This window comes from Ranitomeya variabilis, chromosome 6, assembly GCF_051348905.1.
Source record: "Ranitomeya variabilis isolate aRanVar5 chromosome 6, aRanVar5.hap1, whole genome shotgun sequence".
Lineage (NCBI taxonomy): Eukaryota > Metazoa > Chordata > Amphibia > Anura > Dendrobatidae > Ranitomeya > Ranitomeya variabilis.
In genome coordinates this window covers 364,935,239-365,007,327 of record NC_135237.1, presented here as the reverse complement: position 1 = coordinate 365,007,327, position 72,089 = coordinate 364,935,239, and the positions used below count along the sequence as shown (strand labels likewise).

The window sequence follows — 72,089 nt, the reverse complement described above, 5'->3', positions numbered from 1 at the left end:
TCGTTTCAATTTCGTGGTTTCATACCTGCCAGGTTCAAAGAATGTGAAGGCAGATGCTCTTTCCAGGAGTTTTGTGCCTGACTCTCCTGGAGACTCTGGGCCTACTGGTATCCTTAGGGATGGGGTAATATTGTCCGCCGTATCCCCAGACTTGCGACGTGCATTGCAGGAGTTTCAGGTGGATAAACCGGATCGTTGTCCACCAGAAAGACTGTTTGTTCCGGATGATTGGACCAGTAGAGTCATCTCCGAGGTCCATTCTTCTGTGTTGGCTGGTCATCCTGGAATATTTGGTACTAGAGACTTGGTAGCCAGATCTTTTTGGTGGCCTTCCTTGTCTAGGGATGTGCGTACCTTTGTGCAGTCTTGTGAAGTGTGTGCTCGAGCTAAGCCTTGCTGTTCTCGGGCCAGTGGGTTGTTGTTATCCTTGCCCATCCCGAAGAGGCCTTGGACGCACATTTCCATGGATTTTATTTCTGATCTCCCGGTTTCACAGAAAATGTCCGTTATCTGGGTTGTGTGTGACCGCTTTTCTAAGATGGTTCATTTGGTGCCCTTGCCTAAGTTGCCTTCCTCCTCTGAGTTGGTCCCTTTATTTTTTCAGAACGTGGTTCGTTTGCATGGGATTCCGGAGAATATCGTTTCTGACAGGGGATCCCAGTTTGTGTCTAGATTTTGGCGGACGTTTTGTGCCAAGATGGGCATTGATTTGTCTTTCTCGTCTGCATTCCATCCTCAGACGAATGGCCAGACGGAGCGAACTAATCAGACCTTGGAAACTTATTTGAGGTGTTTTGTTTCTGCTGATCAAGATGACTGGGTTGCTTTTTTGCCACTGGCCGAATTTGCTCTTAATAATCGGGCTAGTTCTGCCACGTTGGTCTCTCCTTTTTTTTGTAATTCGGGGTTTCATCCTCGTTTTTCCTCTGGTCAGGTGGAGTCTTCGGATTGTCCTGGAGTGGACGTGGTGGTGGACAGGCTGCATCAGATTTGGAACCAGGTGGTGGACAATTTGAAGTTGTCTCAGGAGAAGACTCAGCAGTTTGCTAATCGCCATCGCCGCGTGGGTCCCCGACTTCTTGTTGGGGATTTGGTGTGGTTGTCTTCTCGTTTTGTCCCTATGAAGGTCTCTTCTCCTAAGTTCAAGCCTCGGTTCATCGGTCCTTATAGGATCTCGGAGATTCTTAACCCTGTATCTTTTCGTTTGGATCTCCCAGCATCGTTTGCTATTCATAATGTGTTCCATCGGTCGTTGTTGCGGAGGTATGAGGTGCCCGTTGTTCCTTCGGTTGAGCCTCCTGCTCCGGTGCTGGTGGAGGGGGAATTGGAGTATGTTGTTGAGAAGATCTTGGATTCTCGTGTTTCCAGACGCAAACTTCAGTATTTGGTTAAGTGGAAGGGTTATGGTCAGGAGGATAATTCCTGGGTGGTCGCCTCCGATGTTCATGCGACTGATTTGGTCCGCGCCTTCCATAGAGCTCACCCTGATTGCCCTGGGGGTTCTCGTGAGGGTTCGGTGACCCCTCCTCAAGGGGGGGGTACTGTTGTGGATTCTGTTTGTGGGCTCCCTCTGGTGGTTACTGCTGGTACTGGGTGACTTTGGTGGGTTGCGGCCTTTGGTTTCCACCTGTCCATCAGAGGCTGGGTGTTTCCTATTTTACCTGGCCTTTCTGTCATTCCCTTGCCGGCTATCAATGTATTCAGATGTGCTCTGTTTGGTTCCTGCCTACCTGCTCCCAGATCTTTCAGGATAAGCTAAGTGCTGATTTTCAGTTGTTGGTTTTTTTGTCCAGCTTGCTTATTATGTCTCTATGCTAGCTGGTAGCTCTAGTGGACTGAGGTTCTCCCCATGTGCCATGAGTTGGCACATGGGTTCTTGTAATCTCAGGATGGTTTTTTGATTAGGGTTTTTTGCTGACCGCTCAGACCCCTTTTGTATCGTTCTGCTTTCTAGTTTACAGCGGGCCTCAATTTGCTGAACCTATATATATCATCTCTATGTGTGTGCCTTCCTCTCATTTCACCGTCAATACATGTGGGGGGCAACTATACCCTTTGGGGTTCATTCCTCTGGAGGCAAGTGAGGTCTTTATTTTCTCTGCAGTACTAGTTAGCTCTTAGGCTGGTGCGTGGCGTCTAGAACCAACGTAGGCACGCTCTCTGGCTATCTCTAGTTGCATTTGTCAGGCGTAGGGCAGCAGTCAGCCCAGGTTCCATCACCCTAGAGCTCGTCCGATATTTTGTATTACTTTGCTTGTCCCTTGCTATCCCTAGCCATTGGGATTCATGACAGCCAACCCTGTACTATAAGGCAGCACCCCCATAGGCAGACCCTGTTTTATAAGGCAGCACCCCTATAAACAGACCCTTTAGTATAATACAATACCCCATAGGCAGATCCTGTAGTATAAGACAGCACCCCCCATAGGCAGACCCTTTAGTATAGGGTAGACCCCGTAGTATTAGGCAGACCCCCATAGGCAGACCCTGTAGTATTAGGCAGACCCCCATAGACAGACCCAGTAGTATTAGGCAGACCCCCCCATAGGCAGACCCTGTAGTATAAGGCAGACCCCCCACAGGCAGACCCTGTAGTATTAGGCAGACCCCCCATAGGCAGACCAGGTAGTATTAGGCAGACCCCCCATAGGCAGATCCTGTAGCATTAGGCAGACCCCCCATAGGCAGATCCCCCATAGGCAGACCCAGTAGTATTAGGCAGACCCTGTAGTATTAGGCAGACCCCCCATAGGCAGACCCTGTAGTATTAAGCAGACCCCCCATAGGCAGACCAGGTAGTATTAGGCAGACCCACCTATAGGCAGATCCTGTATTGTAAGGCAGCACCCCTTAAAAAATAAATACTCACCTCTCTTCTTCCTGGTTCTTGCACTGCTCCTGACTCCTGTTTCCTGACAGCGGGCGCCGGGCAATGACGTCATCGCTCCCCCTGTCAGCGTCGCCGACATCAGACATTGACAGGGGGATGATGGGCAAGGAGCGCAGCGCTCCTTCCCTCATCATTGCCGTCAGCTGTATTGGCTAAATGCCGTACAGCTGACCCTGTGATGACAGGCGGGGGGACCCACAGCTGGCACCGGGCCCCCCGCCTGCTCAGGGGCCCCACAGCGGCCGGTGGCAGAGCAGGGAGATTGATTCTCCCTGCTCTGCCGCAGCATGGAACTGTATCGGCGCGCTGCGTGCGCCGTTACAGTTACCGTAGCATTGCTCTGGGTGGGCCCCCTCTGAGCACCGGGCCCGCACCCACTGCCCCCGCGGTAGCTACGCTACTGCATTCACGGAGAAGATTTGGTGATCTTGCCTTCTTGTCAACAAATTCAGATTTACGTGAAAGGAAAATGTGCCATGTCTCAGCCAATAAGATACACAGGAGCTAAAATAAATAAATACATGCCAGTAGAATAGCGGCATTAACACCAGGTAAATAAAAATTCTTATTCATGGCAAGAGTTATGTATTTTAACTTCTTTCCGACTTAAGACATATCCATATGTCCTAGTTGGGAAGGACTTCCTGACCTTGGACGTATGAATACATCATGCAGTTTTGTGCGCACAGGTGTTCATTGTCGCCAGATGTTCAGCGAATCTGACAGCTGACACACGGCTCTCACTGCCAGGGTTAGAGCCCAAACTGCTCCTGGCAGTTGAACACCCTAAATGCTGCGATCGATATAGACTCCCTTTCATTCCGTGCCCCCGTGATGTCATCGCGAAGGCCAGATCGTTATCATGGTGACCCGAGATCGTCATGATGACATCCACGTCACCAGGATAGCAAGCTTGTTAGACGATGCTCAGAGCATGGTCTAACAAGTTTGTGTGTCAGTACAGCACTGACAGTTATAAACCATTGCAATGCTTATGATCAGACTGCATAAAGTGAAAGTCCCATAGTGGGACTAAGTAACAATTGAGAAAAAAACAAAATTGTCAATATATATATATATATATATATATATATATATATATATATATATATATATATATATATATAAACAAAATAATAACATATATATATTGCACCCATAGAAAGTACACACATTTGGTATCATCGCATCCAAAACGACCCAACCTATAAAACTGTCACACTAGTTAACACCTTCGGTGAACATCGTAAAAAATTTTATGAAAAAACGTGGCAAAAAGGTTTCTCATCATACCTGTGAAGAAAAAGTGGAATAAAACGCAATCAAAAAGACGAATGTAAATAAAAATGGTATTGATGAAAACATCATTTCATCCCGCAAACAACAAGCCGCCATACAGCTGAAAAGTAAAACAGTTATAGCTCTCAGAATAAAGCAATGCAAAAATAATTGTTTTACCTATAAAATAGTTTTTATTGTGTAAAAGCGCCAAAACATAAAATAATATATAAATGTGGGATCACTGTAATCGTACTGACCCGAAGAATAAAGTTTCCCTAGCAATTTTACCACACACGCAACAGCATAAAAACAAAACAAAAACACAATTCCTGAATTGCTGGTGTTTGTTTATTCTGCATCGCAAATATCGGAATAGAAAGTGATTAAAAAATGTCAAGTACCAATGGTACGAATAAAAACGTGAACTTGTCCTGCAAAATAAAAAAAGCCCTCAGGTAACTCTGTCAGCAGAAATATGGAAATATTATAGCTCTCAAAATATAGCGATGTAATAAAAAGCGTCTTAGCAGCCAAACAGAAAAAAACAATATAAATCTGGTATCGCTGTAATCGCACCGACCCGAAGAATAAAGTCGTCTAATCACTTATACTGCACGAGAGACAGTGTAAAAAATAAATAGGCACCACTCATCCTGCTCTGAGCACTTACACAGTGGTTTCCGTGAAAATCTCTGAAATGTGTGTCATTCAAATGGAACTCCCACTAGGAGATTCCCTATAATGAGGCAATGGAGGCGCTGTGGACACCGTGTGGTCTATCATCTGGCCGTGTCCGTCTATTTAAGCGTGTATAAAAGCTTGGTCCGCCACAGTTTTGTGCACCCCTGAAAAGAAGGTGTAAGATTGTGGTAGCATTGTACATAGTGAAGAGGCAGTGACCCACAAAGTTCCAACACAAAAGTCTCTTTAATGTGTTTCCTCACAGCATTAAAGTCCAATTCACACAAATGCATATAACTTCAGTGTATATTATCAGTGTTCAGTTCACACCAGTTCATAACAATACATATCATATGGCTTTAGATTTCAGTTCCTAAACAGGCCAGACTTCCATTATCCAGTTTCCCTGGGTGACCGCACTCCATTTTAAAGTCTCCAAACACACAGTTTTACATGTTGCAAACACTACACATGCCAGCTCCCTCCAACTAGTTCCTGTGGGTGTCCTGCATCACTGTATCACAGTCTCTTACAGTCTCTTTACTCACACAGCTGTACACAGCCTAGGATATCCTCCAGATAGCAGCCGGGCACCATATCCACCTGTTTGCAATTGTTACACATGCTAGTCCTCTTTCAGGCACAGGACATCCACCTCTGGGCACAGGACTGTCCACATCTGTCTCTTTTGGGCACAGGACTGTCCACATCTGACTCCTTTGGGCACAGGACATCCACCTCCGGGCACAGGACTGTCCACATACAACTCATTTGGGCACAGGACATCCACCTCCAGGCACAGGACTGTACACATCTGAGACCAGTACCATGGGCGACTTGCGTCTCTGTATACGCTGTGGGTGCCATGCTATTCAGCTGCCCTGGGTGCTGGCTCCATTGGCCTGTGCCTCCATGCACTTAGCCAGGGCTCTGCAGGCCTCTGCTCTGCACACCAGCACACACCAGACTGACACTGACGTGCACCTCGCATACCTGACACCCATACCTCTTACTGCAGGGCTTTTAACACACAAACCTGTGGCCTTCAGCCACATGGAAAACTCGGATCGGAAATCCGTGCCTCCCATGCACACCTATGGAATTCATCCATCTGCATGCACAACCTGGGGAGAAGTCACAGCGACTCCTACCTGTGACATGAGTCACTGCCTCACAAAGGACACAGCTGAACACAGGCCAAACAGCGTGCAGAGTAAGTCTGCTGCCTCATTATAATGAATGGATCCCTCGGGGGTTTCATCTGAATCATGTCACTCCGAGATCCAGATGGAAACCCCAAAGTAAGTGCTCAGTGTAGAGCGCCGGATAAATGTGATCCCAAATGTTATGTAAAATGTTCCCAACAAAAGCTTCAACTTAATCCATAAAAAATGCAAGTCTCCACTCAGGTCCGTCATCTCTTAATGGAAATCATTTTGAACATGCAATAAACGTTGAAATTTGCGCTAGATTCTACAGTGGCTTGTGAATGTTTTCACCCTCATGGCATTTTTTTGGTATTTTGCTACTTCACAATCTGAAATTTAACTGTTTTTTTTAGGGTTTGCGTTAGTTCATGTAAAGAACATGCCTACAACTGTGAACATATGGTTTTCTTTTTATTGTGAAGCAAGCAACAAATAGGGCTAAATAACCGGAAACTTCACTGTGCATAACTATCACCCCCCTGAAGTCAATACTTTGAAGAGTCTCCTTTTGCATCAATTACAGCTGTAAGTCGCTTTGGATAAGTCTCCATGAGCTTTCCACATGTTGCCACTGGGATTTTTGCCCATTCCTCAAAGCAAAACTGCTCCAGCTCCTTCAAGTTGCAAGGTTTCCTCTGGTGAATAGTAATCTTTAAAGGTACCTTCACACGAAACGACTTTGTAACGATATCGCTAGCGATCCGTGACGTTGCAGCGTCCTGGCTAGCGATATCGTTTAGTTTGACACGCAACAGCGATCAGGATCCTGCTGTGATGTCGCTGGTCGCTGAATAAAGTCCAGAACTTTATTTGGTCGTCCGATCGCCGTGTATCGTTGTGTTTGAAAGCAAAAGCAACGATACCAGCGATATTTTACACTGGTAACCAGGGTAAACATCAGGTTACCAAGCGCAGGGCCGCGCTTAGTAACCCGATGTTTACCCTGGTTACCAGCGTAAAAGTAAAAAAAACAAACAGTACATACTCACCTGCGCGTCCCCCAGCGTCTGCTTCCTGACACTTACTGAGCGCCGGCCCGAAAGTGAAAGCACAGCGGTGACGTCACCGCTCTGCTGTTAGGGCCGGAGCTCAGTCAGTGTCAGGAAGCAGACGCTGAGGGACGCGCAGGTGAGCATGTACTGTTTGTTTTTTTTACTTTTACGCTGGTAACCAGGGTAAACATCGGGTTACTAAGCGCGGCCCTGCGCTTAGCAACCCGATGTTTACCCTGGATACCTGGGGACCTCGGCATCGTTGGTCGCTGGAGAGCGGTCTGTGTGACAGCTCCCCAGCGATCAAACAGCGACGCTGCAGCGATCGGCATCGTTGTCGCTATCGCTGCAGCGTCGCTTCGTGTGAAGGTACCTTTAGCCTTACCACAGATTCTCAATTGGATTAAGGTCTGGGCTTTGACTAGGCCATTCCAAAACATTTACATGTTTCACATTAAATCACTCTAGTGTTGCTTTAGCAGTATGCTTTGGGTCATTGTCTTGTTGGAAGATGAACCTTTCCCAGTCTCAAATCACTGACTGAAACTGGTTTTGTGCCAGAATATCCCTGTATTTTGCACCATCCATCTTCCTCTCGACTTAGACCTTTATCCTTAAGGGGGTGATGAGCTGTGTTGGTTTTAGCGACAGATGTATTGCTTGCCTAGGTGGCCAAAAAGTTAAATTTTGTCTTATCTGACCAAAGCATCTTTCTCCAGACATTTGGGTAGTCTCCCACATCTTTTGACAAATTCAAAATGAGCCGTACAATTATTGTGTAAGTAAAGGATTTTTTTCTGTCCACTCTTGCATAAAGGCCATGTCTATGGAGTGTTCGGCTTAGGCCCGGGTCAGACTTGCAAGTGCCGCGCGAGTCTCATATCAATACCCGGCACTGCTGCTGGCACTCGGGACCGGAGCGTGCAGCTGCATGTATTTCTATTTCGGTCCCGAGTGCCGGCGGCAGTGCCAGGTATTCATGCGAGAGACTCGCGCGGCACTCGCAAGTGTGACCCCGGCCTTATTGTGATCCTATGGTCAGATACTTCAGTCTTTGCTAGGGAATGCTGCAACTCCCTTAGCGTTCCTTCTGGTCTCTGTGCTGCCTCTCTGATTAATGACTTCCTTGCCTAGGCTAGGTGAGCAGCCTTCTCTTGGCAGGTTTGTTGTAGTACCATGTTCTTTCCATTTGATGGAGGTTCATCAGGGATTGGGGTTTTCTTTTTTAAACCCAACCCTGACTTGTACTTCTCAAAAACTTTGTCGCTGACTTGTTTGGAGATCTCCTTGGTCTTCATTTTGTTGTTTGGTTAGTGGTGCATTTTGCAGAATAGTGTTGCAGCCACTGTGACCTTTCAGAAAAGCTGTGTATATACTGACATACCATGTGACTCTTAGATTGCACGCGGGTTGTCTTTCTTTCACTAAGCATTATGAAGGTAATTGCTTGCAGCAGAAATATTTAGGAGCTTCATAGTAAAACATAGTAAAAGGGATGAATTCATATGCACATGTCAATTTGTAGTTATTTGATCCCATAAATTTAATTTATGGCTATATTTTTCTCACTTCACCAACTTAGACTATTTCAAATTACAGATTAAAAAAATTTTTAAACACAGGTGATAATGTAACAAAATAGGTAAAAAGCCAAGGTAGTGAATACTTTCTCAAGCCTCTGTATATAAAAAAGCAACAGTCTCTATCGCTCTCTGGCTTTCAACTAACATTGGGAAGAGTTGTACCATGCTTAAAAAGTAGCTTTGGCATGGCTTCATTTACAAAAGACAGGGTCAGCGTCTGTTCAGTTTAGCTAATATACATGTTGATTTCCTGAGATAAGAGTCTAAAATCGCCCCAATGAAAACTGGACGATTTATATTCCTAAATTTAGTTTTTAATAAAGATTGTGACATGGCAAAATGTTTTGGAAATCTGATTTAAACAATACATCATTTTCTAACAATAGACTCCCGAAAACTAAGGGTACTGTCACACAGTACCATTTTGATCGCTACGACGGTACGATTCGTGACGTTCCAGCGATATCGTTACGATATCGCAGTGTCTGACACGCAGCAGCGATCAGGGATCCTGCTGAGAATCGTACGTCGTAGCAGATCGTGTGGAACTTTCTTTCGTCGCTTGATCACCCGCTGACATCGCTGGATCGTTGTGTGTGACAGCGATCCAGCGATGTGTTCGCTTGTAACCAGGGTAAACATCGGGTAACTAAGCGCAGGGCCGCGCTTAGTAACCCGATGTTTACCGTGGTTACCAGCGTAAACGTAAAAAAACAAACAGTACATACTTACATTCCGGTGTCTGTCCTCCAGCGTCTCAGCTTCCCACTGTGTGAGCGTCTGCCAGCCGGAAAGCGAGCACAGCGGTGACGTCTGACGTCACCGCTGTGCTTGCCGGCTATGGCGCTTACACAGTGGAGAGAAGCAGAACGCCAGGGACAGACACCGGAATGTAAGTATGTACTGTTTGTTTTTTTTACGTTTACGCTGGTAACCACGGTAAACATCGGGTTACTAAGCGCGGCCCTGCGCTTAGTTACCCGATGTTTACCCTGGTTACCGGGGACTTCGGCATCGCTCCAGCGCCGTGATTGCAACGTGTGACCGCAGTCTACGACGCTGGAGCGATATTCATACGATCGCTGCGACGTCACGGATCGTGCCGTCGTAGCGATCAAAATGGTACTGTGTGACAGTACCCTAAATGATGTTCACAGTTGGAAATGTAATAGTCTGTGTTTTGGGTAAGGAGCCTGATATTTACATTCATTTTAATCCCTTTATAAAGTGATAAGAATGCTATTACATAGGTCAATGTGTTTTAGTGTCTGATTCCTTACTGTGCTTTTATGCTACAGAAATGTAGATAATGGTGCTATTCCTTAACCATCACAGCAAGCCAAGCATGAGTCATCTGGTATTGATAGGAGCTGTAGGTGGCATTGCTAATCAGCCAGTGACCTTTCCTGTGTATGTTTCACCTGCCTCAGGTTCCATTTAATTCATCCCCTGATCTTTTCTTCATGCCCATGGTCTGGATGTGATTACATCAGAGCTGCATTCACTTGTATTTTTGTGGAGTAGACATGGTGCCACTTGTGAGAATGTTGTAATGTTGTAAAGCAGTGTTTCTCAACTCCGGTCCTCAAGACCCACCAACAGGTCAAGTTTTCAGGATATCTTAGTATTTCACAGGTGATAATTTCATCACCTGCTTCAGCATTAACTCAATTACCTATGGAAATCCTGAAAACATGGCCTGTTCATGGGTCTTGAGGACTGGAGTTGAGAAACACTGTTGTAAAGGTTTATCACCTCGATAGGGATTTTTCAGGTGAGTCTAGTCCTTTTAGTAAATGGGTATGACAAATGGTGGTCCATGGGCAATAGTGGACCTGCTTCTTAAAAGAAAAATGGATGTTTCCTTAGAATGTGAACCTTTCAAAAAGGGGTTTAAAGTGTCCGTGCACATCTCCGATCCTGCAAAGGCAAAGCTGGCATAGGGGAGCGCACAGATCGGGCCAGAAGTGCGACCATGTTATTGATCTGGACTATTTTCAGGAGCGTTCCTGATTATAGAAGATGTGACAACCGCTTTAAAAATTGAGTAGCTTTGGAAATAAAACTCACCTTTGTTGTAAAGGCCGCAGTTTGCAACACATTGATGCAGAAGGGAAACTCAGACATGCTATATTGTAGATGTTTTCTAATCTGTATCATATCACCCTACTCATTATATGGCGACAAAGGTTTGGGAAGAAATATTATTATTATATGCAGTTAATGGTGAATATGAGACTTATACTGTACATATTGTGGTGCGGTGACCAATGTTACAGCCAGGGGGCGCTGTGTGTGCGCTTCAAGATGCACTTGGAGGCATAATGGTGATGAGAGAAAGTCCGGCAGGATTATAAATGGCCGGTATGTGTGTCGCAGAGGAGGTCACTCTGCGCTGTCAGTCTGAAGTTAAGTTGGTGTGCTGGGACCTGTAGTCCCACGTGTGATTGTGTAGTTCTAATGGGAGATTGGCAGGGCTAGTTATGAGAGATGGGAGGGTCAAACTAGCCACACACACTCACACTCCCACCCAGGGGAGTGGTTATAGGTATGTAATGTGACCAGGGTGTGGGTCACATGTTCCGGTGTGGTTCCTGTGTATGGATCCGTTTGGTTCCTGGACGGTTGGTGTTGGAAGCTCCTGTGAGTGGAGTCTTCCTGGAATCACCTGAGACCGTGGACGAGGTGTTGGATTGTCCTGGTATGGACTGGAGTCCTGCAAGCACCTGATAAGAGTGTGAGTCCTGGAATGGTCAGGGTGTTGGATTGTCCTGGGTTGGACTGGAGTCCTGCAAGCACCTGGTAAGATCATGGACTGATGGCCTGTGTGTTGAAAGTGCCTGTGACTGGACTTCCTGAAAGCACATGGAGAGGCTGCAACTACAGAACCTGTGACGGCTTCTGTATTGGGGAGGCTACAGTTCCTACTGTGGGTCTGGACTATCCGAGGTGCCCTGGTCACAAGGACGGTGATCCCAGTGAGGCAGCTTTCCCCTGTGAACCAGCACTTGCAGGAGTCAGTGTGTGGAGCCGGAGCTCCTATAAGGTAACTCCAGGTAACAAGGGGTTACGGTCAGACCGGTGTCAGTGAGAGACTGTGAAGTTTTTTTTTCTCAAGTCAGTTTGCTATGGCTCGATGAGGTCACAAAGTTTGCTGTGGCTTGGCAGGGCCACGAAGGTGACAAGCGTCTTGCTGTGGATCGGCGGGTCCACGAAGGTGACAAGCGGCTTGCTGTGGATCAGCGGGTCCACGAAGTTTGCGGTGGAACCGTGCAGAGCCTTGTGGAGCGTAGCTGCAGTTGCAGCAAGAGGTTCAGCAGCAGCGGCTTGTGATTGCCAGCAGGAGCTGGTGAAGAGTTGAGGGGAAAAAAAAAATTATTTTTGTTTTGCAGCCTCTTAAAGGGCCAGTGCGACCCAAAGAGACGTGTTTTTTCCTGTACTGTGTGAACTGGTGCCGGAGAATACCGTTGTGTGGTGTCCCTAAAAGGGGTAGTGTCCAAAAATGGTGCGGAAAACCCATTCAGGGATGGTTGCCAAAAAAGGGGCAGAGTCCAAAAAGGGGGCAGTTTCCCAAAAGGTAGTAGTTGCCCAAAAAGGGGTGGTGACCCTAAAGCAGGTGGAATCCAAAAAAAAGATGGAGCCTCCTGAAGTTAAAGGGGTGGCGCAGATCGGTGGGCCCCAGGCGCAGTTGTGCCATGCAGGTCCATGCTATACTGTGAATTGCTCAGCTAATGTTTTGTCAGGACAGTGCTCCTTTTCTTTGGATGGAGAAAGTATGGTGGGATAGTCCCAGGGAGTGAAGCGACTTTACTGAGAACCCCTTCTGAATGCACTGTGTCACCTGGGTTAGGGACAAGAGTGAATGACACAGGTGGGGACGTTAAATGACATTTGACAGCCTGCCTCTACATTGACACGACAGAGGAGTCCACGTACCATGAAGTAAGGGTAGTCCTGGACTTACAGTACACTATGGTAATAGGGCGAAACTTGGAAACCCTGTGGGACTGGTGGATAAAAGGGAAAGTGTCTGTGAAGTTAATGTGTATGAAAACTGTTGCAGAGAATGCACCCCCGATAGTTGACAGTCCTAAGGTGGGCGTGACCAAGGAAAATGGTGGACGGGCCCAATTTAGTGACACGACGTTGGCAGTAACACCTCCCAAAACTGACGGGTCAGATAAACTGGTGACCAAAGGAAGTCGTGGATGGGCCCAACTTACGGACATGATGTCACCTGATGTGTACCCCAATATGTCGGTTTGTAATGTGGTAAATAGAACCTGTGGAGCTGACACCCAGTTAGAGAGTGACTTGGGAGTTTACCATACTGTGGGGTGTGACACAGACTATGCGGGTGACTGTGACTCTGAGGAAGCCAGGGAGTACAGTAAAGAAGAGCCTCATCAAAAGAAAAAATCTTCCCGTCGCTGGAGACGTAAAGGGTGCAAAGAAATGGTACCAGTTGCACCTTGTGAAGAAGTGCAGAAGGCCACCAAAGGAGTGGGGCCTGAAGTAGAAACCTGGTTAAAGCAAGAAGAGCTTTGGAGACAGGCTGCTGAGTGCCGTGTGAGTGGCTTAGAGAAAGAGGTGGCGGAGCTCAAAGTTCGCCTGGAAGAAAGCCAGTCAATGCATAAAGCAGCCAGGGAGAAGGTGGAGCGGCAGGTGTCTATCCTGGCCAAACATCTGGAAACTGGTGATATTCAGAGGAAGTCAGCTCTGAAAGCTGAACAAGATGGGTGTCTAATGACAGCAGAAGAGGAGAGTTCCTTGTTCAAGTGCATGATAGACGTACCTGAAGACCTGAGAGAGGCATGTGCCAGGGGGTCTATGCATGAAGGGTTCAAGAAGGCTGTGGGGGTGTGTAAGGTGAGCTGGACCCCGGAAACAAGTCAGTTAGTGATACTGTCCACAACTGCTGTCACAGCGAAGAGAGTAGCTACCCTGAGTGACATGCACTGGAGATATGTGCGCACAAAGTGGATGATCCAATTGCGGAATGAAGACACTGCTAGACGACTGGAGCATGTGAGAAAAGCTGGGAGTCATCATGAAACTGTAATACAGATACCCGTCTCTATGGTAAAAAGAGTCATTGGAAGGAATGGTCAAGCCATGCAAGAAATGGTGGATAAATCTGGAGTGGTGAAGTTGAGAATACCTGGTGTCCACGAAGTACAGTTGCCTCGGAAAAAGGGTATGGTTTCCTTCTTCGTTGTATTAACAGAGGAGAGTCTTAGCGAAATACGAACTCTGTTGGAATATTCTATGGTATATTTGAAGGAAATGGAGCAGCTAAGAGTTGAAGGACGGCGCCTTACAGGACTGCTGCGTTCAGTTGATGGAAGAGGCCTGCCACATTTGACCCGAAATGTGGACAAGAAAAAGTGTGGAAGTACCCAGCCTAATGAAAGGAGTAGTGTCACCTCAGTTGACTCAGGGATGAGTGACATAGGTGGAAGACCTTGTAGCAAAAATGTGGTGACTAAAGATCTGGTGACACAGACGGGTGGTGACTCAAGGGTTGAAGCCCAGGGCCGACAAACTGACCGCTGGGGGTGGGGGAGGCCTATCAAAGGTGACATGGGTTCCCGGTATCAGAACCCCGGGTTTATGTCATGTGTCCACCCCAATAGGGTTGAACAAAGGGGGAGGTATGTGGTGCGGTGACCAATGTTACAGCCGGGGGCGCTGTGTGTGCGCTTCAAGATGCGCTTGGCGCATAATGGTGATGAAAGTCCGGCAGGATTATAAATGGCCGGTATGTGTGTCGCAGAGGAGGTCACTCTGCGCTGTCAGTCTGAAGTTAAGTTGGTGTGCTGGGACCTGTAGTCCCACGTGTGATTGTGTAGTTCTAATGGGAGATTGGCAGGGCTAGTTATGAGAGATGGGAGGGTCAAACTAGCCACACACACCCACACTCCTGTTGTGAATTAGACTTTTTGGCTCCCTCTTGTGGTTACTAGTGATATTACTCTGGGAGTTTCTTCCCTCAGTTTGCACCCACCTGGGCCGTTAGTCCAGGGGTGTTGCTATATAAACTTCCTGGATCCTTAGTCCAGTGCCTGGCATCGTTGTAATCAGATCCTTTCTGTTTGCTCCTATCTGCTGGTCCCGGTTCATGCTAAATTAAGCTAAGTCCTGCTTCTTTGTTTTTTGGGTTATTTGCTTGCTCTCATTTTTGTCCAGCTTGTACTAAATGTGATTCCTGACCTTGCTGGAAGCTCTAGGGGGCTGGTGTTCTCCCCCCGGGCCGTTAGACGGTTCGGGGGTTCTTGAATTTCCCGCGTGGATATTTTTGATAGGGTTTTTGCTGACCATATAAGTTATCTTACTATATTCTGCTATTAGCTAGTGGGCCTCTCTTTGCTAAATACCTAGCTCATTCTTACGTTTGTCTTTTCCTCTTGCCTCACCGTTATTATTTGTTGGGGGCTTGTATCCAACTTTTGGGGTCTTTTCTCTGGAGGCAAGAAAGGTCTTTCTTTTCCCTTCTAGGGTTAGTTAGTTCTCCGGCTGGCGCGAGACGTCTAGAATCAACGTAGGCACGTTCCCCGGCTGCTGGTATTTGTGGTGCTAGGATTAGATATATGGTCAGCCCAGTTACCACTGCCCTATGAGCTGGTTTTTGTGTTTGCAGACTTAGTAAATATTTTTGAGACCCTCTGCCATTGGGGTCATAACAGTATGCCAGGCCAACATTGAATGTTTATGCATTGCAGAAGTGGGATAATAAGAAAAGAAATTCTGAGTTTTTTTTTTTTTTTTTCCTCTCTTTCTCCCCTTTACCTTTGAGTGGCTTGTGCTTGCTGCAGACATGAATGTCCAGACCTTGATTACAAGTGTAGACCAGCTTGCTGCTCGTGTGCAGGGCATACAAGATTTTGTTACCAGTAGTCCTATGTCTGAACCTAAAATACCTATTCCTGAACTGTTTTCTGGAGACCGATTTAGGTTTAGGAATTTCAAGAATACTTGTAAATTGTTTCTTTCTCTGAGACCCCGTTCATCTGGAGATTCAGCTCAGCAAGTTAAAATTGTTATCTCTTTTTTACGGGGCGACCCTCAGGATTGGGCTTTCTCGCTAGCGCCAGGAGATCCGGCATTGGCAAATATTGATGCGTTTTTTCTGGCGCTCGGATTGCTTTACGAGGAACCCAGTCTTGAAGTTCAGGCAGAAAAAGCCTTGCTGGCTATTTCTCAGGGCCAGGATGAAGCTGAAGTGTATTGCCAAAAATTTCGGAAATGGTCCGTGCTTACTCAGTGGAATGAGTGTGCTCTGGCCGCAAATTTCAGAAATGGCCTTTCTGAAGCCATTAAGAATGTGATGGTGGGTTTCCCCATTCCTACAAGTCTGAATGATTCCATGGCGCTGGCTATTCAAATTGACCGGCGTTTGCGGGAGCGCAAAACCGCTAATCCTCTGGTGGTGTTGTCTGAACAAACACCTGATTTAATGCAATGTGATAGAATTCAGACTAGAAATGAGCGGAAAAATCATAGACGTCAGAATGGGTTGTGTTTTTACTGTGGTGATTCTACACATGTTATATCAGCATGCTCTAAACGCCTAACAAGGGTTGTCAGTCCTGTCGCCATTGGTAATTTGCAACCTAAATTTATTTTGTCTGTGACTTTAATTTCCTCATTGTCTTCTTACCCTGTTATGGCGTTTGTGGATTCAGGTGCTGCCCTGAGTCTTATGGATCTGTCATTTGCCAAGCGCTGTGGTTTTGTTCTTGAACCGTTGGTAAATCCTATTCCTCTTAGAGGTATTGATGCTACGCCATTGGCGGAAAATAAACCACAGTTTTGGACGCAGGTAACCATGTGCATGACTCCTGAACATCGGGAGGTGATTCGTTTTCTTGTTCTGCATAAAATGCATGATTTGGTCGTTTTGGGGCTGCCATGGTTACAGACCCACAATCCAGTCTTGGATTGGAAGGCAATGTCTGTGTCAAGTTGGGGCTGTCAGGGAATTCATGCTGATTCCCCGCCGGTGTCTATTGCTTCCTCTATTCCTTCGGAAGTTCCTGAGTATTTGTCTGATTATCAGGATGTGTTCAGCGAGTCCAGATCCGGTGCTCTGCCTCCTCATAGGGACTGTGACTGCGCCATAGATTTGATTCCAGGCAGTAAATTTCCTAAGGGAAGATTATTTAATCTGTCTGTACCTGAGCATGCCGCAATGCGTTCGTATATCAAGGAGTCTCTGGAGAAGGGGCATATCCGTCCATCCTCTTCCCCTCTTGGTGCGGGATTCTTTTTTGTGGCCAAGAAGGACGGATCTTCGAGACCTTGTATTGACTATCGGCTTCTGAATAAAATCACTGTTAAATTTCAGTATCCTTTGCCTCTGTTGTCGGACTTGTTTGCCCGGATTAAAGGTGCCAAGTGGTTCACCAAGATAGATCTTCGTGGTGCGTACAACCTTCTGCGCATTAAGCAAGGAGATGAATGGAAGACTGCATTTAATACGCCCGAAGGTCATTTTGAGTACTTGGTGATGCATTTTGGGCTCTCTAATGCTCCCTCAGTGTTTCAGTCCTTTATGCATGATATTTTCCGGAAGTATCTGGATAAATTTATGATTGTTTATCTGGATGATATTCTGGTTTTTTCTGAAGATTGGGACTCACATGTGGAGCAGGTCAGGATGGTGTTTCAGGTTTTGCGTGAGAATGCTTTGTTTGTTAAGGGCTCAAAGTGTCTCTTTGGAGTACAGAAGGTTCCCTTTTTGGGGTTTGTTTTTTCCCCTTCTGCTGTGGAGATGGACCCAGTCAAGGTCCGAGCTATTCATGAGTGGACTCAACCCACGTCAGTTAAGAGTCTTCAGAAGTTCTTGGGTTTTGCTAACTTCTACCGTCGTTTTATCGCTGATTTTTCTAGCGTTGTTAAACCTTTGACGGATATGACCAAGAAAGGTTCTGATGTTGCTAACTGGGCTCCTGCAGCCGTGGAGGCGTTCCAGGAGTTGAAACGCCGGTTTACTTTGGGGCCTGTTTTGTGCCAGCCTGATGTCTCACTTCCCTTTCAGGTCGAAGTGGATGCTTCTGAGATTGGGGCAGGGGCCGTTTTGTCACAGAGAGGCCCTGGTTGCTCGGTAATGAGACCATGTGCTTTCTTCTCTAGGAAGTTTTCGCCTGCTGAGCGGAATTATGATGTTGGCAATCGGGAGTTGCTGGCCATGAAGTGGGCATTTGAGGAGTGGCGTCATTGGCTCGAGGGTGCTAAGCATCGTGTGGTGGTCTTGACTGATCACAAAAATTTGATGTATCTCGAGTCTGCTAAACGCCTGAATCCTAGACAGGCCCGCTGGTCATTGTTTTTCTCCCGTTTTGACTTTGTGGTCTCGTATTTACCAGGTTCAAAGAATGTGAAGGCTGATGCTCTTTCAAGGAGCTTTGTGCCTGACTCTCCTGGAGTCGCAGAACCAGTTGGTATTCTTAAAGAGGGAGTTATTTTGTCAGCCATTTCTCCTGATTTGCGACGCGTGTTGCAGAGATTTCAGGCTGGTAGACCTGACTCTTGTCCACCTGACAGACTGGTTGTTCCTGATAAGTGGACCAGCAGAGTCATTTCCGAGGTTCATTCCTCGGTGTTGGCAGGTCATCCGGGAATTTTTGGCACCAGAGATCTGGTGGCTAGGTCCTTTTGGTGGCCTTCCTTGTCACGGGATGTGCGGTCATTTGTGCAGTCCTGTGGGACTTGTGCTCGAGCTAAGCCTTGCTGTTCTCGTGCCAGCGGGTTGCTCTTGCCCTTGCCTGTCCCGAAGAGGCCTTGGACACACATTTCCATGGATTTCATTTCTGATCTCCCGGTGTCTCAGGGTATGTCTGTCATCTGGGTGGTATGTGATCGCTTTTTGAAAATGGTCCATTTGGTGCCTTTGCCTAAGCTGCCTTCCTCTTCCGATCTGGTTCCTGTGTTCTTTCAGAATGTGGTTCGCTTACACGGCATTCCTGAGAATATTGTTTCTGACAGAGGATCCCAGTTTGTTTCCAGGTTCTGGCGATCCTTTTGTGCTAGGATGGGCATTGATTTGTCGTTCTCGTCTGCCTTTCATCCTCAGACTAATGGACAAACGGAGCGAACTAATCAGACTCTGGAGGCTTATTTGAGGTGTTTTGTTTCGGCAGATCAGGATGATTGGGTGACCTTCTTGCCGTTGGCTGAGTTTGCCCTTAATAATCGGGCTAGTTCCGCTACTTTGGTTTCGCCATTTTTCTGCAACTCTGGTTTCCATCCTCGTTTTTCCTCGGGACATGTGGAGCCTTCTGACTGTCCTGGGGTAGATTCTGTGGTGGATAGGTTGCAGCAGATCTGGAATCATGTGGTGGACAACTTAAAATTGTCACAGGAGAAGGCTCAGCGTTTTGCCAACCGCCGCCGCGGTGTGGGTCCCCGACTTCGTGTTGGGGATTTGGTGTGGCTGTCTTCTCGATTTGTTCCTATGAAGGTCTCCTCTCCTAAATTTAAGCCTTGCTTCATCGGTCCTTACAAGATATTGGAAATCCTTAATCCAGTGTCCTTTCACTTGGATCTTCCGGTGTCGTTTGCCATTCACAACGTGTTCCATAGGTCCTTGTTGCGACGCTACGTTGTGCCTGTGGTTCCTTCTGCTGAGCCTCCTGCTCCGGTGTTGGTTGAGGGCGAGTTGGAGTACATGGTGGAGAAGATCTTGGATTCTCGTCTCTCCAGACGGAGACTTCAGTATCTGGTCAAGTGGAAGGGCTATGGTCAGGAGGATAATTCCTGGGTGGTTGCCTCTGACGTGCATGCGGCCGATTTAGTTCGTGCCTTTCACGCTGCTCATCCTGATCGCCCTGGTGGTCTTGGTGAGGGTTCGGTGACCCCTCCTTAAGGGGGGGGGTACTGTTGTGAATTAGACTTTTTGGCTCCCTCTTGTGGTTACTAGTGATATTACTCTGGGAGTTTCTTCCCTCAGTTTGCACCCACCTGGGCCGTTAGTCCAGGGGTGTTGCTATATAAACTTCCTGGATCCTGCTTCTTTGTTTTTTGGGTTATTTGCTTGCTCTCATTTTTGTCCAGCTTGTACTAAATGTGATTCCTGACCTTACTGGAAGCTCTAGGGGGCTGGTGTTCTCCCCCCGGGCCGTTAGACGGTTCGGGGGTTCTTGAATTTCCAGCGTGGATATTTTTGATAGGGTTTTTTCTGACCATATAAGTTATCTTACTATATTCTGCTATTAGCTAGTGGGCCTCTCTTTGCTAAATACCTAGCTCATTCTTACGTTTGTCTTTTCCTCTTGCCTCACCGTTATTATTTGTTGGGGGCTTGTATCCAACTTTTGGGGTCTTTTCTCTGGAGGCAAGAAAGGTCTTTCTTTTCCCTTCTAGGGTTAGTTAGTTCTCCGGCTGGCGCGAGACGTCTAGAATCAACGTAGGCACGTTCCCAGGCTGCTGGTATTTGTGGTGCTAGGATTAGATATATGGTCAGCCCAGTTACCACTGCCCTATGAGCTGGTTTTTGTGTTTGCAGACTTAGTAAATATTTCTGAGACCCTCTGCCATTGGGGTCATAACACACTCCCACCCAGGAGAGTGGTTGCAGGTATGTAATGTGACCAGGGTGTGGGTCACATGTTCCGGTGTGGTTCCTGTGTATGGATCCGTTTGGTTCCTGGACGGTCGGTGTTGGAAGCTCCTGTGAGTGGAGTCTTCCTGGAATCACCTGAGACCGTGGACGAGGTGTTGGATTGTCCTGGTATGGACTGGAGTCCTGCAAGCACCTGATAAGAGTGAGTCCTGGAATGGTCAGGGTGTTGGATTGTCCTGGGTTGGACTGGAGTCCTGCAAGCACCTGGTAAGATCATGGACTGATGGCCTGTGTGTTGAAAGTGCCTGTGACTGGACTTCCTGAAAGCACATGGAGAGGCTGCAACTACAGAACCTGTGACAGCTTCTGTATTGGGGAGGCTACAGTTCCTACTGTGGGTCTGGACTATCCGAGGTGCCCTGGTCACAAGGACGGTGATCCCAGTGAGGCAGCTTTCTCCTGTGAACCAGCACTGGCAGGAGTCAGTGTGTGGAGCCGGAGCTCCTATAAGGTAACTCCAGGTAACAAGGGGTTACGGTCAGACACGGATCTGCCATTGGAACAGACTATCGATGGTTAATGTGTTCCGTTGATGTAAATAATGAACTGTTTGTGTTATGGTTTATGACATTTAATAAACCGGAATAGACTGTTTAAGTGGAGAAATCGTGCCTGAGTGCTTTAATCCCATGCCAAGTGAGTGTCCCCCAACACACTCAGGTAGCGTATCACCACAATATGTTGAACTATTAGATGATAAGTAACAGCGTTGCCTTTTCTTAAAATTGTTTTAGGTATTTCCCGTTGCACGCGGCAGAATATTTTACCCGCTGAAGAGTTTGGAGGGGGAAGAAAATCCCAGATTCCTTTTGGAGTTGATCTTTTTAATACATCGATAGTGAAAATGGAAGGTGTTTGGAAGGCAGTGACATCCCTCATGAGTAAGACCAGCCATGGGGGAGAGTTCTTCCAGTTTCCTAATGACTAGATGTTAATACAAATTCCTGCGTTAAGTTGAAAAGGTTTTCCACAATACTAAGTGATGGCCTAACACTAAGATACGCCATCACTTACTGATTGGGAGTGATCCTGGGTGTGAAGGAGTAGAACAGTGATAATATTCTTGCACAGAGATGCAATACAACACAGCCTTATTCACTTCAATGTGGCTATGCTTCAGTTTACTGCACAGGGAATAACAGGAAGCATTAATGTTCCAGCAACATGCCATGCGGACCATGACTCCTGCCTTCTTGCGATCAGTGGGGTTCAGTCTTAAAGGGGTTATTCAGGACTTGTCACGTCTGCACATACTTAGCTGCCTTCCCTCTTCCCTCGGCATGCTCCCCACTCTGTCCCTCGCCGATCTTCCTCTCTCTTTGCTGGGTCCCGGCGCGTCATTTCTGCGTGCCTGCACAGTCGTGTCTCTAGTGACGCAGGACTTCCTGGGAGGTCGCGACCCGATGGCTCCGCCCCAACATGGCGGCGCCCATCGGGTATTCCGTCCCGGCGTCTTCCCAGGTAAGACGCCTGTGCTTCTTAGGGTACTCTGTACTTTGCTGTTAGCGTACCTATTTCCTTCAGGCTCCTCTGTCTCTGTGCTCCGTGTCTCCGCCGTCCCTCTCCTGTGTCTCCGCCATACTTGTTCTGTGCTCCGTGTCTCCGCCGTTCCTGCCCTGTGTTCCAGCCATTCCTGTCCAGTGTCTCCGCCATATCTGCCCTGTGTCTGTGCCCCATGTCTCTGGCTTACCTGCTTCGTGTCTCCGCCATTTCAGCCCTGTGTTAGTGCTCCGTGTCTCCGCCGTACCTGTCCTGTGTTCCCGCCATATCGGTCCCATATCTCTGCCTCTCCTGTCCTTTGTTCTTATTTTACTTGACCAGCATCTAGTCCTGTGTTCCTAACTTTATTTCTTTTTGTCTTCTTTTTGCAGCTTCGTGTTATTCCGTGTCCTACTCCTTAGGTCCCATCATATACCCAACTTTCTCAGTTCTTGTTCTTTTCGGTTTGACTCTTACTCTTCCGGTTTTCTTGGTTGACAGGGCGTCATTCCAGCTGTCTTGCTAATCAGCCTGCTTTTCACAGTTAGGTAGCAGGGAGCTGACTGTCAATTGGCATGACATCGACAGTGTAGCACCATCGACAGACCAGAAGAGAGGACGCTGGTCTGTCAATGTGTCAGCGGAAGCTGAGGAATCTCCAGCAGGAGCGGATAACTCCTTTACCAGGCCTGAGAATTCATAAAATAGAAGACTCGAGATCCTCTTTTTTTGTGATTAGCGGGGGGAGCACATTGTGCATAAAGGAGTGTATTTACCTGGAGATTTTCAACAGACCCTGTAGACCACTCTGCACCCACTATCATGCGGGAGCTGAGCTATTTTGTTTGCTGTGATGCATGCTCCTAACAGAATCTGGACAGCCACTGATCTGCAAGACATGTATGAGGTATAACATATAAAATATAAAGAAATAATTTAAATGATTGATACACTCTAAGAAGAAGAAAGTCACTAAACACATTTATTCATTTTTTCTTTGCTCAGTTATCTTTTATTTCTAGACAATAAAAAATGAAAAGGATCACTTATGTGAAACGCAACAGCGAAACATTGCAAATATATTCTAGACTCCACTCTTCACATGATAGGAAACACAACATGTGACTGCTCAGACAGACTTGACTGGGAGGCAATTTTACAACAAGAGAATTCACTTTAAAATGAAGCTTTCCTTTGATATTAATTATCTTTACTATTAATGTTAACAAACCAAATATCTTCCTCTTACAACTGATATTGTCGAAATATAAATGATTTTGTGTCTCCTGAAGGATTATATGATCAGCTCCTGCCGTGATGTGGCCTAGTTCCATAATTGCCAAGAGTGACAAGACAAATGAAGAGCTGATGTAATAAGCAGTACCCAACTTGTGTGAGAAATGCAGATTTATACTTCTTGTAAATTAAATGAGCAGATGAGACCATTATTAAATTCAATAATATATGGGTTTAAAGTCCATAGAGTCAAAAAATCCAAAAATATCACGTTCAACAATTACCCCAGCTCATGAAGTCTGGGACTCCTTTGTGACCTCAATGTTTAATCCCCCTTGGGAAACACTGAAGCTCCATAATGACTGCTGATTTACCACCATTGTGCACCCAAGACATCGTCTAACATATTATGAGGCCTCATATCGCGCATATTTTATAAATTTATGAAGAACGTAGAACTAAAGCCTAACTTTATGGAAAAATCTTAGGACTGAATATGGGTTTTGATGACTGAAGAAGTTTTTGATTATTTAGGTATTGTGCAGTCATAGAATAAGGATCTACAAAGCTTCATGTGTTCACATGTTCTTAGAAAGAAGGAATATAAACCAACTCACCCGTGATGCATAAACCAATCTTCGGGAGCACGGACCCACTGTGTCCAGGCATATAGAATCCAAAAAAGAAGAGAATGTCCAGCTTCACCGAATCCGTAAAAAAGAGTTTTCTTTATTCACAAACTTTAAGCATAGAGGATACAGACTTCAGCACGAGCCATATGGGTAAGAATCTCAACGCGTTTCTGGAGACCAAGCTCCCTTAATCATGACAATGGTCATGATTAAGGTAGCTTGGTCTCCAGAAATGAGTTGAGATTCTTACCCATATGGCTCGTGCTGAAGTCTGTATCCTCTATGCTTAAAGTTTGTGAATAAAGAACACTCTTTTTTACGGATTCGGTGAAGCAGACATTCTCTTCTTTTTTGGGTTCACATGTTCTGCTTGTTTTTTTCCCCCGTTTTCAACGATACCTATGCTTTCTACACAGTGCACAATGATATGGTTTTTACCTCAGAACTGAGAATTTTGATAATGAATGATCAATCTTATACAGCCAGTGTCTGATGCATGCTGCACAACACATATTCACCTCCAGTTTCAGCACCATTCCAGCATTGTCAGCTCTGCCAGGACTCACTGCACATTATGTCATGCTATCACTGTGGCCAATCAGCGCTGACTTCACACTTTTCGCCATCAGACGAATTAGACAGCAAGAGGAAGCGAGAGCTGTGGCTAGAAGCTCACTTCTGCTTGATGTCTGATTAATCCACATAACAATGCCATGCGATCCCCAGAAGAGCGAATGCCAACACCGCTGGAACAGGACTGGCACCGAAGATCAGTTTAAATCTTGTTATTTTACTGGGAAAGGGCAAACATGCCGATTGAGACAGAGTTGTCCAAGTAGTGGACAACTACTTTAAACTGTGGAAAAAGAACACTTTTTTCTAAACTAAGCAAGGTTGAACCACTTCCAAGGTGGATTGAAAGCAATAATGAAACCAAAGACATTAATAGGGCATTAGCTGTATTTGATGCTCCATTTATAACATGTACTATGCTGGAGTCACAGTGCAAAGTGCTGCAAATATCATTGCAGATCATTGCACAGTCAAGAGCATAACATCTGCTCATTATTCAGGAACACAGATAAAGAATATATGTGTACACGACTATTACAGAAAGATTAACACACAGCAAATAACATAAAAGAATGCAAGGTTAAAAACAGAATTGGGCTAGCAAAGTATTTCCTCATGTGTGATATAAGCTAAATTTAATATATTATTGCATAATTTCATCTAAATAATCATTACAAGCTGCTCTGTTCATGCATTCAAAATTTTGTAAAAATATTCTTCCCTCTAAGAGCCTCTAATAGTAGAGTTTTATTATATCTTCATAATAATATGTTCTTTTCATAAATGTCCCTGAGAATGCTTCATTTATTTAAATACGTGATTCCCAATTTACATTAGGTCATAACAAAGCAATAGTTGAGTAGAAGAAATAATGAACACTATCTGGAATAATATCTTTTTTGCGTTGTAGTGTCACTCCAATTAAAATGAGGAATTACCACTTAAAGTGGATGACCAAAATCGTGACACTTTCGTAATTGTTTTTCAAATGTAAAATAAAAAAATAGAAACCTACTAAAATACTTTTTTTTCATAACTGCATCAGAGACATAAAAAAGCTAAACTGCAGCTTGCTAAAATGTACGTGAATGAGCCAAACTCCTTCTGGAAAAGTGTCTTGAGGACCCAACGGTATAATTTAAAGGGTTCTGTGAGAGTAGAAGCCTTGGTCTGGTTTTTGCTTAGATGCAAGGCCACTTTTCATGGGCTGTGTCTGGTATTGCTGCTTATCAGTCCATTAATGTGAGCGATGGCTATCTCGCAATACCAGACACCACCTATAAGTAAGGGTGGTGCTATTTTGATAAACAAAACTGATTATTTTTCTGTTCTGCTACAACCCCTTAATCCAATGGCTGTATAACGGAAACTAATTTTACCATGTTCCATTCTACTTGGACTAAGTGTGCAGAATGGATGTAAAAATAAATTGATAAAAATATTTGACAAATTTCTTATTATGGGTTTACACATTTGTGTTTGATTTGCCACTGGATGTTCATGTTCCACTGAGTTACACTGTTCGAGCAGAATCATAAAACAGCTCTCCATTTTGTAAAAGAAGACAGAATGACAAAAATACTACACGATATGGGCTAAAAGTAAAACAAAAAAAGCACAAAAACAGAATACAGGCCATTAAAATGTGTCTACTGGCTCATTGTACTGTACAGAAACCATTAGTAGTGAGCATTAACGATATGCACATTTTCCGCTGCCAGAGGAATACATTATGTTTTCTTTGATGAATTAGAAAAGTAGCAGACTAATTAATTCTATTATACTGGCAAATCAATAAATCAGTAAACTAGTGCAGTATATGAGAGGCAGAGAGTTTGGATCAGGAGTCCTGCCGTCAGTCTGGGCATTGCAGTCTGAATACAGTCCATGAGATACACCTGTCTGGACCAGTCTATCGATTTGTTCACACGAGCGTAGATTCTCTCGTGCAAGAGAATCGGATTGATTAAGTAAATGACACTTAGGTCAGACTCTGATCAGATTTCGATCAGAATTTCATGCTTCAATTTTTTTCTCATGCCAAATCGGTATGACAAAAAAACCTCTGATCAGCGCTGCCCCACAGAACAACATTGGTCCGATAAAACATCAGGTAGCACTCATCCGAGGTATACGCTCGTGTGAGCGTAACCTTACTCAGACCACACCTCTGCTACCATACAGTCAGTTTTGTAAATGCTAAAAGCTGTTTCCTTTCAGGCTGTAGACAAGCGTTTGAGAAATGATCCAAGTTTCTCCCAGAAAACTCGGATGATTTTTTTTCTAATTTTCAACCGATTTCCTTCCTTTTGCCATCCATGCGTCCGATTTTTACAGCTGTGTAACATCAATGTGTGACCCGTTTTCATACAACTACTTGAAAAAATGTACTTGATCAAATACAGTTTCCTAGGTTTACAAAAGAACTGTATGAGTAAAATTCAGATGCCACTGGGATGCTGCATGGGATCCGTTATTTTTTGCGCACCCATAGAATTGAATAAGTGAGTCTCATCCGAGACTGAACAACACTATTGAATAACGTGGATCAGTGAGTAAAAGTCAGAAAACACATGTACTATTTGTACGCTCGTCTGCATGAGCCATTATTGGAGGGTTTGATACTTATACAGATCCCTTTGCCCATGATAGACTAGGCTTTCATTAGCAGGATATACTTTTAATGAAGTGGTGACAATCATGGTCAACCACTGCTCCATTCAAACTGCTGCACATCCACAGTAAGCAGTGAGGTGGTGCAAGGGACTTGGGACCTCCAATGTAGTGATTGGAGGGGTCCCGGCAATTACACATTTCCTGCCAACTGTGTTAATAGGCGAGAACTGCCATTTCACTGTGGATAAAAATTAAGAGAGCAATAAATTTCCTTTCTAAAATATGGAACACTATTGTCTAATGCAACACCACTGATACTGTATGTTCTATATTAGTAATGATTTATACAGAGAATAACACAGGGACAGGTCTCATAAATAGGTTTTCCAATTTAACACATAAGTATATATAAGTAATATAATTCATACAGCACGGTGGCAACAGGGTGGCTCAGTGGTTAGCACTGTAGCCTTGCCGCGCAGGGGTCCTGTGTTCAAATCCCACCAAGTACAACATCTGCAAGGAGTATGTTCTGCCCATGTATCGTGGGATACGTCTGGATTCTCCGGTTTCCTCCCACATTCCAAAGACATATTGTTAGGGAATTTAGATTGTGAGCCCCAATTGGGACAATGCCGATAATATCTGTAAAGCGCTGTAGAATTAATGGCGCTATATAAGTGAGTAAAATAAATATAGCTTAATGTAGACTAAGACTTTACCCTATTTCAGTAATTTTTAGAATTCCGTTTCAATTTAACTTACTTTGCAAAACCTCTGTCATCTATCATGGACTGAAAGATTCGTGTTTTCACCAGTACATCCTCCACCTGAGAGGGGGCTATTAGTTTCTGTGAGATAATTACATAAGTGGAATACATAATTTTTCTGAGTTGATTTGCTATATTGTATTCAGTCTATGCTCTTTATCTCATAGAGGATTGCCCATACTGAATACAATCAGAACTATACTATGTGAACAGGACTAGGTTAGGGACAATCTTCAACCTCTAGATCTGAGGAAACATTTTGAGTTTGGTCAGTGTGTCAGTTTTTATCAGCAGAGTGTCATCAGTATTTCTTGGTTGGGAAAAAAAGGTTTCTCAAGCTTCTCGTATCAAAGCGTCCATGAAAATTGGACAGCACACTGATGGCATCTATGTGCCCGCTTGATTTTTTTCACTGACCCATAAACTTGCATTGATAAGTATGATCAGATGCTTGGATCAATATTGGACAAGTTTCTGTTCTTTTGTGAGAACTACTGGTTCCACAGAAAGAATCAGACATGTGAACTACCCCATGGATTAACATAGGTAGTAATGATACCTGTGAAAAGCACAGATGGAACTCATACAAGAAAAACTAACTTCTGAATGAGCCCTAGCAAGAATGTTTATATTTACTGGCTGCAATTATAAATTTAGGAAAAGTAATATACAGTAATGCAATGTTGAACAAAGCTGATGAACTATTTCATTGAGGCTACATGAGACTTCAAAATCACTCTCCAAAAAGTATCTATGTGGCTCCAGCCATCTTTATACAAAACTCGGAAAACCCCTTTAGCTTTTGTCAATAACTATTACATGGCTTCACCATCTAACATCATAATCATCTAGTAAGATCAGTCCCTTCTCTTGCACACCTGAAGTTGTCAATGTTATCTTGTTATTAGAAATGAACAAATCCATTTGCAGGACCCTGGTCAGTAGTGTGTGGCCGCCGAACAGGAGACCTGCAAACTACCTCCTATCTTCTGGCACCCTTTCCCCCCCCCCCCCGGCTACTCTACTGATTAGTAGGCATGGCATGATGTTTAGTGTGTGGCTGCCAGACAGGAGCCCTGCAAACCACCTCCTAACTGCTGGCACCCCCTGGCTACTCTTCTGATTAGTAGACATGGCATGATGTCTAGTGTGTGGCCGCCAAACAGGAGCCCTGCACAAACCACCTATCTTCTGCCAACCCTCCGGCTACTCTTCCAATTAGTAGGCATGGCATGATGTCTATGTCTAGTGTGTTGCTGCGGACAGAAGCCCAGCATACCACCTCCTATCTGTCGGCACCCCTCAGCTACTCTTCTGATTAGTAGGCATGGCATGATGTCTAGTGTGTGGCTGCCGGACAGGAGCCCAGCAAACCACCTCCTATCTGCTAGAACCCCCAAGCTATGCTTCTGATTAGTAGACATGGCTTCATGTCACGTGCCACAACAATGATGTCACGCTGGGTCTACAAATCTTAAGAGGTGTGGGGATTCCAGGAAGTAGGAGGTGATTCGCAGGGCTCCCATCTGGCACCCATGGCCTACTGATGTAGCTGCTGGACCAGGGTCCAGTGAATCTAGTTTAAGATTTTAGATCATGAGGGAGTGTGAAAATAACAGCAAAAGGCAAATAATATTTTGCCGTCACCATTGGGGACTATTGATGGGACACACTGAATTCTAAAAGCAGTGTTGAATGAAGTTTCCCAACAATAACACAGAAATTGTGGATCTTTTCACATTTTGCTATTATTTGGCCTATTCATTTATTTCAGCCACGTACAGCTGGACTGTACTGCAAAAGCAAGTACTGTAACAATCACAAAAGCTGACCTTTTCAATTTAATTACGAGTACAATGGTGGGTAAATGTCAGGTTTCAGATGAAGGTTGCACATTTTGAACCTTGGATAGAGTGACAGGTATCTTTGATTCTCCAGGAGCCGGGGCCTTTGTCACAGGGTGCACATGAGCCTTAAGGTCTGCTATTCTCTCTTTAAATTTCTGCTGAAGATACCTCTCTTCTTTGGAGTAACTTTTAGCAAAAGCAGACATTAAAAGACATGCTGCTAATGTAGTTCCCCCAATGCAAAACATGATTGCGCCTGCCAATTTACAAATATCAAGGGCTCCATTGAATTGAACAGCATGGCTATCCACTACAACAAAATCATCTTCTCCAAAGGCTTCGACTTTTGGTGACACCAGAAAACCAACTGCAAGAACCGTCATACCAGTCAGCATGAGGACAATGCCTGATATGAGTCCGACCTGCAAGGAAAGTATTAAAGGACAGTTAGCCAGAACTACTAGTATTTGTAACAGAGCACATAATATATATAGATATATTTATCGTCATATTTACTTACATACTGTTTATATAAAGTATTTTAACTGGTGATAAGAATGCAGTATTTTAAAAGACACATTACTGAGTATCACAGAGCACGAGATAAATATATATATATATATATATATATATATATATATATATGTATATATATATACACACACACAGTTGTGGCCAAAAGTATTGACACCCCTGCAATTCAGTCAGATAATACTCAGTTTCTTCCTAAAAATGATTGCAAACACAAATTCTTTGTTATTATTTTCTTCATTTAATTTGTCTTAAATGAAAAAACACAAAAAGAATTGTCCTAAAGCCAAATTGGATATAATTCCACACCAAACATAAAAAAGGGGGTGGACAAAAGTATTGGCACCGTTCGAAAAATCACGTGATGCTTCTCTAATTTGTGTAATTAACAGCACCTGTAACTTACCTGTGGCACCTAACAGGTGTTGGCAATAACTAAATCACACTTGCAGCCAGTTGGCATGGATTAAAGTTGACTCAACCTGTGTCCTGTGTCCTTGTGTGTACCACATTGAGTATGGAGAAAAGAAAGAAGACCAAAGAACTGTCTGAGGACTTGAGAAACCAAATTGTGAGGAAGCATGAGCAATCTCAAGGCTACAAGTCCATCTCCAAAGACCTGAATGTTCCTGTGTCTACCGTGCGCAGTGTCATCAAGAAGTTTAAAGCCCATGGCACTGTGGCTAACCTCCCTAGATGTGGACAGAAAATAAAAATTGACACGAGATTTCAACGCAAGATTGTGTGGATGTTGGATAAAGAACCTCGACTAACATCCAAACAATAATACTACATGCACTGTAGCACCGCCTGCTGTGGGGATAAACAGAGCCGAGTGCGCTCTGATTAATGTAATAGGTCCAATGAGCAGAATGTGCCCAAGAACCGTAGTAAGCCGATGACACACCTGCGCTTATGAGGAAATAATAATACATGCACTACAGCACCGCCTGCTGTGAGGAGAAATGTATTAGGTCCAATGAGCAGACTGTGTCCAGGAACCGTGATTTCAGCGGGATGGCGGTTTAACCGCTAAAAGCTGCCAATATTATGGCTCCCTGCAGTGATTATGTAAATAAACATCCACTTACTAGTTGTGGAAGTGAAGATGGTTGAGGAAGTCGGTCAATGTCACGCGGCCGCCCAACTTGTGACGTCACTACTTCAGCCACGCCCCCCGCACACACCGCTACTGCTCCGGCGTTGCTTCCGGCCGGGGCACGCTAGGAGTCCTTTTAGACGCCCAGCGTCCAGCCACTTGTCTGGGCACAGCCGGTTCTGGATTTCCCTGTCGGCATACGGTCCAGCCCGGCACAGCAGCAGACAAGATTCTTGGACATTGACCGACTTCCTCAACCATCTTCACTTCCACAACTAGTAAGTGGATGTTTATTTACGTAATCACTGCAGGGAGCCATAACATTGGCAGCTTTTAGCGGTTAGACCGCCATCCCGCTGAAATCACAGTTCCTGGACACAGTCTGCTCATTGGACCTAATACATTAATCAGAGCGCAATCGGCTCTGTTTCTCCTCACAGCAGGCGGTGCTGTAGTGCATGTATTATTATTTCCTCATAAGCGCAGGTGTGTCATTGGCTTACTACGTTTCTTGGGCACATTCTGCTCATTGGACCTATTACATTAATCAGAGCGCACTCGGCTCTGTTTATCCCCACAGCAGGCGGTGCTGCGGTGCTGCAGACCCAGGAAGACCCCACTTCTTACCCCGAGACATAAAAAAGCCAGGCTGGAGTTTGCCAAAACTTACCTGAAAAAGCCTAAAACATTTTGGAAGAATGTTCTCTGGTCAGATGAGACAAAAGTAGAGCTTTTTGGGCAAAGGCATCAACATAGAGTTTACAGGAGAAAAAAAGAGGCATTCAAAGAAAAGAACATGGTCCCTACAGTAAAACATGGCGGAGGTTCCCTGATGTTTTGGGGTTGCTTTGCTGCCTCTGGCACTGGACTGCTTGACTGTGTGCATGGCATTATGAAGTCTGAAGACTACCAACAAATTTTGCAGCATAATGTAGGGCCCAGTGTGAGAAAGCTGGGTCTCCCTCAGAGGTCATGGGTCTTCCAGCAGGACAATGACCCAAAACACACTTCAAAAAACACTAGAAAATGGTTTGAGAGAACGCGCTGGAGACTTCTAAGGTGGCCAGCAATGAGTCCAGACCTGAATCCCATAGAACACCTGTGGAGAGATCTAAAAATGGCAGTTTGGGGAAGGCACCCTTCAAATATCAGGGACCTGGAGCAGTTTGCCAAAGAAGAATGGTCTAAAATTCCAGCAGAGCATTGTAAGAAACTCATTGATGGTTAACGGAAGCGGTTGGTCGCAGTTATTTTGGCTAAAGGTTGTGCAACCAAGTATTAGGCTGAGGGTGCCAATGCTTTTGTCTGGCCCATTTTTGGAGTTTTGTGTGAAATGATCAATGTTTTGCTTCATTCTCTTTTGTGTTTTTTCATTTAAGACAAATTAAATGAAGAAAATAATAACAAAGAATTTATGATTGCAATCATTTTCAGGAAGAAACTGAGTATTATCTGACAGAATTGCAGGGGTGTCAATACTTTTGGCCACAACTGTATATACACTGCTCAAAAAAATAAAGGGAGCACTTAAACAACAGAATATAACTCCAAGTAAATCAAACTTCTGTGAAATCAAACTGTCCACTTATGAAGCAACTCTGTTTGACAATCAATTTCACATGCTGTTGTGCAAATTTAATAGACAACAGATGGAAATTATTGGCAATTATCAAGACACACTCAATAAAGGAGTGGTTCTGCAGGTGGGGACCACAGACCACATCTCAGTAACAATGCTTTCTGGCTGATGTTTTGGTCACTTTTGAATGTTGGTTGTGCTTTCACACTCGGGGTAGCATGAGACGGACTCTACAACCCACACAAGTGGCTCAGGTAGTGCAGCTCATCCACGATGGCACATCAATGCGAGCTGCAAGAACTTTTGCTGTGTAGTGTCCAGAGGCTGGAGGCGCTACCAGGAGACAGGCCAGTACACCAGGAGATGTGGAGGGGGCCGTAAGAGGGCAACAACCCAGCAGCAGGACCGCTACCTCAGCCTTTGTGCAAGGCGGAACAGGAGGAACACTGCGAGAGCCCTGCAAAATGACTGACCGCAGGCCACAAATGTGCATGTATCTGCACGAACGGTTAGATACTGACTCCATGAGGATGGTCTGAGTGCCCAACGTCCACAGATGGGGGTTGTGCTCACAGCCCAACAACGTGCAGGAGGCTTGGCATTTGCCACAGAACACCAGGATTGGCAAATTCGCCACTGGGGCCCTGTGCTCTTCACATATTAAAGCAGGTTCACACTGAGCACATGTGACAGATGTGATAGACGTGACAGAGTCTTGAGACATCGTGGAGAGTGATCTGCTGCCTGCAACATCCTTCAGCATGTTGGTCAGTAATTGTGTGCGGTGGCATATCTTTGGAGGGCCGCACAGCCCTCCATGTGCTCGCCAGAGGTAGCCTGACTGCCATTATGTACCGAGATGAGATCCTCAGACCCCTTGTGAGACCATATGCTGGTGTGGTTGGCCCTGGGTTCCTTTTAATGCAGGACAATGCCAGACCTCATGTGGCTGGAGAGTCAGCAGTTCCTGCAAAATGAAGGCATTGAAGCTATGGACTGGCCCACCCGTTCCCCAGACCTGAATCCGATTGAACACATCTGGGACATCATGTCTCGCACCATCCACCAATGTCACATTGCACCACAGACTGTCCAGGAGTTGGTGGATGCTTTAGTCCAGGCCTGGGAGGAGATCCCTCAGTAGACCATCCGCCGCCTCATCAGGAGCATGCCCAGGCATTGTAGGGAGGTCATACAGGCACGTGGAGGCCACACACACTACTGAGCATCATTTCCTTGTCTTGAGGCATTTCCACTGAAGTTGGATCAGCCTGTAACTTCATTTTCCACTTTGATTTTGAGCATCACTCCAACTCCAGACCTCCGTGGGATATTAGTTGTGATTTACGTTGATCTTTTTTAGGTTTTACTGTTCTCGACACATTCCACTATACAATGAATAAAGATTTACAATTGGAATATTTCATTTAGTGATATCTGGGATGTGGGATTTTAGTGTTCCCTTTATTTTTTGGGCATTGTATATATATATATATATATATATATATATATATATATATATATATATATATATATACACTCACCGGCCACTTTATTAGGTACACCTGTCCAACTTCTTGTTAACACTTAATTTCTAATCAGCCAATCACATGGCGGCAACTCAGTGCATTTAGGCATGTAGACATGGTCAAGACAATCTCCTGCAGTTCAAACCGAGCATCAGTATGGGGAAGAAAGGTGATTTGAGTGCCTTTGAACGTGGCATGGTTGTTGGTGCCAGAAGGGCTGGTCTGAGTATTTCAGAAACTGCTGATCTACTGGGATTTTCACGCACAACCATCTCTAGGGTTTACAGAGAATGGTCCGAAAAAGAAAAAAAATCCAGTGAGCGGCAGTTCTGTGGGCGGAAATGCCTTGTTGATGCCAGAGGTCAGAGGAGAATGGGCAGACTGGTTCGAGCTGATAGAAAGGCAACAGTGACTCAAATCGCCACCCGTTACAACCAAGGTAGGCCTAAGAGCATCTCTGAACGCACAGTGCGTCGAACTTTGAGGCAGATGGGCTACAGCAGCAGAAGACCACACCGGGTACCACTCCTTTCAGCTAAGAACAGGAAACTGAGGCTACAATTTGTACAAGCTCATCGAAATTGGACAGTAGAAGATTGGAAAAACGTTGCTTGGTCTGATGAGTCTCGATTTCTGCTGCGACATTCGGATGGTAGGGTCAGAATTTGGCGTAAACAACATGAAAGCATGGATCCATCCTGCCTTATATAAAGCTGAATGTGCGTGCGTATGTGTGTTTGTCCGGGATTGGCATCTGCACCGTCCCAGCTACAGCCACAAAATTTTGCACAGTCACACGTCTGGACCCCGAGAGCGTCATAGGCTATGTTGTGAGGCAAAATTTTAACCCCCGTGTTCCAATTCACCAAACAATTATGCCCCTATCTACATAATGGGGAAAAAGTGAAAGGAAAAGTGTTGGAGGCAAATTGACAGCTGCCAGATGTGAACAAGGGGAACTTAAAGAGTGAGAGCGATGGCGCCAAAGAGTATATACCGTACAGTTGCTAAGGTGGGGCCCTGACATGGGATACTCACCACACACGGGGATATGAACACACGCACAAAATGTGCCACACACTACCACGTGCTTGAACACTTATCACCCTCAGCACACATTTCACCACACATACACCAACCTCGCAACATAAAAGTCGAAACACAAAAGTCGCTGCTCAAAACTCGCCACGCGCAAAACTCGACACATGCAAAACTAGGCTCACGCAAAACTCGCCACACGTGCAAAACTCACCTCATGGAAAACTCGCCACATGCAAAACTTGCACACGCGGAAAAATTGCCACATGCACAAAAGTTGCAACACATGCAAAAGTTGCCTCACACAAAACTTGCACATACTCAAAACACACCACACATAAAACTCGCCACGCGCAAAACTCGCCATGCGCAAAACTTGCTGCACACAACTTGCTACACTAACCTGTCACATGCAACTCGACACACAAAAAGTTGCTACACGCATGTCGCCACATGCAACTCAACACACACAACTTGACACATGAAACTCGCCCTAAAACACACACAAGTCTGGTATTATCCTTCAAAAATAAAAATCTGATTAATAAGCAGACAAACTACAAGAGCAACAACTGTACCATATAGGAAATACGGCAGCTGTCAGTCACATGACCTGTCTATTATGTGTATGTGTGAGCTAATATATACTGCCAGCGGGGAGGGCTTCCTATTGGCTGGGGATTTATCAGGCTGCCAATTTAACTTACAAATACTGAGGTAAAAATACTGAGCAAATAACGTGTGAACGAGGTCTAATACAGGAGGAGATGACACACAGATATATACTATATACAGGAGGAGATGACACACAGGTATATACTATATACAGGAGATGACACACTGGTATATACTATATACAGGGGAGATGACATACAGGTACATACTATATACATGGGAGATGACACACAGGTATATACTATACACGGGAGATGACACACAGGTATATACTATATACAGGAGATGACACACAGGTATATACTATATACAGGAGGAGATGACATACAGGTACCTACTATATACAGGGGAGATGACACAGGTATATACTATACACAGGGGAGATGACACACAGGTATATACTATATACAGGGGAGATGACACACAGGTATATACTATATACAGGAGGAGATGACATACAGGTACATACTATATACAGGGGAGATGACACACAGATATATACTATATACAGGAGGAGGAGATGACACACAAGTATATACTATATACAGGGGAGATGACACACGTATATACTATATACAGGAGGAGATGACACAGATATATACTATATACAGGAGCAGATGACACACAGGTATATACTATATACAGGAGGAGATGACACACAGGTATATACTATATACAAGAGGAGATGACACACGTATATACTATATACAGGAGGATATGACATACAGGTATATACTATATAAAAGAGGAGATGACACATAGGTATATAGAGGAGGAGATGACATACAGCAGGTATATACTATATACAGGAGATGACATACAGGTATATACTATATATAAGAGGAGATGACATACAGGTATATAGTATATACAGAAGAGATGACATACAGGTATATACTATATACAGGAGGAGATGACACAAGTATATACAATATACAGGAGGAGATGACATACAGCAAGTATATACTATTTACAGGGGAGATGACATACAGGTATATACTATATACAGGAGATGACATACAGGTGTATACTATATATAAGGGAGATGACAAACATGTATATACTGAGGGGAAAATGAGAGGTGTGAGGTGAAAATGAGGGGTGTGAGGTGAAAATGAAAAGGTGTGAGTGCAAAATGATCGGAAAATGACAGATGTGAGGTCGAAATGACAAGTGTTAGGGGGGAATGAGAGGAGTGAGGGGGAAAATAAGAGGAGTGAGGGGAAAATGAGAGGTGTAAGGGAGAAAATGAGAGATGTGAGGGGGAAAATGAGAGGCGTGATGGGAAAATAAGAGAAGTGAGGTGCTATAACTAACCACAGATATTTACTATGCCCAGGCAACGCCGGGCTCTTCAGCTAGTATATATATAAATATATACGTTTTTCAAGAAAGAAATTGTGCGGGCACTCACCAGTCTTCAATAGAAATAAATCCTTTATTGTAAACGAAACATCCAGAAGAAGTGGTTACGGCCGGGGGAGAGCAAGCTCGTGTGAGCGGGGGAGGACGAGCTTGCTCTCCCCCGGCCGTAACCACTTCTTCTGGATGTTTCGTTTACAATAAAGGATTTATTTCTATTGAAGACTGGTGAGTGCCCGCACAATTTCTTTCTTGAAAAACGTTACATGAAATAAGGACTGTATTCCCGTGAAGGAGCACCCAAAGTCTGTATGACAGGCTGTAGCACGGAGTTCGCCTGCTACCTCCGCAAAGAGTAACCAGTTGATGTCAGATGGTGGGTTAGTGCCGCTGATGTACTTTCTCTTATTTACATATAAATATATACAGTGTGTATATCGTGCCCTGTGATGTAATGTGTCTTTTTAAATACTGCATTCTTATCACCAGTTAAAATACTTTACACACACAGTATGTAAGTAAATATGTTGGTAAATATGACCATGGAAATATAAAGATACAATTTAATCCCATCACAACCTTGAACCTTGAATCTGTGATCTTCAGATTACTTGTGCTACATATAGCAGGGGTTCAGCTATCATCATTATTATCTTCTATGTCATCTGCAATGACAAGCACGGGGTCTTCTGCAGACCTCGAGTTGTCATGCAAACCCATTGGTGCCCAGCGATTCCACCTGCGGCTGTTAGGGGCACGTGGCAGCTGATCAAATCAGTTATCATGTGCCAGGAAAGATGTAGGGTCAGCATCGGAGCCCGCATCAAATCCTGGGACACAACCTATGATGTACCTATACGTTGTGAAGGGGTGAAAGGGGTTTTTCACTTTTTAGAAAAGTGGGCCATTATCGGTTAGAAAGTAATCAAAGAACAAATACAGAGAATACCCACCCTATCTCGGTCAGGTGCCGCTCCACCCTTTCTCGGTCATGTGCCGCTCCACCCTTTCTCGGTCAGGTGCAGCTCCAGCTTCTATGTATTGGCTGCAGCGGTGACATCACATTCTCAGCTCACATCATAGCTACAGCCAATAACAGAGTTCTTTGGCTTGTGGTGTCTAAACCGACTGAGCGAGGATGAGTACTATCTCTGCTTTTTCATTACTATCACCTTTTTTGGGGTCCATATTTCTAAAAGTGGAAAACCCATTTGAGCCATGAAATTGCACAGAGCATGTGGATTATACTGCCCTACTGTACACATGAATAATGCAAATATATAGTACACATAAGATAAAGGGATTGGCCAACTTTGTGGACATTTTTTACTTATATTTTTTACTTATATTTGAGCTCCTGGTCACTGCCGCAGCCTCTGAACCCTCAATGAAACAAAGTGTCATTAGTTACTTTTGTTTCAGGGGCAGAGTTTGCTCCTGCTCTACACAGCATGCATCAGATGTCATTTCCAACAAATGCTCTGTAGATTCTTGTCACTGTGCAATATGCACAGTGACAGTGCGCTCGCTCACCGGCTCTTATCAGAAGTAACAAGCCGACAAGAGAGTGCACTGTCATTGCACATTATAAGAAAGATACTTGGCGTGCAGGAAAACTAGGGAAACCAATAAAGCAGGGACTAGCCCAGTCCCTAAAACAGACATCACTTAGGACGCTTTGTTTCATGGAGGAGGCAGAAGCTGTGGCAGTGACTGCAGTCTCTGCCCCCTGATGATGAGTCACTGGACTTTCCCAACATGCACTGGCATTGCCAATCGGAGCGTCATCAAAGAGAAAGTAGTAATAATAAGTAAAGCAGTTAGACAGTGTAGTAAAGTAATGGTAGGGACTTTTTTTAATTAAAGTAGATTATGACATTAAATAGATAGACATTAATGATTAAATACATTTTAGTTTCGGACCATTCCTTTAAGTAAAGAAAAAAAAAGTCCCCTAACGTGGCCAACCCCTTTAATATATTGCTTCAATCTCTTGCTATAGTTGGTTTGTATTAAAGGCATGCATGATTCTGCATTTATTAAATTGGTTGTTCAGTTGCAAGTAATCCCGCTTTTTATAATCCTGGACAAACCCTTTTCTCGATTTATTATGATGGTTTTTGAATTAGAAAAATGATAATGAAATGTAGAATCAGCTCATTAGAGATGAGTGAATTTGATCGGGTCAGGGCTTATTCGGCAAGCTATAGCGCTTACTGAATAAGCTGCAGCGGGAACCCGGCTTCCTGGATGGCTCCAGCTGATCGGCTCCGCAGCTACATGTGTCGTGGCTGCGGTATTAGGGTATGTGTCCACGTTCAGTTTTGCTTCAGGCTTTGGTCAGGATTTTATGCAGGTAAAATCCTGACCAAAACTGCACCTGAGGTCACCTGCGGTGTTCCTGCGTGTTTTGCTCATAGTAGCAACATGCTGCGTTTTGAAAAAACGCACCGCATGTGCGTTTTCGCGGCAAAAACGCATGCGTTTTTTAACGCATAGTGGAGTCGGGATTTCATTAAATCCCCTCCACTGTGCTGTAACATCTGGACGCTGCGTTTTTGACGCTGTGGAACAACGCTGCGTCAAAAATGCAGCGTTTCCTGAACGTGGACACATACCCTTACAGTCACAACACATGCATGGGGTGCCCAACACACAGGCTCCATCCAGGAAGCCGGGTTCCCTCTGCAGCTATAGCTTGCCGAATAAGCCCTGACCTGATCAAATTCGCTCATCTCTACTCATTCTTCCACGGAAGTAATTTTTATCCTTTTTTATACTGAAGTATCTTGCAAGTGGTACATCAGTATCTTTTAACCAGGTAGCAATTACCACAATTATCACTGGGGCAAAAGCCTTTAACAGTGGAAATGCAGCTCTCATCTGTCAAGGGACACTGGGAGTTGTAGTTTCACAACAGCTGGAGAGTACAGTGTCCATTTTTGGACATGATCAGATATCAAAGTCAAACATCAGAATAATGTCAGTTTGAGGCTAAATATCCTGTCTGAGAACTGACTTTAACATCTGAATCTGATATGTGACTTTGACATCTGACTCTTTTGACATCTGACTTTGAAATCTGACTCTGATATGTGACTTTGACATCTGACTCTGACATCTGAGTTTGACTCTGACGTTTTCCATTGATATCTGACTAATAAAACAAAAAAATCGGTTACTGGGACTTGATCCCCAAATTCGATGTCTAGATGTTAGTACACTTATCATTGAGCTATCCAGTCAGTTGAAGAAACATGGGCGTTTTATTTGGCTATGTCATTTCCAGTGTAAACTTAAAAATAACATAATCAGTGAATATACTTTAATTAAAAAAGTTTTTATTGCTTTATTTATTATTACTACTTCCTCTTTGATGAAGCTCTGATTGAGAATCCCAGTGCATGTTGGGAAACTCCAGTGAGTCATCATCAGGGGCATGGAAATACTGAGAGTGTCTAAAAGTCATTGTGATTTTCATTCTGATGTGTGAAGAAATTCAGATATCAAACATCACTGGATTGTGTGTGCTAGTCAGCATGATTCTAAAAAGCACAGTTTCATTTTTCTTCTTCTGTGATTCAAACACAGAAGCTCCACTCCATGAGGCAGTAGCATTACCATTTTGTCATAAGCTCAAGTGCTGATGGCTGGTAGTTTTTCTTGACTTACAACATTAACCATGCAAATACTCAGGGTGTCTCAAAGTAGTTGTGATTTTCATTCTGATGTGTGAAGAATGTCAGATATCAGAGTCAAACATCATTTGAGTTTGGCTTGGAGGAGGTCTGTGTGAAAGTCCCAATGAGTTCAGACCTATGTTTAAAATGGAAATCACGTAACCAAATAGAATGCACATGTTTCTTACACTGAGTGGATAGCTCAATGATAAGTATAATGGCTGCTAGACATAGAATTTTGGGTTGAAGTCCCAGTACTCAACAGTAAACATTTGTCTTTTTATTAGTCAGATATCAATGTTAGATGTCAGAGTCAGTTGTCAAAGTCAGGTGTCAGTCACATGTCAAAGTCACATATCAGAGTCATTTGTCAAAGTCACATGTCAAAGTTACATACCAAAGTCAGGTGTCAAAGTCAGATATTAAAGTCAAATGTCAAAGTCACACGTGAAAATGTCATATCAAAGTTACATATCAAAGTCAGATGCCAAAGTCACATATCAGAGTCAGTTGTCAAAGTCACACATCAGAGTCAGTTGTCAAAGTTAGTTGTCAAAGTCACATATCAAAGTTACATACCAAAGTCAGGTGTCAAAGTCAGATATTAAAGTCAAATGTCAAAGTCACACGTGAAAATGTCATATCAAAGTTACATATCAAAGTCAGATGTCAAAGTCACATATCAAAGTCAGTTGTCAAAGTCACATCAGAGTCAGTTGTCAACGTTAGTTGTCAAAGTCACATGTAAAAGCCAGATGTCAAAATCAGATATCAAAGTCATGTATCATTCCGTTGTCAAAGTCAGCTGTCAAAGCCAGATGTCTAACTCACAGATTAGACTCAGTTGTCAAAGTCAGATATCAGATTCAGATGTCAAAGTCAGTTATTAGACAAAGTATTTAGCCTCTAAATGACATTATTCTGATGTTTGACTTTCATATCTGATCATGTCATAAAATGGGCACTGTAGGAGAGCCAGAGGTTGGAGAACATTGCCAAACCGGTATTCATGAATTACACACAATGAACATTTAACTAAGTGGTTTAATTGAAATCCAGATCCTCATCTTTATTATCATAATAATATAATATCAACTATAAATTTGCAATCTTTAATGTGAATTATATTTTGGAGTATAGATGAACAACATATCAATCGTCATTTTGTGAAATACATGTACGTATGATTAAGGTTTTTCTACACATTTTTTTTAAATGATAAAAATTGGCACATTTTTTCATACACCGGATCAATGTCTCCATATTCTAACAGTCTCATTCCTTCTTCTTCTGGGGAGGAAAATCTCACGAGACCACTGCTGTCAGTCACAAGCCAATGAATGACTGCAACCTCCATATTCTGCTCAAGATGAAAGAAACAATCTTTCTTCTGGCCCATATGGAAATGAAGACTGCAGTCACTCAGTGGGTGCAAGTGTCACTATTCGTCTGCCACCAGAAGAGAAAACCTGGAGACCAGTGGGGGGCGCAAGCAGTGGGGTGGAGGAGTTTTGGCAGGCAATTATCTGTCCTTTATTGTTTCAAAAGCCCCATGGGCCCATTAATGAAATAATTAATTGTTTAAGGGAAACCGTCAGCAGGTTTTTGCTACCTTATCTGAGAGCAGCATGATGTAGGCAAAAAGACCCTGAATCTTAGTTGTAACATGAAGCATAGCTAAGAAGGCTAACCCTGCCCACACTACAGCTGACTCCGCCCACACCAGGCTCTTTATGTACATCGTCTACTGACAGTGAGCTGCTTATCACAGGAAGGGGTGGAGTTGACCTAACCAGAGCGAGCCCTGAAGTCTGGACAATGGACATTGATAATCACCAGGTGATAAAACATTCATTACAAGTAAACAACAGTACAAAGCTTGATAAGCAACACATCTTTGAAATTTGTGTTTTAACACCTACCTCATGCTGTCCTCAGATTACATAGCAAAAACCTGCTGACAGATTCCCTTTAAGATTTTTAAGATTTGGATACAACAATAGACTGTTTCTATAGGGCAGCATGCTGAATTTCCAGGAAGCATCGGCGTCTTCTACTTGTGTACCTGAGAGACTTTAAGTTGATCTAGGTGACACTCTTGGTAAAATTTTGAAGTATTAGGCATTCTCACAATCCATCCATCTGTTGAAACGTGAGGATCATTTCAACACATCTTTTTCCTTCTGTTATTGCCCTATATAAAATTATGACGGAATGTTTGAACCCCTAATAGTAAAGGAAGCAATTTCATCTTGACTTTAGCTATCCTGCCCAGTAAATACGTTGTTAATACTGTATGTACTAAGTGACATTGACGGTCGTCATTTTCTGTGCTGAGTGTATAAGTGATATTAATGTGATATCCATTGTTCTTCCTGGACCGCTGCAGCCAGTTAGCAGCTCCATTAAAAGTTAAATATAGGTGATTAAGAGGTCCGGGTCAGATACAAAGTCACTTTTTAAGTCTAGATTCTGTCATGAGCACAAATAAGAGGGTTAGAGGGTTGACGAAGAAATAAATGCTAATTTTAAGGCTAGGTTCACACTAGTCGTTTTTGCTGTTTTTTTATGCAAAAAAACAAGGAAAACATGCTTTTTTTCTGTAGCTTCTTTCCTGCTAAGAGATCAGGTTTTGCTGCAGAAAACAACATGCTGCAAAACCGCCAAGTGTGAACTTACCCTAAAAACATCCGTAAATGATGCCTTGATCTTTTCAAACACTTCAAGTTTTCTAGTGAATCTAAACCCAGAGAGTAATCATAAAGTGGTGGGAGAATGGATAGAACACAAAACACGTAGTTTTATTCTATTTTACGTTCATGAAAATAAAATATAAAAACAAATCAATTAATAGATAAGGCAACCTTGACTTGTGTGCGGTGTTTTGCCCATTTTAAAATAAGGTAATAAAGAGCTCAGTTACCTTCCAGACTATAGAGCTCCACCTGCTGGGCGATCTCTGTATCTGAAAATCGTCATCATATTCCCATATTGAAGCTGTGCAGTCCTCATAAAATTGGTGCAGATAGGACCGAACTCCATAGCGATGGTAACCTCCTTCAGGAGTATTCTGTGACTGCTTGGACCCACAGATGTCAGCGCACGAACTCATCCTTATGATCTGAAATGAGACATTTACCAAATATTTCATGGCAGAAACCACAGGACTGTGCACATACTAGAGAAAATATTACAAGAACATTTTTTAAGGGTTAAATTTAGTCTGATATGAACCTTCTCTTTACATATTTATTTTTGTCCTTCCACTACCATACTAGAAATACCAATTAGTAGACTTTGTGTAAATGGAACTCGAGTGCTGCCTCTCCGCTGCCAGCAACTTCAGCTCTTCTTTTGATTAGCTATCCTGGCCTGACGTCACGCCCAAACAACGATGTCACGCCAGGCTGGCTAATCATAGGGAGAGCCATGGATGCTGGCAGGTAAAAGCTCCTGTACAATGGCCAATGGAATGGGATGTGCGAATAGATTTGTACCAATTCTACTAATTATAAGCTATACAACATAATAAGGCCAACCGTTACATGGGTTTTGAAAACTGATTTGTGATAAAAACATGTTCACATATTTGTCCCCGCTTCTAATGATCAACGATGCCTCTTCTTCTTCCATCACTGTTGTCATACACGTCAACTCAGGCTCAGAAACTAATCCTCATCACAGGAAAATGTGACTCATCATGAGACATCACGGTATAAATGAGAAACGGAACAAGGGACAAATGAAATTCCCAATATTAGGCGCACAGGACTGCGTGCTGCTACTCTAAGGTTAATATGAATTCTGATAAGAGGATACGCAGAAATATATATTTCATAAATGAAAATAAACCTCCTGAGTTTCTAATGATTTAGATGGGTCAGTGACAGCAGTGACATTCACCTACAGTACTGTGTCATCAAACAACAATGATAAAAAATATGCAACACAATTGTACCATAGTGTAGGGATGGGATTTGTTTTAAAGAAAGAATTCTAAAACCTCTTTAGTTGTCTATTGTAAAATCACCACCTGCACAGACATATTAAAAAAAGGTAGCGGTCCCTCAAAACATCACAGTGCCCCCCTGCCGCATGTGAAGGGAAATGCTTGGCCTGTTATTGACATGCAGCATTGTATGATGATGCACGAGAAGGGTTTCAAGCAAGGTTTGTGAAATGCACCTTTTGCCAGATGTCCTATAATAAATTTCTCAGGCTCGTATTCACTTTCTCATATCACTGACAGTGCAGACACATACCTAAAGTGGAAACGTGGATGTCCTCTTTAAAGGGTTGGCCCACAGCTAACATCATTAGTCATGTCGCTAGGTTCGTTAAAGGGGTGGGGATATCTACCTCCAATAAAAATAACACACCTCATAGGCAATAATAATAATAAATAAATAATCTTTATTTTTATATAGCGCTAACATATTCCGCAGCGCTTTACAGTTTGCACACATTATCATCACTGTCCCCATTGGGGCTCACAATCTAAATGCAATGATAGATAAGGGAGGAGGGTCTGGCTTAGCTAATATAATGAGCTAGTTAGCCAGCCCCCTTTATACATAGCACTGGTCATGTGCTGACACAGGAACCCGTGAACCAGGAGTGTCATTGATAGCTTCAAATCAGGGCACATTTCTGAATACTATCGTATTGGTAAGGTAAATTGCAATATTAAACCTATTGTGAGGCAGTGGCTCGTGTCACAGGTAGGGGTCGCTGTGTGTTCTCCCCAGGTTGTGCATGGAGACGGATGAAGTCCATAGGTGTGCATGGCAGTCATGGATTTCTGGTTCTGGCTTTCTATGTGGCTGAGAGCCACAGCTTGGTTTGTTAGAAACCCTACAGTAAGGGGTATGGGGGTGTCAGGTGTCAGATGCAACGTCAGTGTAAGCCTGGTGTGTGCTGGTGTGCAGAGCAGAGGCCTACAGAGCGCTGGCTGTGATGTGCAGAGCACAGGCCAGTGGAACCAGCAGCTATGGCAGCTGAATAGCCTGGCACCCACAGCGTATACAGCGATGCAAGTCGTCCATAGTAACTGGTCTTGGATGTGGACAGTCCTGTGCCCGGAGGTGGATGTCCTGTGCCCGAAAGAGTCGGATGTGGACAGTCCTGTGCCTGGAGGTGGATGTCCTGTGCCTGAAAGAGTCAGATGTGGACAGTCCTGTGCCCGGAGGTGGATGTCCTGTGCCCGAAAGAGTCGGATGTGGACAGTCCTGTGCCCAGAGGTGTATGTCTTGCGCCCAAAAGAGGACTGACATGTGTAACAATTGCAAACAGGTGGATATGGTGCCCGGCTGCTATCCGGAGGATATCTTGGGCTGTGTACGGCTGTGTGAGTAAAGAGACTGTGATACAGCGGAGCAGGACACCCATGGGAACTAGTCAGAGGAGGACTGGCGTGTGTAGTGTCTGCAACATGGGAAGCTTTGTTTGGAGACTGTAATATGGCATGCGGTCGCCCCACGGATACTGCACAAGGAGAGGACTGTTTAGGGACTGCAATCTAAAAGCCGGATGATGTGTAGTGCTATGAAACGGGCACTGAGATGAGATGCAACTGTATGTATTGAACTTTGATGACATGTACTATAAAATGCTATGCACCTTTATGTGTGAAGTAACACATTAAAGAGACTTATGTTTGAACTTTGTGGGTCACTGCCTCTTCACTGCGTATGGTGCTACTGCGGCACTACACTATTTAAAGATAAAAGATATTTTCTAAAAGGACAATCTCTTTAAGAACCAGTCCAGCGTTTTTTTTTTTATTGCTGGAGTGGTGCTTTCAATGTAATTCCCCTGCCCCCTGTCTCATATTCACCTGCCGCCACCTTCATCCTTTTCCAGCGTTGCTCCCATCGGTCTCCAGCAAAAAGTGAACTGCGGGCATCTCCAGTGTTTCATGGAGCGCATCGGAGGACACTATCCAATACATCTCTATGAGAGCCTTGTTCTGGCCTTGTTCTAGTCTCATAGACTTGCATTGAGCTCTTGTGAGGTAACTTGCGCTGGGGAACCAGAACAGCGTCAGCAAAAGGTGAAGCCGCAGGAAGGTGAGTATAAGAATGGGGCAGGGGGTCAGATACAGCCATTACACAGTACACAGCAGGGACACATTTATAAGATTATCTCAGCACAGGAACATTTTATGTAAACACATCCCATTGTGGAAATTATTATTCCAAGATCTATTGATTAAAATAAACTTTGTTTGTAGGAAAACCCATTTTATACTTAAAATGTGAAAAATATTTTAACTGATTCTCTATTCATTCTCTTTTTGTAATTATGTCTCTTTGGGATTCTTAGATTTCATTAAAATTAAAATTGTGCTCTCAAGGGTTACATTCAGCCAAATAAACATTGCACTTAATAGTGTAAATCATAAGTCAATTTGTTAAATACCTTTTAACTGCATAAATAAGCATATAAGTGCTCTCCCTGGACTATATAACATCTTATATTGTCTTAGCACTGTTTGCTGTTATTTGGGAGTGTAGCTTCTTAAAGTGAATCTGTCACCAGGTTTTTTGTTATGCAATCTGAGAGCAGCATGATGTGGGTACAGAGACCCTGATAAACTCAATGTTTTTCCAGCTGCAGATCTACCAGATCTCTGAATGCAGAGCTGTGCACAACCACACTCACACCACTGAATGTCAACTTTCTGCATGCACTGTGCATAGGCAGAAAGCTGCAACCAGTAAGTTACACATCACTGTAATCAGGGTATCTGCCAGTACATCATGCTGCTCTCAGATTGCTCTCAGAACCTGGCGATAGATTCCCTTTAAAGAAGATGTATATGCATTTCTATGAATCTCAGAGCTACATTTGCTGCTACTTTTAAAAACACTTGTGACGATAAACGAACTATTTAAGAAATAATATTATGCAATTAGAAAAACATAAAACAATTGTTCAATGGTTGCAGCTGATATTTTTGGGCACCCCACCACATATTTAGAAGATTACATTAATGTACAAGTAAGAAAATATTTCAAAGACATAACTGCAAAATTACACCACTGTTTGTGGAGCAGGGTTTCTCATAACATAAGCTGTCACTTTTTCAGTAGGCATGGTGGTAGCCAGTTTTCAGTCTGCTCACACAGATTTGGCATATAGGCAAGCAAAGCATGCACCAAATCTTGGCGATACATGGTCACATGACTCAAGTTTCAACAAATGTTGCTTTAACATTTTTTATATTTGCAAAGAATCATGACTTAAATGAAAAAAAAGTGCAATATAAGTACAACAAAGGAATTGTAAAGTGACTCTCTATGTCATACTGAAGTCATGACTCCAATTTAGAGAAGAAAAATCACAGCTTGATGAACATTTCCTAAGGTGTCCCGGGCCAATTACCAAGAGGCCTCAAGTACTTAAGGCATTCCCACCCCTAGGGGAATGCCTGAGCAACTTACTTCCTCAGTCAGTGTCTGGCTGCTGAGGTGCCAGGCCCTGTCCTGCTATTATAAACCTATAAAGAAACTGCTGGGTTGCAAAATAAAAATACCAGATGTAAATGAAAATTCACAACCAAACAGAAGAGGTAACAAAGAACAAGTAGTTTTTATTAAGATAACAAATACAGTGATGTAACTAGGTAACTGAGACCTCCAAATGGATAAAATAAAAGTTAAAATAACCCATATATCCATGGAGTGGACCCATTAAGAATGGTATAAGACCACATGTGTAGTATTAGATAACAATGTCACTGCGCCAGATCAAAGACAGGGCATAGAGATGTACCTAGCACCGGTACCTGAGGTTCCTTCCTGCCCACACCACGCTGGTGCCCGGTCGCTACCATGTCTCAAGGTAATGTTTCTTACCATCTTCAGCATGCATACATTTTTCCTTAGACTTGGAGGTACCGGTGCTAGGTACATCTCTATGCCCTGTCTTTGATCTGGTGCAGTGACATTGTTATCTAATACGATATATGGGTTATTTTAACTTTTATTTTATCCATTTGGAGGTCTCAGTTACCTAGTTACATCACTGTTTGCCATTGGTCTCATTCTTGGGCATTTCCCAGCGTGGCTGTGGAGTCAGGCTGCCTGAATGTGCTGTGTCCGTCTCCAGCAATTTATTAACATCTGCTTTTGCTGGTGGTACTATTGGCACGCCTTCCCTTTCACCGTTTTTGTCCATATTTAAGTATTGCATTATTATGTATTTGTTATCTTAATAAAAACTACTTGTTCTTTGTTACCTCTTCTGTTTGGTTGTGAATTTTCATTTACATCTGGTTTTTTTATTTTGCAACCCAGCAGGTTCTTTATAGGTTTATATGTTGTGGCTTAGAGGTAGGCCCTCTGCTGGCTGAGAGGGTATTTTCGGTTTACCTGTCCTGCTATTACTCTTGTGTCAGCCACCCAAGGGGGCTTTGTACCCTGGCCTGTACCTGTGTCTCTTGTGTCAGCCACCCAAGGGGGCTTTGTACCCTGGTCTGAGTCCTTGTTCCTTGCCTTGTTCCGTTCCCTGTCTGAACTTAGTTCTACTCCTGTGTCCTTTCGCATCCCTGTCAGTAGCCTTTCCTATTCCGCTGTGTTTTCCCTTGTGTTCACTCCTTCCCGCCCTGCCCTGTTCTGCTCTGCTGCTCACCTTGCAGCTCTGCTCTCGCTCTCAAGTTCCGCTTTGCTCTGCTCCCTGTGGCTCTGCTCTTTGCTCCGCACTCTGCGGCTTTGCTCTGCTCTCGGCTCCACACTATGTGACTTTGCTCCACTCTTTGCTCCGCACTTTGTGGCTCTGCTCTTTGCTCTGCTCCCTGTGGTTCTGCTCTGCTCTTTGCTCCGCACTCTGCGGCTTTGATCTGCTCTCGGTTCCGCACTCTGTAACCTTGCTCTGTTCTTTGCTCCGCACCCTGCGGCCTTGCCAGCTCTTTGCTCCGCACCCTGCGGGTCTGCTCAGCTCTTTGCTCCGCACCCTGTGGCTCTGCTCAGCTCTTTGCTCCGCACTCTGCGGCTCTGCTCAGCTTTTTGTTCTTCCAGTCTGAACAGGTTCTTACTTGTTCCCATATACCACTCATACTTGCCAGTGTTCCTGTGCCTTCCGAGTCAGTTCCTGTCCCTTCTGTCTCTGCCATGCCCGCCTGCCAGTGTCTCGGCCATGCCCGCCTGCCAGTGTCTCAGCCGAGCCTGCATGCCTGCCAGTGTCTCAGCCGAGCCTGCATGCCTGCCAGTGTCTCAGCCGAGCCCGCCTGCCAGTGTCTCGGCCGTGCCCGCCCGCCTGCCTGCCAGTGTTCCGTTCCCCAGTGAGATCAGCAGCCACAGCCAGACACCACCCTGGATTGGTACCTGGCAGCTTCCTGCCGCACAAGCCTGACCTCCCCATCAGAGGCTCCAGTGAACACCAAGGTAGCTGCTTAGTCACGCCCCTTCCAGGGTAGTCTGGTCTGTGGCACAGTGTGGCCACCCCCTCGCTTGTGCCAGCCAGTCAAGGCGCGAGCGTGACACAATCCCTAAAACACCAGAAAAAAACTGAAAAACTAGAAATGTAGCGTAATTATAGAATTCAAAGTCCGGTTGTATATGGGCATGGATCAGAACAGGCAGTGCATGCAGGTTATTACAGCTGAGGAAGCAATAATAATCAGCAGAGATTCACTGGCCATTTTATCAGAACATTTTGGGTGCTGACCCATTAAATCCAGAGATGCCAGGGTAGTGTTCTGTTTGCAGGTACGGCTGGCCAGCATGTCACACGGGGGTTGACAAACAGGCACAAACTCCTATAGATCATCCTGCAGTGGTGAGAATAATCTAATTTTACAATTTGGGGAAAAGACCAGTTCATGACTGACGTGCAAGACATCTTGGATATGAGACCCTTCCAGCAAGGGTAAGAGGTCGTGGGTACCCTCCTCATTCCTGAGCGAGTTACATCATGAAGATAACCTTGGAGTGGTAAGTGCGGCAGGAGACAGAATACAGGGAAGCAGCCCTCTAGTTCCTGCTGTCGGCCAGGAATCCTCTATACAGTGCATGGACGTTGCTTCTCGAGAATGGCCTTTGCCTGACGCCAGCTGCGGCCATCATTATGTCCTGAATGTCGCCGTTAGGCCGTGAGATTCATTCTCTACACGTAAGAGCGGAAACGCTGGATGGAATCTTTGTATATTGCGCAAAATAATGGAAGTGTTAGAAAAATGCAGACACAGAGAGAAAGTCAAATGAAAGGCAGCGAGATGAGAGGAGATAATGTCAGGGAAAAACAGATCTGCCAGGAGGAAGTGGTGGGTGGAAAGCGAACATTTGTGTCACTCCTCCCCCAACATCCAGTCAGAGCACTATTCATATAGGTCTAGGACTGATCATTCCGCTCCTTAGCAACTAGGAACTGGAAGCTGCGAACGCTAATAAGCTCAGAAATTAGGCAGGGAAATGAGGTTAGCATGGGAGTCAGACACAAACGACAAGTGCCACTACTGTATTCTGTATTCTGTATTCTGACATCTACACAGAAATGAACCCATAAGAGCTCCACATCAACACAGGCTGGCGTCATCTCGATGTAATCTGGGATTCCAATGCCAATAAAAGCAGATATGTATGTTGTACCCGTCACATTATCGAAGGCGACCCAGTAATATGTGATCATACAACAACCATGAAAATGACATTTGCCATCATGGATAATCGAGGATTTTAAAGGAGTTTTCTTACTTAAATGTATGTATTTTGGCTAAAAAAAATAAATAAATAAATCATTTTTGTAATTGATTTCCTTGAGAAATTTTGCACCATTTGACTTCTATAGACTTCGCATTGCTGGTTGCAGAAGGGCTTAACTGAAATCTGTGGAACGGTCCAATAGGAGAGCTTCTGACTCTTTTACTATCTGTTTTGGAGCCCCTCTCAGATGATCCATGACCACATCAAAGTAGCACGGAAACAAACAGCTCGTACAAGCTAAGGTGCAAAATTATCAATGAAAATGAATTGAAAAAATGATTTTTAGCTTGGGGGGTGCAAGCTGAAAGAAAATATATATGTGTGTTGATGAAAAATTTATATTAAAAATTAATAAGCCAGCATGTGTTTCTTAGTCTTCATACAAGGTTTTTCTTTACGATTGAATGCTCGTACAGATGTAGAAGAGATGAGTTTGTATTTTAGCATTTCTTGAGAATATTTGTTTTACATAGGATTGCAGGTAACCCTACTATAACATAATAAGTTATAATACGCCAGTGACATAACATGTAACTATGGGGCTCTGAAGTAAAACCTGCAGTATATCATGCACAGTGATGTCACAGTAGTGCGATAATACAGTATGTAAAGTGGTGACGCAGTGGGGTGTTGTACACAGTGATGTCACAGCAGTGTATTTGGAGGCTTCAGCAGGTAATCACCTCTGCTTTTCTCTCTGCGATAATACAGTATGTAAAGTGGTGACACAGTGGGGGATTGTACACACAGTGATGTCACAGTAGTGCGATAATACAGTATGTATAGAGGTGACACAGTGGGGGATTGTACACAGTGATATCACAGTAGAGTGATAATACAGTATGTAAAGGGGTGACGCATTGTGGGGATTGTACACACAGTGATGTCACAGCAGTGTGATAATACAGTATGTAAAGGGGTGACGCATTGTGGGGATTGTACACACAGTGATGTCACAGCAGTGTGATAATACAGTATGTAAAGGGGTGACGCATTGTGGGGATTGTACACACAGTGATGTCACAGTAGAGTGATAATACAGTATGTAAAGGGGTGACGCAGTATGGGGATTTTACACACAGTGATGTCACAGTAGTGAGATAATATAGTATGTAAAGGGGTGACGCAGTGTGGGGATTGTACACACAGTGATGTCACAGCAGTGTGATAATACAGTATGTAAAGGGGTGACACAGTGGGGGGATTGTACACATAGTGATGTCACAGTAGTGCGATAATACAGTATGTAAAGGGGTGACACAGTGGGGGATTGTACACACAGTGATGTCACAGTAGTGCGATAATACAGTATGTAAAGCGGTGACACAGTGGGGGGATTGTACACAGTGATATCACAGTAGTGTGATAATACAGTATGTAAAGGGGTGACGCAGTAGGGGGATTGTACACAGAGTGATGTCACAGCAGTGTGATAATACAGTATGTAAAGGGGTGACGCATTGTGGGGATTGTACACACAGTGATGTCACAGTAGAGTGATAATACAGTATGTAAAGGGGTGACGCATTGTGGGGATTGTACACACAGTGATGTCACAGTAAAGTGATAATACAGCATGTAAAGGGGTGACGCAGTGTGGGGATTGTACACACAGTGATGTCACAGTAGAGTGATAATACAGTATGTAAAGGGGTGACGCAGTGTGGGGATTGTACACACAGTGATGTCACAGTAGAGTGATAATACAGCATGTAAAGGGGTGACGCAGTGTGGGGATTGTACACACAGTGATGTCACAGCAGTGTGATAATACAGTATGTAAAGGGGTGACACAGTGGGGGGATTGTACACATAGTGATGTCACAGTAGTGCGATAATACAGTATGTAAAGGGGTGACACAGTGGGGGAATTGTAAACACAGTAATGTCACAGTAGTGCAATAATACAGTGTGTAAAGGGGTAACACGGGGGGATTGTACACATAGTGATGTCACAGTAGTGCGATAAAATAGTATGTAAAGGGGTGACGCAGTGGGGGGATTGTACACACAGTGATGTCACAGTAGTGCTATAATATAGTATGTAAAGGGGTGACGCAGTAGGGGGATTGTACACATAGTGATGTCACAGTAGTGCGATAATATAGTATGTAAAGGGGTGACACAGTGGGGGGATTGTACACACAGTGATGTCAAAGTAGTGCGATAATACAATATGTAAAGGGGTGACGCAGTAGTGGGGATTGTACACACAGTGATGTCATAGTAGTGCGATAATACAGTATGTAAAGGGGTGACACAGTGGGGGGATTGTACACACAGTGATGTTACAGTAGTGTGATAATACAGTATGTAAAGGTGTGACGCAGTAGGAGGGATTGTACACACAGTGATGTCACTGTAGTGCGATAATATAGTATGTAAAGGGGTGACGCAGTGGGGGGATTGTACACATAGTGATGTCACAGTAGTGCGATAATACAGTATGTAAAGGGGTGACACAGTGGGGGAATTGTAAACACAGTAATGTCACAGTAGTGCAATAATACAGTGTGTAAAGGGGTAACACGGGGGGATTGTACACATAGTGATGTCACAGTAGAGTGATAATACAGTATGTAAAGGGGTGACGCAGTGGGGGGATTGTACACACAGTGATGTCACAGCAGTGTGATAATACAGTATGTAAAGGGGTGACTGAGTGGGGGGATTGTACACACAGTGATGTCACAGTAGTGCGATATTACAGTATGTAAAGGGGTGACGCAGTGGGGGGATTGTACACATAGTGATGTCACAGTAGTGCGATAAAATAGTATGTAAAGGGGTGACGCAGTGGGGGGATTGTACACACAGTGATGTCACAGTAGTGCTATAATATAGTATGTAAAGGGGTGACGCAGTAGGGGGATTGTACACATAGTGATGTCACAGTAGTGCGATAATATAGTATGTAAAGGGGTGACACAGTGGGGGGATTGTACACACAGTGATGTCAAAGTAGTGCGATAATACAATATGTAAAGGGGTGACGCAGTAGGGGGGATTGTACACACAGTGATGTCATAGTAGTGCGATAATGCAGTATGTAAAGGGGTGACACAGTGGGGGGATTGTACACACAGTGATGTTACAGTAGTGTGATAATACAGTATGTAAAGGTGTGACGCAGTAGGAGGGATTGTACACACAGTGATGTGATAATACAGCATGTAAAGGGGTGACGCAGTGGGGGGATTGTACACACAGTGATGTCACTGTAGTGCGATAATATAGTATGTAAAGGGGTGACGCAGTGGGGGGATTGTACACATAGTGATGTCACAGTAGTGCGATAATACAGTATGTAAAGGGGTGACACAGTGGGGGGATTGTACACACAGTGATGTCACAGTAGTGCGATAATACAGTATTTAAAGGTGTGACACAGTGGGGGGATTGTACACACAGTGATGTCACAGTAGTGCGATATTACACTATGTAAAGGGTGACGCAGTAGGGGGATTGTACACATAGTGATGTCACAGTTGTACGACAATATAGTATGTAAAGGGGTGACGCAGTGGGGGGATTGTACACACAGTGATGTCAAAGTAGTGCGATAATATAGTATGTAAAGGGGTGACGCAGTGGGGGGATTGTACACACAGTGATGTCAAAGTAGTGCGATAATATAGTATGTAAAGGGGTGACGCAGTGGGGGGATTGTACACACAGTAATGTCACAGTAGTGTGATAATACAGTATGTAAAGGAGTGATGCAGTAGGAGGGATTGTACACACAGTGATGTCACGGTAGTGCGATAATACAGTATGTAAAGGGGTGACGCAGTGGGGGGATTGTACACACAGTGATGTCACAGTAGTGTGATAATACAGTATGTAAAGTGATAACACAGTGGGGAGGATTGTACACACAGTGATGTCACAGTAGTGCGATAATATAGTATGTAAAGGGGTGACGCAGTGAGGGATTGTACACACAGTGATGTCACAGTAGTGCAATAATACATTATGTAAAGGGGTGACATAGTGGGGGATTGTACACATAGTGATGTCACAGTAGTGCGATAATACAGTATGTAAAGGGGTGACGCAGTGGGGGGATTGTACACACAGTAATGTCACAGTAGTGTGATAATACAGTATGTAAAGGGGTGACGCAGTAGGGGGATTGTACACACAGTGATGTCACAGGAACAGTTGTTATGCACACTGTGATGTCATAGTGATGTCTTCAGGCGCATAACAAATCGGGGGCTCAGCCTCACACAGCGGTGCTCATACATCAGGGGCTCAGCCTCACACAGCGGTGCTCATACATCGGGGGCTCAGCCTCAGACAGCGGTGCTCATACATCGGGGGCTCAGCCTCACACAGCAGTGGTCATACATCGGGGGCTCAGCCTCACACAGCGGTGCTCATACATCGGGGGCTCAGCCTCACACAGCAGTGGTCATACATCGGGGGCTCAGCCTCACACAGCGGTGCTCATACATCGGGGGCTCAGCGTCACTCAGCGGTGCTCATACATCGGGGGCTCAGCCTCACACAGCGGTGCTCATACATTTGGGGCTCAGCGTCACTCAGCGGTGCTCATACTTCGGGGGCTCAGCCTCACACAGCGGTGCTCATACTTCGGGGGCTCAGCCTCACACAGCGGTGCTCATACTTCGGGGGCTCAGCCTCACACAGCAGTGGTCATACATCGGGGGCTCAGCCTCACACAGCGGTGCTCATACATCGGGGGCTCAGCCTCACACAGCGGTGCTCATACATCGGGGGCTCAGCCTCACACAGCGGTGCTCATACATCGGGGGCTCAGCCTCACACAGCGGTGCTCATACATCGGGGGCTCAGCCTCACACATCGGTGCTCATACATCGGGGGCTCAGCCTCACACAGCGGTGCTCATACATCGGGGGCTCAGCCTCACACAGCGGTGCTCATACATCGGGGGCTCAGCCTCACACAGCGGTGCTCATACATCGGGGGCTCAGCCTCACACAGCGGTGCTCATACATCGGGGGCTCAGCCTCACACAGCGGTGCTCATACATCGGGGGCTCAGCCTCACACAGCGGTGCTCATACATCGGGGGCTCAGCCTCACACAGCGGTGCTCATACATCGGGGGCTCAGCCTCACACAGCGGTGCTCATACATCGGGGGCTCAGCCTCACACAGCGGTGCTCATACATCGAGGCTCAGCCTCACACAGCGGTGCTCATACATCGGGGGCTCAGCCTCACACAGCGGTGCTCATACATCGGGGGCTCAGCCTCACACAGCGGTGCTCATACATCAAGGGCTCAGTCTCACTCAGCAGTGCTCATACATCGGGGGCTCAGCCTCACACAGCGGTGCTCATACATCAGGGGCACAGCCTCACACAGCGGTGCTCATACATCGGGGGCTCAGCCTCACACAGCGGTGCTCATACATCGGGGGCTCAGCCTCACACAGCGGTGCTCATACATCGGGGGCTCAGCCTCACACAGCGGTGCTCATACATCGGGGGCTCAGCCTCACACAGCGGTGCTCATACATCGGGGGCTCAGCCTCACACAGCGGTGCTCATACATCGGGGCTCAGCCTCACACAGCGGTGCTCATACATCGGGGGCTCAGCCTCACACAGCGGTGCTCATACATCGGGGGCTCAGCCTCAAACAGCGGTGCTCATACATCGGGGGCTCAGCCTCACACAGCGGTGCTCATACATCGGGGGCTCAGCCTCAAACAGCGGTGCTCATACATCGGGGGCTCAGCCGCACACAGCAGTGCTCATACATCGGGGGCTCAGCCTCACACAGCGGTGCTCATACATCGGGGGCTCAGCCTCAAACAGCGGTGCTCATACATCGGGGGCTCAGCCTCACACAGCAGTGCTCATACATCGGGGGCTCAGCCTCACACAGCGGTGCTCATACATCGGGGCTCAGCCTCACACAGCGGTGCTCATACATCGGGGGCTCAGCCTCACACAGCGGTGCTCATACATCGGGGCTCAGCCTCACACAGCGGTGCTCATACATCGGGGGCTCAGCCTCACACAGCGGTGCTCATACATCGGGGGCTCAGCCTCAAACAGCGGTGCTCATACATCGGGGGCTCAGCCTCACACAGCAGTGCTCATACATCGGGGGCTCAGCCTCACACAGCGGTGCTCATACATCGGGGGCTCAGCCTCAAACAGCGGTGCTCATACATCGGGGGCTCAGCCTCACACAGCAGTGCTCATACATCGGGGGCTCAGCCTCACACAGCGGTGCTCATACATCGGGGCTCAGCCTCACACAGCGGTGCTCATACATCGGGGGCTCAGCCTCTCACAGCGGTGCTCATACATCGGGGGCTCAGCCTCACACAGCGGTGCTCATACATCGGGGGCTCAGTCTCACACGGCGGTGCTCATACATCGGGGGCTCAGCCTCACACAGCGGTGCTCATACATCGGGGGCTCAGTCTCACACAGCGGTGCTCATACATCGGGGGCTCAGCCTCACACAGCGGTGCTCATACATCGGGGGCTCAGCCTCACACAGCGGTGCTCATACATCGGGGGCTCAGCCTCACACAGCGGTGCTCATACATCAGGGGCTCAGTCTCACTCAGCAGTGCTCATACATCGGGGGCTCAGCCTCACACAGCGGTGCTCATACATCGGGGGCTCAGCCTCACACAGTGGTGCTCATACATCGGGGGCTCAGCCTCACACAGCAGTGCTCATACATCGGGGGCTCAGCCTCACACAGCGGTGCTCATACATCGGGGGCTCAGCCTCACACAGCGGTGCTCATACATCGGGGGCTCAGTCTCACACAGCGGTGCTCATACATCGGGGGCTCAGCCTCACACAGCGGTGCTCATACATCGGGGGCTCAGTCTCACACAGCGGTGCTCATACATCGGGGGCTCAGCCTCACACAGCGGTGCTCATACATCGGGGGCTCAGCCTCACACAGCGGTGCTCATACATCGGGGGCTCAGCCTCACACAGCGGTGCTCATACATCAGGGGCTCAGTCTCACTCAGCAGTGCTCATACATCGGGGGCTCAGCCTCACACAGCGGTGCTCATACATCAGGGGCTCAGCCTCACACAGCGGTGCTCATACATCGGGGGCTCAGCCTCACACAGCAGTGCTCATACATCGGGGGCTCAGCCTCACACAGCGGTGCTCATACATCGGGGGCTCAGCCTCACACAGCGGTGCTCATACATCGGGGGCTCAGCCTCACACAGCGGTGCTCATACATCGGGGGCTCTGCCTCACTCAGCAGTGCTCATACATCAGGGGCTCAGCCTCACTCAGCAGTGCTCATACATCGGGGGCTCAGCCTCACACAGCGGTGCTCATACATCGGGGCTCAGCCTCACACAGCGGTGCTCATACATCGGGGGCTCAGCCTCACACAGCGGTGCTCATACATCGGGGGCTCAGCCTCACTCAGCAGTGCTCATACATCAGGGGCTCAGCCTCACTCAGCAGTGCTCATACATCGGGGGCTCAGCCTCACACAGCGGTGCTCATACATCGGGGGCTCAGCCTCACACAGCGGTGCTCATACATCGGGGGCTCAGCCTCACACAGCGGTGCTCATACATCGGGGGCTCAGCCTCACACAGCGGTGCTCATACATCGGGGGCTCAGCCTCACACAGCGGTGCTCATACATCGGGGGCTCAGCCTCACACAGCAGTGCTCATACATCGGGGGCTCAGCCTCACACAGCAGTGCTCATACATCGGGGGCTCAGCCTCACACAGCAGTGCTCATACATCAGGGGCTCAGCCTCACTCAGCAGTGCTCATACATCAGGGGCTCAGCCTCACACAGCGGTGCTCATACATCGGGGCTCAGCCTCACACAGCGGTGCTCATACATCGGGGGCTCAGCCTCACACAGCGGTGCTCATACATCGGGGGCTCAGCCTCACACAGCGGTGCTCATACATCGGGGGCTCAGCCTCACACAGCGGTGCTCATACATCGGGGGCTCAGCCTCACACAGCAGTGCTAATACATCGGGGGCTCAGCCTCACACAGCAGTGCTCATACATCAGGGGCTCAGCCTCACACAGCAGTGCTCATACATCGGGGGCTCAGCCTCACACAGCGGTGCTCATACATCGGGGGCTCAGCCTCACACAGCGGTGCTCATACATCAGGGGCTCAGCCTCACACAGCGGTGCTCATACATCGGGGGCTCAGCCTCACACAGCGGTGCTCATACATCGGGGGCTCAGCCTCACACAGCGGTGCTCATACATCAGGGGCTCAGCCTCACTCAGCAGTGCTCATACATCGGGGGCTCAGCCTCACACAGCGGTGCTCATACATCGGGGGCTCAGCCTCACACAGCGGTGCTCATACATCGGGGGCTCAGCCTCACACAGCGGTGCTCATACATCGGGGGCTCAGCCTCACACAGCGGTGCTCATACATCGGGGGCTCAGCCTCACTCAGCAGTGCTCATACATCGGGGGCTCAGCCTCACACAGCAGTGGTCATACATCGGGGGCTCAGCCTCACTCAGCAGTGCTCATACATCGGGGGCTCAGCCTCACACAGCGGTGCTCATACATCGGGGGCTCAGCCTCACACAGCAGTGGTCATACATCGGGGGCTCAGCCTCACACAGCAGTGCTCATACATCAGGGGCTCAGCCTCACACAGCAGTGCTCATACATCGGGGGCTCAGCCTCACACAGCGGTGCTCATACATCGGGGGCTCAGCCTCACACAGCGGTGCTCATACATCGGGGGCTCAGCCTCACACAGCGGTGCTCATACATCGGGGGCTCAGCCTCACTCAGCAGTGCTCATACATCAGGGGCTCAGCCTCACTCAGCAGTGCTCATACATCGGGGGCTCAGCCTCACACAGCGGTGCTCATACATCAGGGGCTCAGCCTCACACAGCGGTGCTCATACATCGGGGGCTCAGCCTCACACAGCGGTGCTCATACATCGGGGGCTCAGCCTCACACAGCGGTGCTCATACATCAGCGGCTCAGCCTCACTCAGCAGTGCTCATACATCGGGGGCTCAGCCTCACACAGCGGTGCTCATACATCGGGGGCTCAGCCTCACACAGCGGTGCTCATACATCGGGGGCTCAGCCTCACACAGCGGTGCTCATACATCGGGGGCTCAGCCTCACACAGCGGTGCTCATACATCGGGGGCTCAGCCTCACTCAGCAGTGCTCATACATCGGGGGCTCAGCCTCACACAGCAGTGCTCATACATCGGGGGCTCAGCCTCACACAGCGGTGCTCATACATCAGGGGCTCAGCCTCACACAGCGGTGCTCATACATCGGGGGCTCAGCCTCACACAGCAGTGGTCATACATCGGGGGCTCAGCCTCACTCAGCAGTGCTCATACATCGGGGGCTCAGCCTCACACAGCGGTGCTCATACATCGGGGGCTCAGCCTCACACAGCAGTGGTCATACATCGGGGGCTCAGCCTCACACAGCAGTGCTCATACATCAGGGGCTCAGCCTCACACAGCAGTGCTCATACATCGGGGGCTCAGCCTCACACAGCGGTGCTCATACATCGGGGGCTCAGCCTCACACAGCGGTGCTCATACATCGGGGGCTCAGCCTCACACAGCGGTGCTCATACATCGGGGGCTCAGCCTCACTCAGCAGTGCTCATACATCAGGGGCTCAGCCTCACTCAGCAGTGCTCATACATCGGGGGCTCAGCCTCACACAGCGGTGCTCATACATCAGGGGCTCAGCCTCACACAGCGGTGCTCATACATCGGGGGCTCAGCCTCACACAGCGGTGCTCATACATCGGGGGCTCAGCCTCACACAGCGGTGCTCATACATCAGCGGCTCAGCCTCACTCAGCAGTGCTCATACATCGGGGGCTCAGCCTCACACAGCGGTGCTCATACATCGGGGGCTCAGCCTCACACAGCGGTGCTCATACATCGGGGGCTCAGCCTCACACAGCGGTGCTCATACATCGGGGGCTCAGCCTCACACAGCGGTGCTCATACATCGGGGGCTCAGCCTCACTCAGCAGTGCTCATACATCGGGGGCTCAGCCTCACACAGCAGTGCTCATACATCGGGGGCTCAGCCTCACACAGCGGTGCTCATACATCGGGGGCTCAGCCTCACACAGCGGTGCTCATACATCGGGGGCTCAGCCTCACACAGCGGTGATCATACATCGGGGGCTCAGCCTCACACAGCAGTGGTCATACATCGGGGGCTCAGCCTCACACAGCAGTGGTCATACATCGGGGGCTCAGCCTCACTCAGCAGTGCTCATACATCGGGGGCTCAGCCTCACACAGCAGTGGTCATACATCGGGGGCTCAGCCTCACTCAGCAGTGCTCATACATCGGGGGCTCAGCCTCACACAGCGGTGCTCATACATCGGGGGCTCAGCCTCACACAGCAGTGGTCATACATCGGGGGCTCAGCCTCACACAGCAGTGCTCATACATCAGGGGCTCAGCCTCACACAGCAGTGCTCATACATCGGGGGCTCAGCCTCACACAGCGGTGCTCATACATCGGGGGCTCAGCCTCACACAGCGGTGCTCATACATCGGGGGCTCAGCCTCACACAGCGGTGCTCATACATCGGGGGCTCAGCCTCACTCAGCAGTGCTCATACATCAGGGGCTCAGCCTCACTCAGCAGTGCTCATACATCGGGGGCTCAGCCTCACACAGCGGTGCTCATACATCGGGGGCTCAGCCTCACACAGCGGTGCTCATACATCGGGGGCTCAGCCTCACACAGCGGTGCTCATACATCGGGGGCTCAGCCTCACACAGCAGTGCTCATACATCGGGGGCTCAGCCTCACACAGCAGTGCTCATACATCGGGGGCTCAGCCTCACACAGCGGTGCTCATACATCGGGGGCTCAGCCTCACACAGCGGTGCTCATACATCGGGGGCTCAGCCTCACACAGCAGTGGTCATACATCGGGGGCTCAGCCTCACACAGCAGTGGTCATACATCGGGGGCTCAGCCTCACTCAGCAGTGCTCATACATCGGGGGCTCAGCCTCACACAGCGGTGCTCATACATCGGGGGCTCAGCCTCACACAGCGGTGCTCATACATCGGGGGCTCAGCCTCACACAGCGGTGCTCATACATCGGGGCTCAGCCTCACACAGCGGTGCTCATACATCGGGGGCTCAGCCTCACACAGCGGTGCTCATACATCGGGGGCTCAGCCTCACACAGCGGTGCTCATACATCGGGGGCTCAGCCTCACACAGCGGTGCTCATACATCGGGGGCTCAGCCTCACACAGCAGTGCTCATACATCGGGGGCTCAGCCTCACACAGCAGTGCTCATACATCGGGGGCTCAGCCTCACACAGCGGTGCTCATACATCGGGGGCTCAGCCTCACACAGCGGTGCTCATACATCGGGGGCTCAGCCTCACACAGCGGTGCTCATACATCGGGGGCTCAGCCTCACACAGCAGTGCTCATACATCGGGGGCTCAGCCTCACACAGCAGTGCTCATACATCAGGGGCTCAGCCTCACACAGCAGTGCTCATACATCGGGGGCTCAGCCTCACACAGCGGTGCTCATACATCGGGGGCTCAGCCTCACACAGCAGTGCTCATACATCGGGGGCTCAGCCTCACACAGCAGTGCTCATACATCGGGGGCTCAGCCTCACACAGCGGTGCTCATACATCGGGGGCTCAGCCTCACACAGCGGTGCTCATACATCGGGGGCTCAGCCTCACACAGCAGTGGTCATACATCGGGGGCTCAGCCTCACACAGCAGTGGTCATACATCGGGGGCTCAGCCTCACTCAGCAGTGCTCATACATCGGGGGCTCAGCCTCACACAGCGGTGCTCATACATCGGGGGCTCAGCCTCACACAGCGGTGCTCATACATCGGGGGCTCAGCCTCACACAGCGGTGCTCATACATCGGGGCTCAGCCTCACACAGCGGTGCTCATACATCGGGGGCTCAGCCTCACACAGCGGTGCTCATACATCGGGGGCTCAGCCTCACACAGCGGTGCTCATACATCGGGGGCTCAGCCTCACACAGCAGTGCTCATACATCGGGGGCTCAGCCTCACACAGCAGTGCTCATACATCGGGGGCTCAGCCTCACACAGCGGTGCTCATACATCGGGGGCTCAGCCTCACACAGCGGTGATCATACATCGGGGGCTCAGCCTCACACAGCAGTGGTCATACATCGGGGGCTCAGCCTCACACAGCAGTGGTCATACATCGGGGGCTCAGCCTCACTCAGCAGTGCTCATACATCGGGGGCTCAGCCTCACACAGCGGTGCTCATACATCGGGGGCTCAGCCTCACACAGCGGTGCTCATACATCGGGGGCTCAGCCTCACACAGCGGTGCTCATACATCGGGGCTCAGCCTCACACAGCGGTGCTCATACATCGGGGGCTCAGCCTCACACAGCGGTGCTCATACATCGGGGGCTCAGCCTCACACAGCGGTGCTCATACATCGGGGGCTCAGCCTCACACAGCGGTGCTCATACATCGGGGGCTCAGCCTCACACAGCAGTGCTCATACATCGGGGGCTCAGCCTCACACAGCAGTGCTCATACATCGGGGGCTCAGCCTCACACAGCGGTGCTCATACATCGGGGGCTCAGCCTCACACAGCGGTGCTCATACATCGGGGGCTCAGCCTCACACAGCGGTGCTCATACATCGGGGGCTCAGCCTCACACAGCAGTGCTCATACATCGGGGGCTCAGCCTCACACAGCAGTGCTCATACATCAGGGGCTCAGCCTCACACAGCAGTGCTCATACATCGGGGGCTCAGCCTCACACAGCGGTGCTCATACATCGGGGGCTCAGCCTCACACAGCGGTGCTCATACATCAGGGGCTCAGCCTCACACAGCGGTGCTCATACATCGGGGGCTCAGCCTCACACAGCGGTGCTCATACATCGGGGGCTCAGCCTCACACAGCGGTGCTCATACATCAGGGGCTCAGCCTCACTCAGCAGTGCTCATACATCGGGGGCTCAGCCTCACACAGCGGTGCTCATACATCGGGGGCTCAGCCTCACACAGCGGTGCTCATACATCGGGGGCTCAGCCTCACACAGCGGTGCTCATACATCGGGGGCTCAGCCTCACACAGCGGTGCTCATACATCGGGGGCTCAGCCTCACTCAGCAGTGCTCATACATCGGGGGCTCAGCCTCACACAGCAGTGGTCATACATCGGGGGCTCAGCCTCACTCAGCAGTGCTCATACATCGGGGGCTCAGCCTCACACAGCGGTGCTCATACATCGGGGGCTCAGCCTCACACAGCAGTGGTCATACATCGGGGGCTCAGCCTCACACAGCAGTGCTCATACATCAGGGGCTCAGCCTCACACAGCAGTGCTCATACATCGGGGGCTCAGCCTCACACAGCGGTGCTCATACATCGGGGGCTCAGCCTCACACAGCGGTGCTCATACATCGGGGGCTCAGCCTCACACAGCGGTGCTCATACATCGGGGGCTCAGCCTCACTCAGCAGTGCTCATACATCAGGGGCTCAGCCTCACTCAGCAGTGCTCATACATCGGGGGCTCAGCCTCACACAGCGGTGCTCATACATCGGGGGCTCAGCCTCACACAGCGGTGCTCATACATCGGGGGCTCAGCCTCACTCAGCAGTGCTCATACATCAGGGGCTCAGCCTCACTCAGCAGTGCTCATACATCGGGGGCTCAGCCTCACACAGCGGTGCTCATACATCGGGGGCTCAGCCTCACACAGCGGTGCTCATACATCGGGGGCTCAGCCTCACACAGCGGTGCTCATACATCGGGGGCTCAGCCTCACACAGCAGTGCTCATACATTGGGGGCTCAGCCTCACACAGCGGTGCTCATACATCGGGGGCTCAGCCTCACACAGCAGTGCTCATACATCGGGGGCTCAGCCTCACTCAGCAGTGCTCATACATCGGGGGCTCAGCCTCACACAGCGGTGCTCATACATCGGGGGCTCAGCCTCACACAGCGGTGCTCATACATCGGGGGCTCAGCCTCACACAGCGGTGCTCATACATCGGGGGCTCAGCCTCACACAGCAGTGCTCATACATCGGGGGCTCAGCCTCACACAGCGGTGCTCATACATCAGGGGCTCAGCCTCACACAGCGGTGCTCATACATCGGGGGCTCAGCCTCACACAGCAGTGCTCATACATCGGGGGCTCAGCCTCACACAGCGGTGCTCATACATCGGGGGCTCAGCCTCACACAGCAGTGCTCATACATCGGGGGCTCAGCCTCACACAGCGGTGCTCATACATCAGGGGCTCAGCCTCACACAGCGGTGCTCATACATCGGGGGCTCAGCCTCACACAGCAGTGCTCATACATCGGGGGCTCAGCCTCACACAGCGGTGCTCATACATCGGGGGCTCAGCCTCACACAGCAGTGCTCATACATCGGGGGCTCAGCCTCACACAGCGGTGCTCATACATCGGGGCTGGACAGGAGATTAGCTGCTAACCACATTACTGGCCCCCAGCAGGCAGCAATCATATCCAATAACTGCAGGGCCGGCACAGCTGCTGTGTGGGAGGCGGCGTCCCTTCCCCTGTTTGTCCTTCACCGGCGTCCTGTTGCTCCACAGAGCTCTCCACGGTGCTGAAATCAATCCTCCAGCTCCGAGCACGTAAGTGATGACGCCCGTGCCACCATCTGTGCCTCCATCACTGCCTGACACAGCCCCTCCGCAGGGTGGGCAGCCAGAGCTGTACCCCTGGACATTACCCACACTTGGCACATACAACTTTTACTGCACGCTCCATCTTATATGATATGTGCGTGTGTATATTATATAAGTATATATCTGTATGTATGTGAGTATGATATATATATATATATATATATATATATATATATATATATATATATATATATATATATATATATATGTGGCATTGCTATATGTGACGATAGCAGGAGCTACGAGTGTGACCGTACAGGCTGGCATAGTGCCAGGGTAGATGCCCTCGGTGCCCGGTTACCTTTCCCTGGGACCTGCTGCTCCGCTAGCCGCAGACCTGTCCTCGGTCGGGTCCCATCCCTCTGCGCCTCTCCAGCCCCAGACACCACGTATTACCGAGCTCCTTGTGCCTGCGCACTGAGGCACCGTGTCTGTGTGGAGGACGGTGCAGCATTACACAGCACGGCTCGCATGTGTGAGGGGAGGGACTGCCGGCAGCGGGGACGCGAGCGATCACCCACACTGGCTAATACAGTCTACAGCGTGCTCATTGTTCGATGGTCATTCACCTTGGACTAATTAATTGCAAGGCTTTGGGTGTTGCTATAGAAACAGGCCCCTAACCCAGTACCCTCCTTTTCTTGATGTCACAGTAAATAGGAAACTGTAGGATTTTCTGTTGGTTTTACAAGTAGGTTAATGGTGGAAAATGCCTTCTGGAAGTTGTTAGATGGAGGGCTGCAATGTCTCCTGCTGCTGACCTAAATTCTTCTATACACATTTGCTGTCCTTCAATTTGAATTGATGTTTTTTTCCTTGAAAAAGTAAGAAATTATAGGATATAAAATAATAATTGGTGGGGATTTAAAAGGGGTATTCTTAAATTTGGAAGTTATCCCCTATCCATGGGCTAACTACCTGTTTGATGAGGGTCCGACCTCTAGGACCCCCACTGTTTCTGAGAACTGGGAGTGAATAGAGTGAAGGTTGACCATGCGCACTGCGGCTCTATTCATTCTTGTAGGAGTGTCGAAGACCAGCCGAGCGCCGCGCTCTGCCATCTCTGCCGGTCACTTTACAACGAATGGAGCAGCAATGCACATGGTCAACCACCCCTCCATCCATACAGAAGTCTCCAGAGCCTGGATTCTAGGGATCAGTTTGGGATCTGAGCAGTTGTACCCCAAAGATCGGGACATTACACTCTATCCAAAGAATGGAGGATAACTTCCAAACTTGAAAATAACTCTGCAATAATTGAGGGGATCCAGCTGTCGTGAACCATGCACATCCTTAGAATGAAGGAGCTGTGGCCACTGTGCAGCGAAATGAAATAGATTAATATTAGAGATGAGAGGATCTTTTGAAATTCGTATTCACCGAATCCCCCTCCCCCCCACCCAAAAAAAAAAGATTTTTAACAAATACATTCATGCAAAGCTCATCACTACAAAGCTTATAATTGCTCAGAAAACACATGTGGGGAAGAAAAGGGAAAGCAAGAACCCTGCTGACCATAACAGCTTACAATTATAGGAGAGAGAGAGGACCTCACTGACTATGAGAACTTACACTCTACAGAAGAGAGAGGTCCTCGTTGATCATAAGAACTTACACTCTATAGGAGAGCTAGAGTACATACTGACCATAAGAGCCTATAATCCACAGGAAAGAGAGAGGACCTCACTGACCATAAGAGCCTATACTCCACAGGAAAGAGAGAGGACCTCACTGACCATAAGAGCCTATACTCCACAGGAAAGAGAGAGGACCTCACTGACCATAAGAGCCTATACTCCACAGGAAAGAGGACCTCACTGACCATAAGGGCTTACATTCCACAGGAAAGAGAGATGACCCTGCTGACCATAAGAGCTTACATTCCACAGGAAAGAGAGAGGACCTCACTGACCATAAGAGCCTATACTCCACAGGAAAGAGAGAGGACCCCACTGACCATAAGAGCTTATATTCCACAGGAAAGAGAGAGGACCCTGCTGACCATAAGAGTTTACATTCCACAGGAAAGAGAGATGACCCTGCTGACCATAAGAGCTTACATTCCACAGGAAAGAGAGAGGACCTCACTGACCATAAGAGCTTATGCAGCGCCCCAGAGTCCTGGTCGTTGCAGTACTGTTGCTCCTCCACTAAGGGGAGTAATGGTATGTCCGATGGCACCTAAGGAGTTCACCTGACCAAGTATCACAGACACCAATACACTTCATAGTCTGGCCTCCAGGGGGAGCTAAGGGTGCTATGTATTAGGCCACTCCTCACAATCTGGTAAAACTGGGGGTTGGATAGGAAGTTAGAGAGAAGCTGACTGGGTTGGAACCAGGCAACATCCTGTGGCAGAGGGTGTTGCGGGTAAAGATCCAGGGGGGTCCCTGTCAGGGGTGGGATCCTGACAGAGGCCTAGCGAACAAGACAGAGCGTTAAGGAACCGCGCCTGCACTACATTGCGGCGGTATCTCAAGAACGGACAAGAAGCGAGGTTTGTGAAGAGTGAGAAACGAGATCACAACAAAAAGGAGATAATACCAGTAGGAGTCGTGCCGTAAGATCGAGGCAACATCCTACTGAGGCGCGTAGCCGGTGGCCAGAACGCCGAGGAAGTATTGGGCTCCAAGCATTACTTCAAACCAACGGCAGGACAGTTAATTATAGGTTGGCTGTCTCACCTAAATCACCTAAGCAGACATAGGGGGCAACTGTGGGAGAGGGGCGACTCTAGGGTCCCGGAAGAGCTCCAGGCCTACCCGTCATACGGGTGTGTCCTAGCCATATCATCTGGGGGACGGAGAAGAACATCAGAACAGATACAAGTTGTGAGAAAGAACATCAGAAACAGACACAACAGTTGTGAGGACTATCCCGTGGTGCTCAGCAGGGAAGTACTACAACACACAGGCGCTAGAAGGTAGGCACTGATTTCCACCTGCAAAGGAAGCCCTGGATGTGCCTTCAGACTGGCCGGTCTCAGCCAGCCCTGTTAGCAGTACTCTGGATTGAGGATCCTGAAGCCTTCAGTAAAGAGGTAAAGAGACTGAAACCCTGTGTCCTCGTTATTCATCGCGACCTACACCACACACCACAAACACACCCTTTCATTGGACGCCCCTTAGCAGGGTCACAGGCCGGGTCTAGCCACCGTGACAACCCCAAGACCGAGACAGAGAGGCCCGGTACCGAGTACCCCGCGGCCCTGCGTCTGGGGGCGCTCCACTTACATTCCACAGGAAAGAGATAGGACCTCACTGACCATAAGGGCTTACATTCCACAGGAAAGAGAGAGGACCCCACTGACCATAAGAGCTTACATTCCACAGGAAAGGGAGAGGACCCCACTGACCATAAGAGCTTACATTCCACAGGAAAGAGAGAGGACCCCACTGACCATAAGGGCTTACATTCCTCAGGAAAGAGAGAGGACCCCACTGACCATAAGAGCTTACATTCCACAGGAAAGAGAGAGGACCCCACTGACCATAAGAGCTTACATTTCACAGGAAAGAGAGAGGACCCTGCTGACCGTGAGATCTTACTCTATGACACAGAGAGAGGACCCCGCTGACTATAAGAGCTTACATTCCACAAGAAAGAGAGAGGACTCTGCTGACCATAAGAGTTTACACTCTACGACAGAGAGAGGACCCCGCTAACCAGTGGCATAACTACAAAGTTATGGGCCCCGGTGAGAACTTTCAAAAGGGGCCCCCCTCACCTGCTGGCTGCTGCTGGTCACACACTCTGGCACTGCCTGCCACCATGCTGCTCCAGGCCTCCATTCACCTGCTGGCTACTACTGGTCACACACCCTGGCACTGCCTGCCACCATGCTGCTCCAGGCCCCCCTTCACCTGCTGGCTACCGCTGGTTACATTCAGTGGCCCTGCCTGCCACTATGCTGCTCCAGGCCCCCTCTTATCTGATAGCTAGTGCTGATCACACATCCTGGCACTGCCTGCCACCATGCTGCTCCAGGCCCCCTCTTATCTGCTGGCTACTGCTGATCACACACCCTGGCACTGCCTGCCACCATGCTGCTCCAGGCCCCCCCTCACCTGCTGGCTACTGCTCGTCACATACAGTGGCCCTGCCTGCCACCATGCTGCTCCAGGCCCCCCTCACCTGCTGGCTACTGCTCGTCACATACAGTGGCCCTGCCTGCCACCATGCTGCTCCAGATCCCCTCTCATCTGCTGGCTGCTGCTGGTCTCATACAGTGGCCCTGCCTGCCACCATGCTGCTCCAGGCCCCCCCTCACCTGCTGGCTACTGCTAGTCTCATACAGTGGCCCTGCCTGCCACCATGCTGCTCCAGATCCCCTCTCACCTGCTGGCTGCTGCTGGTCACATACAGTGGCCCTGCCTGCCACCATGCTGTTCCAGGCCCACCCCCCTCACCTCCTGGCTACTGCTGGTCACATATATCTTCAGAAGACTTCACTTCTCTCTCCTCTCCGGCAAGGCCGGAAATCGCAGGATCAGTCAGTGCAGAGACATCATCGCTAGAGATGGGCGAACCCGAACAGTAAAGTTCAGCGTCCGTACTGAACACCTACTGTTCAGGCATGGACACCGAACATGAACTTCACCAGGAAGTCCGTGTTACTGTTCGGGTTCGGCTGCCCGAGCACCGTGTGTTTGTTGCTCTGTCATATGCATGGCAGCGCGGCAAACACAGCTTCTGATCGGCGGGGAAACCATCCCGCTGGTCAGAGAGCCGCGGTTCCCATGCTGTCAAAAGACAGCAGGAGCACTTAGCTGTGATCGGAGGTATAAAATGTACAAAATGTATAAAATGATCTGCTGTTCACTGCTATGTAGTAGAATTGCAGGTGTGCTGTGAGCGCCGACCACAGGGTGGCGCTCACAGCTACCGGCGATCAGTAACCATAGAGGTCTCAAGGACCTCTATCGTTACTGTCCTGACACATCGCTGACCCCCGATCATGTGACGGGGGTCGGCGATGACGTCATTTCCGGCCGCCCGGCCGGATGCGGTAGTTAAATGCCGCTGTCTGTGTTTGACAGCGGCATTTAACTAGTTAATAGCGGTGGGTGAATCACGATTTCACCCGCCGCTATTGCGGGCACATGTCAGCTGTTCAAAACAGCTGACATGTCCCGGCTTTGATGCGGGCTCACGGCGGAGCCCTGCATCAAAGCGGGGGAGCTGACATCGGACGTACTATCCCGTCCGATGTCAGTAAGGGTTTAATCTGCAGATTAACCCCATATCTGCAGGTTAATAGCGTTTTATATAGTGACAGGTTCCCTTTAACAGGTTAATACCTTTTGTAAATAGTTTTTGTATTTCGTTTTTCTGCTTTCTATAATCAACAGTCTTTTTTTAAGTATCCTTGCTTGTGGCATCTGAAACATGCTCTAAATTCTCACTTGTGTGACTTTGTATCTGTCATTTTTAAGGGCAATTCCACTATCTCTGTAGAGTCATGTACACATACCTGTGTTTTCTGGGATTCATCAAATAGCTTTGTCTTTACAAATTCTAGTATCAAGTGTGTCTCAGGCTATAGTCCACTGAACAGTGCACTAAATTTTTCAAGTAAACTGAATAGCAAAATGGCTGCAACATTTCTGTCTTTTATATCCTCACCCACTGATCTCAGTTGTGCAAACACCTTCACCATTGCTTTTATGGGATCCTGCATATCCTTTTCTTTGCTGAGCCTAATTTTGTACAGTTTTCTTAGAACAAATACCTTGCTATTTAGACTATCTCTCATTCATCTTTTGTAGTGCATC

The 72,089-nt window shown here is 47.1% G+C and overlaps 1 protein-coding gene across 1 annotated transcript; it reads right to left on the bottom strand.

Moving 5' to 3' along the window:
• Positions 1-22,701: 22,701 nt before the first annotated feature.
• Positions 22,702-66,794, bottom strand: NRSN1 (neurensin 1). Its single transcript, XM_077269966.1, has 3 exons — positions 66,617-66,794; positions 43,828-44,025; positions 22,702-29,833 (listed from the first exon to the last, which is right to left on the bottom strand). The coding sequence occupies exons 2-3, from the start codon at positions 44,014-44,016 to the stop codon at positions 29,435-29,437; spliced, it is 588 nt and encodes a 195-aa protein (XP_077126081.1). The 5' UTR covers positions 44,017-44,025; positions 66,617-66,794; the 3' UTR covers positions 22,702-29,434.
• Positions 66,795-72,089: the final 5,295 nt, after the last annotated feature.

Excerpts from the sequence above, each read along its gene's own strand:
- NRSN1 (XM_077269966.1), bottom strand. The coding sequence starts at position 44,016 with ATGAGTTCGTGCGCTGACATCTGTGGGTCCAAGCAGTCACAGAATACT. Across the intron at positions 29,834-43,827 it reads GGAGCTCTATAGTCTGGAAG|GTCGGACTCATATCAGGCAT; the intron begins GTAACTGAGCTC and ends CTTTCCTTGCAG.